The 72,089-nt window shown below is 40.3% G+C and overlaps 1 long non-coding RNA gene and 1 pseudogene across 2 annotated transcripts in view; both read right to left on the reverse strand.

Annotated features, from left to right (window-relative positions):
• The window catches only part of LOC109226809, a 7,465-nt pseudogene extending 5,640 nt beyond the window's left edge, over nucleotides 1-1,825 (reverse strand). Inside the window, exons 1-3 of the transcript XR_002068155.1 lie at nucleotides 1,468-1,825; nucleotides 1,307-1,370; nucleotides 320-375 (exon numbers count right to left, since the gene is read on the reverse strand). The product of XR_002068155.1 is annotated as a beta-glucosidase 11-like (transcript). The remainder of the gene's footprint in view (nucleotides 1-319; nucleotides 376-1,306; nucleotides 1,371-1,467) is intronic.
• LOC109241087 lies at nucleotides 34,923-35,925 on the reverse strand. Its single transcript, XR_002070183.1, has 3 exons — nucleotides 35,846-35,925; nucleotides 35,560-35,650; nucleotides 34,923-35,282 (listed from the first exon to the last, which is right to left on the reverse strand). It is a non-coding gene; the product is annotated as an uncharacterized LOC109241087 (long non-coding RNA).

Here is a 72,089-nt window from a genome sequence, read left to right on the forward strand (position 1 = left end):
TGGAAGATAGGAACTTGTACTCATTCTACATACGTTGCAGTTGTAAAATACAATAACCAAGAAGTTCAATTGAATCTGAATCCTAAGCATGGAACTGAATAGTCCTTTCAGTTGCTTTTCAAGGTAATAACGTTCCATATTCTACATCTATAATTGCTTGTTATACTTGTCTGTTTTCTGTCGGATATCAATCAAACTTCTATGCCAACCATCTTCTCTTGTATGCAGTGATAGTACCAAACCATTTGTTGTATATGTTACTTTGTAACAGTCGGTGGGAGGTAAAAGAATCAGATTGAAACAGAGTCATTGTATCCACCTTGTATTTGTGGTACAGATCACATGCTATGTCTCCATTGGCTCCACCGGAAAAACCTGGAAGCAAAAACTTGAAATATCATCAACCAATCTGCATTAATGTAACTCATAGCATGTATTTCCTAATAAAAAGATTTTAAATTTCTAAAAGAAAGAAATGTTCTACTTATAAATGATAGCCCAAATTGTATATCCACCTGTTCAAATGTACAACATTCAGTAGTAGTATACCAATTTTCTGCATCATTTGTGCGTCACCGAACAACTTCAGTTTAGCGAGAAGCAAGTGATTTATAACAAATGAGCGAATTTCTAAAATTAGGTAAGAAAATAAAAAGAGGATGTGTTGGCTTTGTCACACATTCAACTTCTCATACATGGAATAGACAAGACTTATTGAGGTTAAGAGATGAAATTGCTCACAAGGCCATTTATTATGATTATACTTTTATTATTGAAGAGTAAAATGGGCTTAAAATCTCAATTTTCTTTAACTTGTTCTCTGGTTACTGCACTACCATAGATGGAAAAAAAAAAAAAAATTTAAATCAGGCAATTGTAAAAGAATGTAACAAAGTCTCCGGCATAGCGTGGTAAAGTATCAACTATGTAACACTCACGAGTCACGATGGAAGGGGCTGATGAGTGCGGATTTAGGAGAATGACTAACAGGCTTCTAGGTGGCAAGCTTCAGAAGAAAGGGTTCATATGACACTTAAGGCAAATACCACATTGGAAATGAAGAAGAAAATGAAGTGCTATATAAGACAGTACAAGTTCACATAGTATCTTATGCTTTTGGGCTCCATATGACATAGCTCAGGTGACAAATCCAAAGAGGTCAGTCGCACCAAAACGGACAATACATACCATGATTTGGGCTATAAGACAAACTATCACTCAATTTCACGATTAATGGGACTATAAAGAGGTCAAGGATGCAAAGCGAATAAAGAAACAGAACTGGATTGATTTTAAGAATACAGACCAGCATGAGCAAAAGTATCCCAAATGCTAGGTGTCCTTCCATCTTCAGATGCTGCCCCTTCTACCTTTTTTCATATACAACCAATCAAAGAGTAAACAATTACTATTCATCAATTACAAACTCATTATTGAAAAAAAAAAAAAAAAAAACTTTTAACTGACTTGATAGGCAGAAGTTCCAGCACCAAAAACAAAGCCAGGAGGGAAGTCAGCTCTTCTATAATGGTCTGTACCAAAGACTATCACCAATAAACATTGGATTGAAACAAGCAGCAGTAGAAAACAGAAGTTGGATTGCAGATTTCGGAGCATCATTCTTAATGGGTGGCTATTATTAACTACTCTTACCCACATATACCCTCAAGACTTATTGTATTTCTTGACCCATATATTTTTGTAAGTTCCAGTAAACTCTGAAGACAACAATGGAAAGAATCTTTATCACTTTTCTGGTATAGGCCATAGTTACAAAGAGAGGGACATTCTCCAGCAAGAGAGAGTTGAAAAAACGAATTTGAAGTGCTAGGCATCGCAAATTTTGAGAAAACTTTTCTGAGGAAATTATCAAAATGGTCCTTAATGTATAGGGGTTGGACTATTTTGGTCCTTACTGTATACCCCTTAACTGATATGATCCTTCATATATGTAAAATGTGATCAATTTAGTCATAAACCCTAAAAACTAACAGTTTTCACTCAAAAAATCTTTAAAATTAACAGAAAATATGAGGTGCATAACTGCCACCTTGTATACGCTAAAAATCGGGCATGTCCCGGAGCGAGCCAGGCCACGGTTCGACCCTATGTTATATCGGACCACTGTGTAAAGTTAAATTGCCGAGCTCGAGACCCAGAGACCGATCGAGATCGAGGTCGGCCAAGATTAAAGCCAGGCAGGATAGAGATCGAGCAAGATCGAGGGAAGCTTACCAAGCCAAATAACGAAAAACCAAAATATTCTTAATCGGGCGAGGATTACAGCAGAAATCTCGGCACGTATCAAGAAGAGGCCGATTAATTAGCTAATCATGGGATTTCTTACTGTATTAAGAATTGTATCAGAGGTATGACTCCCCTACTATATAAAGAGGGTCTGATCATTTGTAAAAGACATCATATTCACGCTATACAAAGCAATATACTACCTTTCTCTTAAGCTTTCAATACTCTGTTGCTCTTTTCATATTTTCCAGTAGAATACTCGTTTGGTTCGAGGCTGATCTAGCTCGAGGGCAAAGCTACACGTTTATTTTGGTTTGCTTTATTCCTTTTTGCAGTCAATTTCAATATCAATTTACATATTTTCTCATTTTGTGTCATGTCAAATCACGTGTCCTTAAAACCACGTATAAATTCAATTGTTATCCAATTTTAGGGTAAATAGTTTGGCGCACACTGTGGGGCTAAGAATAATAGTGATTGCATGGTACTACCTTTTGTAACACAGAGTATTTAATTCTTGTTCTTGTGAGTATCTTTGATTCCAAGATCAGCATGTCAAACTCTCAAGCAGTACCCACACACACACACACACAGACAATGGCCTTGGTCTCCATGGCGAGAACGACAACATAGCCTCCCCAGGAAATGGAGTACCTCCAGTTGACCTCGATGAAACCCTGGCCGTAGAACCAATCCTTGTCAGTTCCCATGTTGTCATTAATAGGATTTGGCTGTTGATCCTGAAAGTAGCATCCGCAGAGACGTTCGACCAGCCGATCAGAACGCACAGGGCGGTGAAGAAGGCAGGATCAGCCTTCGAGTGATATTCGAAATGTTGCAGACTCAACAAGCTGCAATAGCACAACTCCAAAACCAGAACCATGCACCAAGCAGGATCGAACCCGAGCCATCACATGAGGTTGTTCGTAGGGCCAAATCGGTGCCAAAGAGATCGAATGGAGGTGAATCAGGGACCGATCCCACAATCATGAAGATGCTCGAGGAAGGGTTTTGAAGGGTTTGGATTCGAAGAAGTATCAAGGGTTTGAAGGGTTTGGATTCGAAGAAGTTCGTGCAAAAACCTTCCCCTCCCCCTACCCCCCCCCCCCCGAGCGCGGCCCCTAAACCATTTCCCAAGAAGTTCCGCATGCTAGAAATTCCCAAGTATAATGGAACAACAGACCCCAACGAGCATGTCACTTCTTACATATGCGCGATTAAAGGGAACAACTTGGAGGACAACGAGATCGAGTCTATATTATTGAAGAAGTTCGGGGAAACTCTGTCGAAGGGAGCGATGATATGGTACCATAACTTGTCACCCAACTCCATTGACTTGCAGACTCCTTTATTAAAGCACACCCCGGGACTATAAAGGTCGAGACTAGGAAATCGGACCTCTTCAAGGTAAGGCAGAAAGATAACGAGATGCTCAGAGAGTTCGTGTCTCGGTTCCAAACAGAACATATGGATCTACCACCGGTCGTCGATGATTGGGCCGTCCAGGCCTTCACCCAAGGACTAAACGTACGAAGCTCGGTGGCTTCACAGCATCTAAAACAGAACTTGATCGAATACCCAACTGTTACCTAGGCCGATGTTCATAATCAATACCAATCAAAAATTAGGGTTGAAGACGATCAGCTGAGGTCCCCTTTCGGGTCCGTTTATCCTATCAGGTCCGTCGATAGAATCAAAAGGGACATCGATCGAGAATCACGCTCGATTAGGGATCGCTACCGGATATGCAATGGAGTTCGGAGAAGCAACGAGTCTGGGCGCAACCCTATTCGAGGTGAAAGAAGAAATGATCGAGGTCAGAGCTCTAAGGGGCTAATGAGCAAGAATGGTTTCGATAGGGACGCCAGGCCCAAAGAAGCACCGCGACTATCAGAATATAACTTCAACATTGATGCATCCGCCATTGTATCAGCCATCGGACATATCAAAGATACTAGATTGCCTCGACCTCTGCGAACTGATCCAGCCTAGAGAAATCCCAATCAGATGTGCAAGTATCATAGCACCATGACCATAGAACAGAAGATTGCAGGCAGCTAAGGGAGGAAGTAGCCCGGTTGTTCAACGAGGGGCACCTTCGGGAGTTCTTAAGCGATCGGGCCAAGAATCACTTCAAAAAAAGGGATTCAAACAGACAAAACGAGCAAGAAGAGCCACTACATGTGATTCACATGATTGTTGGAGGGGTCGATATTCCTTAAGGACCAGTATTAAAGCACACCAAGGTGTCGATCACAAGGGAGAAGTGAACTCGAGATTACGTACCGGAAGGAACCTTGTCTTTCAATGACGAGGATGCATAATGGATCGTACAACCCCATAACGACGCACTGGTAATATTTGTACTTATGAATAAGACTCAAGTTAAACGTGTTTTAATTGATCCAGGTAGCTCGGCCAACATTATTCGATCAAGGGTCGTAGAACAGCCCGGCCTGCGGATCAGGTTGTGCCCGCAGCCCGAGTGCTAAACGGCTTCAACATGGCGTGCGAAACCACCAAAGGTGACATAACTTTGCCAGTGAACGTGGCTGGGACCATCCAAGAGATAAAGTTCCATGTGAACGAGGGCGATATGAGGTATAATGCCCTATTCGGGAGGTCATGGATCCACAACATGAGAGCGATGCCCTCGACCCTTCACCAGGTTCTAAAATTCCCGACGGCATAAGGAGTCAAAATAGTCTACGGAGAGCAACCCGCCACCAAGGAAATGTTTGTCGTCGACGAAGTAATACCGATATCGGCACTCTCGTCGACGAAGGGGTCAAATTCGAAGGGAAAATAGGAAGGCAAATAGCAACCACAGACACCGACCTCGACCCAATCAGGGATGTAGGGGACTGACGAGGATGATGACTATGGGATTCCTCAATCTGTCATAGTCCCTGATGATTTCGATGCCACCAAGTTAACGGTCAAAGAGCTGGAACAAATCATACTGGTCGAACACCAGCCCGAACAAAAGGTATACCTGAGCACGAGGCTAGCCCCCAAGCTTGGGGGAAAACTTATTCAATTCCTTAAAACTAACATGGATTGTTTGCTTGGTCCCATCTCGATATGACAGGGATCCCACCGGAAATCAACACCCATAACTAAGCCTGGGCCCGAAGTTCCACCTAGTGAAGCAAAAACGAAGACCCCAATCCGAGGTTAAAACGCCTTCATCAAATATGAGGTAACCAAACTTCTCAAAATAGGGTCCATCCAAAAAGAAAAATATCCCGAACGGTTAGCAAACGTAGTAGCAGTCCCTAAGAAGAGGAACAAACTTAGAATGTGTGTAGATTACAAAGACCTAAATAAAGCGTGCCCCAAGGATTCTTTTTCTTTGCATAATATCGATCGCATGATCGATGCCAAGGCCGGCCACGAGATCCTTCGTTTTCTCGATGCCTATTCCGGGTACAACCAAATACATGAACCCAGAAGACCAGGAAAAGACCTCGTTCATCACTAAGTATAGGACTTACTGTTATAATGCAACGCCATTCGGATTAAAAAATGATGGTGGAACTTATCAACGCCTTGTAAATCGAGTGTTCGAAGAACAAATAGTGAAATATATGGAAGTTTATATTGATGACATGCTAGTTAAGTCCCTGCGAGCAGGACCATTTGAAGCATTTGCAGGAACCTTTCGGTATACTGAAGAAATACAACATGAAGCTCAACCTAGAAAAATGCACATTTGAGGTCGGCTCTAGCAAATTTCTCGGCTTCATGGTATCCAATCGAGGAGTCGAGATCAACCCCGACAAAATCAAAGCTATCGAGGACATCACGGTAGTAGACAACATAAAGGCAGTGCAGAGGCTAACGGGGCGCATAGCCGCTCTGGGGCGATTCATCTCGAGGTCCTCCGGTAAGAGCCATCGATTCTTTTCGTTGCTGAAGAAACGGAATAACTTCATATGGACCCCAAAATGCCAACATGCCTTGGAAGAGCTTAAACGGTACTTATCGAGCCCGCCGCTGCTTCACACGCCGAGGGCAGATGAACAACTTTACTTATATTTCGCAGTATCGGAGATAGCGGTAAGTGGAGTCCTGGTCCAAGAAGAACAAGGTACGCAATTCTCTATCTATTATGTTAGTCGGACCTTAGGTGAGGCCGAAACCAGATATCCCCATCTAAAAATTAGGGCTCGCTTTGATAAGCGCCTCTAGGAAGCTAAAACCATACTTTCAATGTCATCACATATGTGTTGTAACGATTTATCCTCTTCAAAATATTTTGCATAAGCCCAAACTTTCGGGACGATTGGCCAAATGGGCCGTAGAAATCAACGGGTACGATATTGAGTATCAATCCCGAACAACTATCAAGTCTCCGATCTTGGCAGACTTCGTGGCTGACTTCACACCTACCCTAGTACCCGAGGTCGAAAGAGAACTATTAGTCAACTCGGGTACATCCTCAGGAATCTGGACCCTCTTTACGGATAGTGCTTCGAACGTAAAAGGGTCCGGACTCAGCATCGTGTTAAAACCACCCACAGGTAACGTGGTTAGACAATCTATTAGAACTGTAAAATTAACTAACAACGAGGCCGAATATGAGGCCATGATTGTAGGTCTCGAACTAGCCAAAGTCTTAGAAGCGAAAATGATCGAAGCCCAATGTGACTCCCTCCTCATTGTAAATCAGGTTAACGGAACCTTTGAAGTCCGAGAAGAACGAATGCAAAGATAACTGGACAAGCTACAAGTAACTCTACACCGATTCAAGGAGTGGACTTTGCAACATGTGCCTCGGGATCAGAACAACGAAGCCGATGCCCTCAGAAACCTAGGGTCATCTGTCGAAGACAGCAAAGTCAATTCGGGAGTTGTCGTGCAACTCATGAGGTCAATCGTCCAGGAAGGCCACGCCGAGGTAAACTCCACAAGTTTGACCTGGGATTGGAGAAACAAATACATAGAGTATTTGAAGAACGGAAAGCTTCCCTCGAAGTCAAAAGAATCAAGAGCCATATGCAAAAAGGCAACACGATTCACCTTGTTCGAAGATGGGACCTTGTTTAGAAGGATGTTCGATGGTCCATTAGCAATATGTTTGGGACCAGGAGATACCGAATATGTTCTAAGGGAAGTTCATGAGGGAACTTGCAGAAATTATTCCGGAGCTGAATCATTGGTCCATAAAGTAAACAGCGCCGGATATTACTGGGTCGACATGGAGAAAGATGCGAAAGAGTTTGTTCGAAAATATGACAAGTGCCAAAGGTATACCGATGATTCATCAACCCGTGGAGCTGCTCCACTCGGTCTTGTCCCCATGGCCGTTCATGAAGTGGGGAATGGACATCGTTGGCCCTCTTCCATGGGCCCCAGGTAAAGCTCAATTTGTTTTGTTTATGACTGATTATTTCTCTAAGTGGGTTGAAGCACAGGCTTTCGAGAAAGTCTGAGAGAAGGAAGTCATCGACTTCATCTGGGATCACATCATATGTCGATTCAGGATGCCTTTCGAAATTGTATGCGATAATGGAAAGCAGTTCATCGGTAGCAAGGTGACTAAATTTATCGAGGATCACAAGATCAAAAGAATTCTATCAACACCTTATCATCCCAGTGGAAATGGACAGGCCGAATCAACCAACAAAACCATCATCCAGAACCTTAAGAAGAGGATAACCAACGCAAAGGGGAAGTGGAAGGAAATTCTACTCGAGGTTCTTTGGGCATACCATACAATGTCGAAGTCAAGTACCGAGGCTACCCCATTCTTGTTGATTCATAGCGCCGAAGATCTAATACTGGTTAAGGTTGGAGAACCAAGCATTTTATTCCAATATGCGATAGAAGAGTCAAATAACGAGGCCATGAATACGAGCCTAGAATTATTAGGTGAAAGACGTGAAGTCGCCCTCGTCCGATTGGCCGCCCAAAAACAACAGATCGAGAGATACTACAATCAAAGAGCCAATCTTCGATATTTCGGCATCGGGGACTTGGTACTAAGTAAAGTCACCCTCAACACCCGAAATCCGAATGAAGGGAAATTGGGCCCGAACTGGGAAGGACCATACTAGATCCTCGAAGTCACCGGAAAGGGATCCTACAAGCTGGAAACGATGAATGGGGAACAACTACCTAACAATTGGAACGTATCTCACCTAAAACAATATTACTGCTAAGGTACGACCCTTTTCTATTTCCTTTTGTTTTAAGCTAACACTTGCAGGTGGTCAACAAGAGACAGCGATGATGAAGTATTTAGGTCTGAAAACATGCGTTGCACTCTTTTTTCCTTCGACCGGTTTTGTCCGAAATGGGTTTTCCGGCAAGGTTTTAAATGAGGCAACAACGGATCGTGCTAACTTAGAGTCAAAGGCCGATTACGAATCGATATCAAAAACTGTTCTTACAGTATCCGAGATTTCTCTACAATCAACCTTGAATATAGGGGGGGATTACCCTAGGATATCGAATTGTTCTAGCAAGGAAATTATTTCAAAATAGAAGGGTCTCGATAGGTAGGATTTATTGTAAGTGCCAAACAGTTAAAACGAACTGTGCCCACGTAGATTGCTCGAGCTCTGACATAAAACATGTACGCATGTGTGACTATTTTTGACAAGAATAAAGAGAAGTACTTTCCTTGCAACTATCTTACATCTCGGAAAATTTTCCACTTCACATTCCGGCACTTTCAATCTTTTTAGGCTCAATGGCCGATTATAATCAAGATTCGGACGGTCACTCCCTCGCTCGAGGACTGTCATTCGAAAACCAACATCGAAATAAATCCAGCTATCAAAATATCGGGGATATAAGACCTATCAGGCAACCCCCGAATTTTATAGGCCATGACCACACCCACTCGGGGACTGCTATGATTAAGGAATCTCACCGGGCTACCCCGAACTAAAAGGCTACGGCCAATTTAATGTGGTTCAGAGACGTCCGAAATCCGTAACAAAAATAGACCTTCGAAAAAAGAAAAAAAAATCTTTCATAACCGGTTCTAAAGGCTACCCTCGGCAGAATCTCGAAATTAAGATATTTTTGAGAGAAAACTTCGATAACTTTGAACCCCGATAACGCCTTAATCCAGAAAGGCAATAAAGGCAGGGTTTTGTTCGAACCCTCGAACACAACCTTATTATTTCATGCTAAGGCATTTCAACCTTTGTAAATATGAATGATAAAGCAAAGGAAAAAAATTTGAAAGCCGAAAAGGGTATAAAGCCTTATATTTATATAAATGGTTTTTTTTGCAAAGACTAGATCGGCCAAACACAAAAGTTACAACGGCCAATGGCCTCAAAAAAGTCACAAAAGAAAGCAGAAATACAAAGACCTAAGGGCTACTTATACTTTGAATTCGAGAGATCATTCTCACTCTACTAGAAAGCCTAAGGGCTACCTTATTTCGACTTCGAGCAAGTCCTCACTCGATCATAAAGCCTAAGGGCTACTTTAAATTGAGTTCGAGAAAATCCTCACTCGGGGACTATCGGTCCTTACCATGTGAACCTTGGACCTTCAAGTACAACATCGTAATTTTATGACAACATCATAATTTTATACTAAGGCGTTCTGACCTTTGTATATTCAGAAGACGCGGAAGGAAAGAAGTTTTTTATATTCATCAAAAACTTTTTACAAGGGCAACACTGCCCGATAGAAATTCTTTAGAAAGGCCGAAGCGGCCTCAACAGAAATTTAAAAAACTATTTAAAAGCCTAAGTGGCCTGGTCATTTCCGGGAGAGGCATCTCCACCCTCGGGGTCTTCTCCGCTTTCGGATTCACTCCAGCTTCCAGATTCGTCATCATCATCGGGGTAGGCTAATTTCCTAGCTTCACCTTCGAGCTCCTTAGCGTTCTCGATCTCGGTTGTGAGGTCAAAGCCCCGAGCATGGATTTCCTCAAGGGCCTCCCTTCGAGATTGACATTTGGCATGCTCGGCGACCCCCCTCTGCTCGAACCTGAGCAGCCTCGGCGACCTCCTTTGCTCGAATCTGAGCGGCTTTGGCATCGGCCCGGTAAATAGCCACCACTGCATCGGCATTAGCCTTGGCTGACTTAACTTCATATTTGGCCGCTTCAAGCTTCGCGACCAGGTTCTCCCGAGCAGAAACTGCTGAACCCAACTGGGACTGGAGCTCCTCGATTTTCTTGGCCTGCACCAAGATCTCCTCTTTCATACCTCGGAGCTGAATTTCAGCCGAGGATAGTTGGCCCGAGCAGCCTCCTTTTTTGAGGCCAGGCGATCCATTTTCTTCTTCCATCCTTCGACCTCAGTTTTTAACGTGTCTGCTTCTTCACGGAGTTTCCTGATCACGTCAAGCTTTTGTTAGACCTGCGGCTTTGAACCATTAGCTACCACACCCGAATCACCATCACTAACTTCAAAGATTCTTCTTACCTGCTCGACCAATTCAGCGTGTTTTTTTGAGCCATTTCTAACTCAGCACGGAGGCCTTTAGCTTCCCCTTCTCTTTGCTCACTGAGAAGTTTGAAGGCATCCTTTTCCTCAAAAAGCCCTCAAATCTCGATCTCACGCTAGCTCAGCTCCCTTCGGGCTTGGAGGAAAGCCTCATGATGATGCACTGAAGCCTATAAACATAAAAAAATAAGTTATGTAAAGAAGAGAAAAGTCTAAGTAAAAAATTTGACATCGATAAGGAAATCTAGGGGTTTAAAGCTTGTTGGGCTTCGTTGAAAAGACAGGGTGTTTCGACCTCATCCATTTTGGCTTGGTCTTCCTCGGTGACCAAGCATCGGAGATAGCTAGCCACCCCTACAGGGGTAGAAATAACCCGAGCATCCTCCGGGACCGAGATGATTATTGATCTCTTACGCCCAGGATCAACATTGGGGGCCGGGAACTTATCGGTCAGTTTAAATCCCGAGGAAGCCTCATTCGAGCTCTTCCTCGGTACCTCCAAGTCACCCAGACCGGTGACATCTTCCACTCCGACAAAATAGCCACAGAAAGGGTCTTCTGCCCCATGGACCCCTTCACCATGGCAAGTCTCCATTGCCTGAGCATCCTTGATCATCGAATCAGAGAACGAAGTCAACGAAGGGGAATCTCCAATCTCTATCGCCCCAAGTAAATCTTTTGGGGCTCCACCTTCATCTCGGGGGGCCTCGAACACGATTTTTAGACCAGTATCGATAGCCTTCTCACCTCGAGGTAAAGCGTCTTCAGCTCTTTCTGGCTCGGGGACTTCGACCGAGGCTTCCCCCCCAATCTCATCGTCGAGGTAGAGCAGTTTCAGCTCCCACCGACTCAGTAGTTCCTCGAATCTCGGTGCCAGCTCACATATGGGCCACCAGCCCGGAGTCTTCTTCTTCTTCCTCTTCTGCCTCATCCCTTAGCCGTTGAACTGACTCCAAAGTTAGAGGGATGATGATCCCCTTGGGTTTACGGGCTTGCCTCTTTTTGGGCTTCTTTTCATCCGACTTCGTGGTACTCGGAGCCCCTCTCCTCTTTCTCTCTTTGTTTTGCTTCGGAACGGATGGATGGGGAAGGATTTTTTCATCACCAGACGGAGGCCTCATCATCACATCCTTCCCGAGACCTACAAAAGAAGAGAAATGAGTAATCTTGGGGAGATATTCGGGCAGTGGTCAAATCATTTAGCCAGGAAGAAAAATTTACCGTGACTACTAACCTCCTATCGACCCTTCGCCAAATCGCGCCATGCACGCTCAACATGCATCGACTGCAATATTAGGTTCCTGACCCAGTTCTCAAGTTGGGGAACGGCACCCGGCATCCAGGCAGCGACTGCATCAAGTGAAACACCGATAAGAAAGGGTGCGAAAAAAATAAAGACAATAAATAGAAATTAAGGACGGAATTACATTTATGTCTCATATTCCATTTCTTAGGAAATGGCATACACTCGGTCGGGATCAAGTCCGAGGTCTTCACTCGGACAAATCGGCTCATCCAGCCCCGGTCTTTGTCCTCATCTATGCTCGAGAAAGGTGCCCTGGTGGCCCGACGTTGAAGCTTTATTAGTCCTCCTCGATAGAGTCGGGGGCTATATAGGCGTATGAGGTGGTCGAGGGTGAAGGGAAGCCCATCGACTTTGCTTATGAAGAAATGAAGTAGTATCACTATCCTCTAGAAAGAGGGATAAATCTGACCGAGCATCACTTCGTATTTCTTGCAGAAATCTATGATAATCTGATCCAAGGGCCCCGACGTGAAGGGGTAAGTGTAAACGCTTAAGAACCCTTCCACGTGGGTGGTGATTGATTCTTTTGGAGCAGGCACCACCACATGTTTCTTAGCCCAGTTGCAATCTTTTTTAACCTGGGAGAGGAGTTTATCGGTTATCGAGCATATATACCTCGATACCGGTTCGCATCGGCCCGGCACCAAGGAAGTTTTTTCAACCTTGAAATCAGAGTCAATGACACACACCCCAGGAAAAACTCTTCAGGGCGTGGCTCCATCGTCGATTCTTCCCCGGTCGCCGTGAAGATGAAGCATTCTCCTTTTGCGGAACAATTTTTGAGGTCTTAGCCATTTTACTTTTACGAATGAAGAAGAATGGAACTGAGAAGAAACACTTGGTATTTTGTGATGAAACAAGCGATGAAACACCAGAGATCTGAAAATACAAAGCTTTGAGGAAGGAAATGGATTTAGAAGATAAGAGTGAAGAAGATTTGAAAATAAAGTTTGGGCAAAAGGAGAAAGATATATAGGTTGAAGATGACAGTTCAGAACCTGTAGTGGCCGACAACAACTGACAGACATTTAATGCCTCGATATCTGAACCGATGGGACGTTTCAGTATCCACTTGTCACTAACGTCATGGTCGGGTTCGTCGCTTACGTCATGACCTATCGAGATGGGATTGGAAAGGATCATATCGTTTCTCGTCGCCTTCTCTCCGAGAAACGAGGGGACTATCTGTATATGGTAAAAATCGGGCCTGTCTTGGAACGAGGCAGGCCAAGGTTTGACCTATGTTTTATCGAACCCCGATGTAAAGTTAGATTGCCGAGCTCGAGACCTAGAGATCGATCGAGATTGAGTTCGGCCAAGATTAAAGCTAGGCAGGATAGAGATCGAGCAAGATCGAGGGAAGCTTACCGAGCCAAATAACGAAAAACCAAAATATCTGCAATCGGGCGAGAATTACGACGAAAATCTCGGCACGTATCAAGAAGATGCCGATTAATTAGCTAATCATGGGATTTCTTACTGTATTTAGAATTGTATCAGAGGTAGGACTCCCTTACTATATAAAGGGGGTCTGACCATTTGTAAAAGACATCATATTCACACTATACCAAGCAATGTACTACCTTTCTCCTAAGCTTTCAATACTCTGTTGCTCTGTTCCTATTTTCAGGTAGAATACTCGTTTGTTCGAGGGCGATCTAAATCGAGGCCAAAGCTACACATTTATTTCGTTTGCTTTTATTCCTATTTGTAGTCAATTTCGATATCAATTTACATATTTTCTCAGTTTGTGCTAAGTCAAATCACATGTAACCACGTATAAATTCAATTGTTATCCGTTTTTAGTGTAAACACACCTCCAGCGTAATCTTCATTCTCCTCTCCGTCGTTAGCAAGAAAAGGCATTCCAATGAAAACTTAGAGTATCAACACCGTTGTATTGGTGGAAAAAAGGCATGACACGTGCATCAACGATGAGGTGACAAGTGGCACTTATAATTGTGTCAATAAAAAAAGACAGAAAGACACGGATAAAGTACCCACAATGTTTTATCAGAGAAGATACCGAATCCGACAGCTGGAAAAGAGGAAATGGGCACGAGATGTATGAAGACCATAAAAGGGAAAGATTCATGAATCCGTTGTAAATATGGAAGGGGAATCAACCTTAGCTTTAATTACATATGATCCTCTATTATTATCGTAGTCGTTACAAGTAAATTTGGTAAAAGGCAATTAATGCCATTAACGAGTCAGAATTAAGTAGGAAAACAGTTACAATTGTGTATCCTTATATAAGGACTCATACCTCATTTTGTACGATCATCTGAATATCTCTAAATATATGCAATTAGTCTTTGTTTTTATTTAATTCAAGATTCCATTCCGCAATTCTAGGGGAAATTAGCAATCAACAATAAGCTTTCTTTTATTTACTTATTATTTCAATTATTTATTTTATTTCTGTATTGCCGAGAAAGTGGAGAAATTTGGGTTATCAGTAACCCGATTTTCCTTAATATTAGCTTTGACCATAAAAACTATTTTTAGGTTAAACAAATTGGTTCCATTGCGGTAAATCTGACAATTTGTTCACTTTTTAAAATTTCAATTTTTAGCAACAAAACATGTCTACTGCTAACGAAATTGATCAGGTGGGTCAACAAGGCGGATCTCCACCACATCACATACCCACAACTACTCTGCATCATTCACGAGAAAGTTCACCTGAAAGGTCTGCTACTCATACAGATGGGCAACAAGCAGGTGAACAAGCTAACAAACAAGACACTTTGAAGCAGTTGATAGCACAACACGTGAACAAAGCACTGCGAGTTTTTGCGAGTGGATTGCCCAACGTTGTGCAAACTCCTCCACCAGTAAATACCACCTTGGAAAATCTATGTTCAGGGCTTAACGATATTGGAAATGGAGAATCACCAAATGAATCCGGAGATGGAAGATCAGGTACGCCGAATAATTCCAATTTACAAAGTTTAGTACTAACTTTGCAGAAACAGCTCAAGGAGCAAAATGAGCGTATAGAGCAAATACCTGGCGTGCCTCCAATAATCAAGGGTGTGGATATTGACAAATATTCGCAATAGCCCTAGAAGCCAAGTGCAGCACCTTTACCAATTCTCAAAAAGTTTAAAATGCCTAATATCTCTAAATATGATGGGACATCCGACCCACGAGATCACATTACTGCATTCACCACAGGGTTCAAAGGCAATGATTTAACTAAGCAAGAAATTGAATCAGTCTTGATTAAAAAGTTTGGCGAACTCTCACGAAAGGGGCGTTAACATGGTACTCAATTTTACCTGAAAACTCTATTGACTCTTTTGTGAGCTTGAAGATTCATTTATAAAAGAACATTCGGGGGCTCAAAAAGTAGAAAAATGATGGAAGATATCTTCAAAGTTAAACAGGAAAGCACGGAGTTGCTTAGGGAATTCGTGGATAGATTCCAATGCGAGAGGATGATGCTTCCATGAGTAACTGATAACTGGGAAGCTATGGCGTTCACAAGTAATTTGAATGAGAAAAGTTTAGAAGCCACGAGAAGGTTGAAAGAGAGTTTGAAGGAGTTTCCTACAACTACTTGGAACGATGTATGCAATCGATACATCACGAAGCTGTGAATAGAAGAAGATACGATTACTCAACCAAGGGTAGAAGAAAGGTTGGGGTCTAGGCGTTCAGAAATGGGAAAACGATCTGGTAAAAACAGGTACAAGACCTACATAGGACCTACGGGGTGAGATTCCCGATCTAAACAAGAACATACATGTTTTGATTCAAGATCGGGACAAAAGGAGACGAGTTCCTCTTCCCGATTCAAGAGGGAATGGGACACACGAGGCAATGATTCGAACTCTCAAGAAAAAATAGGAGACAACTGTTTTAGTGTCAGTACATACGAATTGGTGGCTGTTCTGAGAGGAATGGACGACAAGGTACGATGGCCGAAAGAGATAAGGTCAGATCCTAGCAAAAGGAATCAGTAATTTTGGTGCAAGTTTCATAACGATCATGGCCATAGAATAGCAGATTGTAAGCTCTTATAGGAGGAAGTTGAATATCTGCTCAAGCAAATATATCTCACTGATCTGTTTAGTAAGAAAGGAAAACAATCTTACATGAAAAACAAGCAAGAATCACCTAAGCCCCTGTCTCCAAAAAGAACGGTAAACGTCATAACCAAAGGAGAGGAAGTTAATGGAGTAACGTACACGGTTGAAAAAATGACATCAAAGGTTATCGTTACCCATGGGAAATGGGTTCGACAAGTTTTAGAAGGAGGCAACATGGTGTTCGAAGATGAAGACGCGGACGGCTTGATAATTCCTCATAATGATGTGCTGGTAATATCTTTACTTATACATGATACTAACGTTAAATGAGTTTTGATTGACCTAGGTAGCTCAGTGAATATCATTCTACTGAGAGTGGTAAATGAGATGCAAGCAAAAAAACTAATCATACCAAAAGTTTGGTCATTGTCTGGGTTCGATAATTCAAGCGTCGTTACGAAATGAGAAGTCGTATTGGCTACATTTGTAGAGGGTGTCATCAAAGACACTAAATTTTATGTAGTAGATGCGGACATGGCCTATAACATAATTTTGGGAAGACCGTGGATTTATTATACGGACGCGGTCCCGTTAACATTGCATCAATTCATTAAGTTCCCATCACAATGGGAAATCCGACAAATCCAGTGAGATCAACATGCATCACGAGATATCAATTCAGTGATGATTGCAAGTGCAACAACAGAGGACGCATGTGCAAAATAGAAATTAAAGAACTCAGTTGAGGATAATTTAACGCACACCTCAACTGAAAGCCCGAGAGTTTGAGCTGATATAGATTCGATACCTGATACGATTCAAGAACCAGAGGAAAACGAGAATATCAAAACAACCACATAGGAGCTTGAAGCTGTTATAATATTTGTCCACTGGCCAGACAGAAAAGTACACATCAGAGCAAACTTGAGCCCCGAAATAAAAGGTAAGTTCATTAAATTTTTACGTGCTAACACATACTGCTTTGCTTGGTCGCATTCAGACATAACAGGTATACCACCGGAGGTAATGACTCACAAACTGAATGAGGATCCATTACACCCACCTGTCAAATAGAAGAAAAGGAAGCAATGAGCATTTAAAAATCAAGTAATCCAGGATGAGGTACAAAAACTTCTGAAAATTGGTTCAATACGAGAGGTAAAGTACCCTGACTAGTTAGCTAATACTGTCCTGGTTCCAAAGAAAAATGAAAAGTGGCGGGCTTGTGTCGATTATACTGATTTAAATAAAGCTTGGCCTAAAGATTTATTTCCTTTACCACATATAGACTAGTTAATTGATTTTACCGCATGTCATGAACTTTTAAGTTTTTTAAATGCCTATTCTGGTTATAATCAGATAAAGATGGATCCTCTAGATGAGGAAAAGACCTCGTTTATTACAGATAGGGGGACTTATTGCTACAAAGTCATGCCGTTTGGCTTGAAAAATGCTGGAGCGACATACCAGAGGTTGGTAACCAAAATGTTTTAAGAGCACTTGGGGAAAATCATGGAGATTTATATAGACGATATGTTGGTCAATTCAACGCAAGCATGGGACCATTTCCAACACTTGACTGAGACCTTCAACATTCTCCGCAACTATAACATGAAGTTAAACCCGAAAATATACGCATTTGGTGTCGCTTCAGGTAAATTCTTGGGTTTTCTTGTTTCTAACAGGCATATTGAAGTAAAACCCGCGCAGATTAAAGCAATTGAGGAAATACCTGACGTACTCACGAGCATGAAAGAGGTACAGAGATTAACAGGTAGAGTAGCAGCTCTGGGAAGGTTTTATATCCAAATCTTCACAAAAATATTTTATATTCTTTTCAATATTGAAAAAGCAAAATCAATTTGAATGGACTAAAGAATGCCTACAAGCTCTAAAGTATTTAAAGTCATACTTATAAAAACCGCCCTTGTTAGCAAAGCCAATAGACGGGGAAAAATTGCTAATTTACCTTACCGTGTCAGGAGTGGAGGTAAGCGAGGTACTAGTACGTGAAGACAAAGGTAAGAAATCTCTGATCTATTATGTTAGTAAATCCTTCTTAGATGACAAGACACGGTACCCACATTTAGAGAAACTTGCATTAGCATTAATTATGGCATCAAGGAAGTTACGACCTTATTTTCAATGTCATCCCATTTCTGTTATAACTGCTTTTCCACTAAGTATGATACACAAGCAAGGATTGTCAGGAAGATTAGCTAAATGGGCTATAGAACTTAGTGAATTTGATATTATATATCAGCCTAGAACTGCCATAAAGTCACAGGTACTAGCGTACTTCATAACCGATTTCAGCTCGAACCTAATTCCTAAAGCAGAAAAAGAGCTAGTAGTGTTCACCAGAGCTAATCCAGGGACTTGGACCTGTTTACTGACGGTTCTTCAAATGTTAAATGAGCAGGATTAGGAATTGTTTTAATTCCACCTTCATGAGAAGTCATAAGGCAGGCAATAAAGTGTTCCAATTACTAACAATGAGGCAGAGTATGAAGATGTGATTACAAGTTTGGAGCTCGCGAGGGAGCTTTGTATTGAACAAATCATAATCAAAAGTGACTCGCAGCTGGTAGTAAACCAAATGCAAGGAACTTACACAGAAAGAGAAACACGAATGTAGCAATACCTAGAAAAGGTACAGGAATTACTGAGGCAGTTCCAGACTTGGAAAGCTATACAAATTCCTAGAGAGGAAAATGCAGAAGCAGATGCATTGGCGAATCTGGCATCCATGTCTGATGCGTCAAATGCAAAAAATGTAGTTGTGGTACATTTGTTTTATTCAGCCCTCGACCAAACCAAGAATGAGATAAATTTCAATAATTTAACTTGGGATTGGAGAAACGAGTTTGTGAATTTTTCGCAGCATGGAATTTTGCCCAAGGATAAGAAGAAATCCCGATTGCAAGGATTGAAAGTTTCTCAATATTGCCTAATAAGGGGGAATTTATATCGCAAAATGTTTGGGGGACCTTTAGCAAGATGCCTAGGACCTTCGCAAACAGAATATGTAATGAGAGAAGTACACGAAGGGCACTGCGGTAATCATGCCGGGGGAAGATCGTTGGTGAAGACCTAATAAGAGTAGGATAATATTGGCCAAAAATGAAAGATGAAGCAGAAAATTTCGTGGCATGGTGTGATAAGTGCTAACGATACGCAAATAATTTGCATCGACCAGCAGAATTGCTACATTCAATAATATCACCATGGCCATTCATGAAATGGAGGATAGATATCGTGGGTCCACTGCCTCAAGCCAAGGGAAATGTATGGTTTTTTAAATTCTAACGGATTATTTCTCAAAATGGATAGAAGCAGGTGCTTTAAAAGAGGTACGAGAAAAGAAATTTATGGACTTTATAAAAATAATATGTCGATTTGGAGTCCCAAAGTAAATTGTTTGCGATAGGCCGCAATTCGTAGGTGCGAAAGTTACTGACTTTTTTAAAAGTTGGAAAATTAAACGAATCACTTCGGCACCTTATCACCCTGTAGCTAACGGTCAAGCTGAGTCGACAAATAAGGTTATCATCAACAACCTAAAGAACCGATTGGAAGAATCAAAAGGCAAGTGGCCAGAAGTACTATCGGAGGTATTATGGGCTTATCGAACAACGACAAAGATAAGCATGAGAGAAACCCCATTCTAGCTTGTATATGGGACTGAAGCTTTGATTCCAGTAGAGATAGGGGAACCGAGCACAAGGTACACACTTACAAATGAAGCATCAAACGAAGTAGACCTTCGTATAAACTTAGATTTGAAAGAAGAGAGAAGGGACGCAACATTGATTCGGATGGCGGCTGTAATGACCAAAAAGGTCATAACTTACTTTAGAAATAAATTCTGTGATCCGAGGCCTTATAGACTCCTTTTTGTTTCACCTCGATTGGCGTGCGCAGTCCGGGCGTGTATCCGGAAAGCCATTATGTGAAAATCTGTGAAAAATGATGAATTTTGCCTTTAAAATAAAATTTAGGTTGACTTCGGTCAATATTTTGGGTAAACAGACCCGGACCCTGACCCATGATTTGACGGTCCCGTAGGGTCCGTAGGAAAATATGGGACTTGGGCATATGCCCGGAATCGAATTTCGAGGTCCCAAGCCCGAGAAATAAATTTTTAAAGAAAATTTTTTTCTGGAATATATATAAGTTTTTGGAAATGAAATATATCTGAATTTGATGGTATCGGGCCCGTATTTTGGTTCTGGAGCCCGGTACAAGTTTGAAATAATAATTTGGTTAAATCTGAAAAATTTGGTAAAGATCAGAATTGGTATGGTATAAAACGGACTTAAAGTTGAGAAATTGGAAATTTTGATGTTCTTGGGTGATTTTATGAAATTGGGGTTTAATTCATAGTTGATGTTATTTTGATGATTTGATAGCACGAGCAAGTCCGTATGATGTTTTTAGGTTGGTGTGCATGTTTGGTTTGGAGCCCAGAGGGCTCGGGTGAGTTTCGGATAGGCCACAGAGTGGAATTGAACTTAGTAAGTTGCAGGTTTTCAGCTGGTATGTGTTGCAGGCCCTGATCTCGCAATTGCGAGGTCAGGTGTCGCAATTGCGAGCCTATCACGCTTGGGAATTGCGAGGGTCACTTCGCAATTGCGAAGTATGCCCTGCCCAGCATTTCTCGCAATTGCGAGCAATCCTTCGCAAATGCGAAAAACCCAGGTATCCCTATCTGTCGCAAATGCGACATCCCCTTCGCAAATGCGAGTTCGTAATTGCGAACATTGGTCGCAAATGCGAAGATAGCAGGTCCCTGAAAGGTTCGCAATTGCGAACCCTGGTCGCAATTGCGACATCTGCGACCTGCAAATTCATAACTTAGCCGAAAATCTTTCAATTTTCAAACCCTTTCAAAACCTAAACACCTTTGGGCGATTTTTCAAAGACAAGTACTCTTCCAAATCAATTGTAAGCCATTTCTAACTCGTTTTTATAATCTTTAACATCTTTTCTCATGATTTCAACTCAAAATCAAAGGTTTTCATGGGGAAAATTCGGTGTTTTGGGTAGAACATAAGTTTTTCAAAATTTGGGGATTTGGACCTCAATTTAAGGTCTGATTTCAAAACAAATTATATATTTGAGTTCGTGGGTGAATGGGTAATCGGGTTTTGACCATGTGGACCTGGGGTCGATTTTTGACTATTTGGGAAAAACTCTAGAAAATCTATTTTCATGCATTAGAATTGATTCATTTAGCATTTATTGATATAGTTAAGTAACTTGTGGCTAGATACGAGCGAATTGGTGGTGGAATCAAGAGTTAAAGCGGTAGTTGAGGCTTGAATTTTGTTCGTGGCATCGAGGTAAGTGTTTGGTCTAACCTTAGCTTGAGGGATTAGGAGTTGTGTCTTATTTGCTATGTGTTAACTGTGGAGTGCGACGTATAGGCATGGTGACGAGTATCTATACGTCGGTGTCGAACATGCTCGTGAGTCTTGTATTGTAATTGTTGTGACTCCGTAGTGGTCTATTCCTGCTTAATATGATGATTATCATTATTGTTCCCTTGCCGGGATGTTGTTGTTGTATTATTATTCCCTTGCCGGGATGTTGTTGTTATATTACTATTCCCTCGTCGAGATTCTTTTATGATTGGTGTTGATATATGAAATGGGAGCGGGTTACACGCCTGCAACGGTAACATAAGAAATGGGAGCGGGTTACACGCCTGTAACGATAATATAAATGGGAGCGGGTTGCACGCCTGCAACGGAAATATATGAAATGGGAGCGGGTTGAACGCCTGCAACGAGATATATGAAATGGGAGCGGGTTGCACTGCTGTAACGAGATATATGAAATGGGAGCGGGTTGCATGCCTGCAACGAGATATATGAAATAGGAGCGGGTTGCACGCCTGCAACGAGATATATGAAATGGGAGCGGGTTGCACGCCTGCAACAAGATATATGAAATGGGAGCGGGTTGCACGCCTGCAACAAGAAAGAAATGAAAGTGAATATTGTGTTTGTTTTACTCATTATTGTTGGCAACTAAATTATGGGTTCTTTGCATTCCTCTTTGATATTTTGTTGTTATCCGATACTCCCCGTAGCATGTCTTCCCCTCCCCATCTTTAACTATGAATATCTGCTTTTATTTTCCGCTATAGATAATTTAACTGCACAGGTTTATTTGGTAGTCTGGTCCTAGCCTCATCACTACTTCGCCGAGGTTAGGCTAGGCACTTACCAGCACATGGGGTCGGTTGTGCTGATACTACACTCTGCACTCTTTTGTGTAGATCCCGGTGCTGTAGCTTTCGGACCGCAGTGAGGTTGCTGCTTCTAGTTCACCAGGCGACCCGAGGTAGTACTGCAGGCGTCTGCAGGCCTTGGCATTTCCTTCTATCTTTTATTCTGTTTCTTTCATGTATTCCAGAGACAGTGTCGTATTAATCTTTCAGACCTTTATTTGTAGTATTTCTAGACAGTCTGTGAAATTGTGACACCAGTTCTGGGTAGTTTTTATTATGAATTGGTATTGACATTATGATTAAAATATTGCATTTCAGTCTTCCGCGTACTAATTTCTGTTGTATCTTAAATGCTATTTTTTTTAATTTTCACGGATTAAAATGGAAAAAAGGTAAATAATTCAATTGGTTGGCTTGCCTAGCTTTCATTAGTAGGCGCTATCACGACTCCCGATGGTGGAAAATCGGGTCATGACAAGTTGGTATCAGAGCTTTAGGTTACTTAGGTCTCGCAATTCACGGACAAGCTTAGTAGAGTCTGAGGGATCGGTACGGAGACGTCTGTATTTATCCCCTAGAGGATACAGAGTTAGGAAAAACTTCACATCTATTCTTTCCTGTCGTGCGATTTGGTTTCTCAATGCTAATTGAATTTCTACTCTGTTCTTTCGCAGATGGCGAGAACACGCGCTTCCTCATCCACTGATCAGCAGCCCGAGCCCCCAGCAACAGCTTCCACGAGCGGAAGAGGATGAGTCTGAGGCCGTGCTAGAGGCCGAGGCATGGGTGGAGCTCAGCCCAGAGCAGCAGCACCAGCGGCGGAGCCTCAGGTTGAGTTTGACGATGAGGTTCCGGCCTAGGCAGTTCCGATGGGCCCAGCTCAGGTTCAGTGGTGCCTTATCTGGAGGAGAGATTCTTTTGGTAGAGGCCATCCTCCTAGGCTTTTTCAGTCAGCACTTGAGGCTTCTCACGGTGCTCCAGGTGGCCGTGGTTCTCACATGTAGTATTCTGATCAGCAGTCCTATAGTGCATTGCCAGCTCCTATTAGTGCACCTCCGCTTCAGAGTTTTCAGGGTCGTCAGCCCTAGCAGCCAAGGGCTTGTTTTACTTGTGGTGACACAAGGCATATTGCTAGATTTTTCCCTCGAACATTGAGCAGTTCTCAGCACCAGGGTTCCCGCGCCATGGTTCAGGCACCGAGTGTTCCACCGCTTGCTCAGCCAGCTAGAGGAGGAGGTAAGGGTGTTAAAGGTGGAGGTAGAGGTATTAGAGGTGGAGGTCAGGCCGCTAGAGGTGGAGGCCAGCCAGCAGGGGCCCGTCCCAGAGATGTGATTTAGAGTGGTGGGGCCCAGCCCCGATGTTATGCTCTTCCAGCCAGGCCTGAGGCTGAGGCTTCTGATGCAGTCATCACAGGTACTGTTCTGGTTTGTAGTAGGGATGCTTCAGTGCTATTAGATCCTGGGTCTACATACTCCTATGTGTCATCTTATTTTGCGCCGTATTTGATCATGCCTAGTGATTTCTTGAGTGCTCTTGTTTATGTGTCTACACCGGTGGGTGATTCTATTGTGGTAGATCATGTTCATCATTCTTGTGTAGTTGTGATTGGGGGTCTTGAGACCCAAGTAGATTTGTTACTGTTGGACATGGTTGATTTTGATGTCATATTGGGGATGGACTGGTTATCACCTTACCACGCTATCTTGGACTGTCATGCCAAGACTGTGACCTTAGCCTTATCGGGTTTACCTCGTCTTGAGTGGAGAGGGACTCCTGGTCATTCTACCCGTAGGGTTATCTCATATATGAAGGCTCGGCGTATGGTTGATAAAGGATGTTTGGCCTATTTGGCATATGTTCGTGATTCTAGTGCGGAGGTTCCTTCTATGGATTCTGTGCCTGTTGTTCGTGAGTTTCCTGAGGTTTTCCCTTCAGGCCTGCCGGGTATGCCACTCGACAGGGATATTAACTTCTGCATTGATTTGGCTCCGGGCACTCAGCCCATTCTATTCTGCCGTATCGTATGGCCCTTCCTGAGTTGAAAGAATTGAAGGAGTAGTTGCAGGACTGGCTTGATAAGGTCTTTATTAAGCCTAGTATCTTCCCGTGGGGTGCGCCGGTGTTGTTCGTTAAGAAGAAGGACAGATCGATGAGGATGTGTATAGATTACCTGGAATTGAACAAGGTCATAATCAAGAATAAGTACCCATTGCCGAGGATTGATGATTTTCTTGACCAGCTTCAGGGTGCCCAAGTGTTTTCTAAGATCGACTTGAGATCTGGCTACCACCAGTTGAGGATTAGGGCATCGATGTCCCTAAGACAGCTTTCTGCACTCGGTGCGGCCATTATGAGTTCTTGGTGATGTCATTCGGATTGACAAATGCCCCGGCAACTTTCATGGATTTGATGAACCGAGTGTTCAAGCCTTATTTGGATTCATTCGTGATCGTCTTCATTGATGATATTTTGATTTGTTCCCGCAGTCGGGAGGAGCATGAGCAGCATCTGAAAGTGGTTCTTCACACTTTGAGAGATAGTCAGTTGTATGCTAAGTTTTTGAAGTGTGAGTTCTGGTTGAGTTCAGTTGCATTCTTGGGTCACGTTGTATCAGCAGAGGGTATTCAGGTGGATCTGAAGAAGATAGAGGTAGTCAAGAACTGGCCTCGGCCCATATCAGCTACAGAGATCCAGAGTTTCTTGGGTTTGGTAGGCTATTACCGTCGGTTTGTGGAGGGGTTTTCATTTATTGCAGCCCCGATGGCTAGGTTGACCCAGAAGGGTGCCCAGTTCAAGTGGTCGGACGAGTGTGAGGCAAGCTTTCAGAAGCTCAAGACAGCTTTGACTACGGCGCCGGTGTTAGTTTTGCCCACAGGTTCAGGGCCATAAATAGTTTATTGTGATGCATCTCGTATTGGGCTTGGTGCGGTGTTGATGCAGGATGGTAAGGTCATTACTTATGCTTCGCGTCAGTTGAAGATTTATGAGAAGAACTATCCAGTCCATGATTTGGAGTTAGCAGCCATTGTTCACGCGCTGAAGTTTTGGAGGCACTATTTATATGGCGTGTCATGTGAGGTGTTCACGGATCACAAGATTTTGCAATACTTGTTCAAGCAGAAGGAGCTAAACTTGAGGCAGAGAAGGTGGCTAGAGCTACTGAAAGACTAAGATATCACCATCTTATATCATCCGGGGAAGGCCAATATGGTGGCCGATGCTTTGAGTACAAAGTCAGCCAGTATGGGTAGTCTTGCATATATTCCGGTCGGTGAGATGCCGCTTGCTTTGGATGTTCAGGCTTTGGCCAATCAGTTCATGAGGTTGGATGTCTCTGAGCCCAGCCGCATGTTAGCTTTCACAGTCGCTCGTTCTTCATTATTGGAGCGTATTCGAGATCGGCAGTATGATGATCCTCATTTATGTGTTCTTAGGGACACAGTTCGGCACGGAGGTGCCAAGCAGGTTACATTAGAGATGATGGAGTTTTGAGGCTGAAGGGTCGAGTTTGTGTGCCTAATGTGGATGGACTTCGAGAGTTGATTTTAGAGGAGGCCCATAGTTCCCGGTACTCTATTCACCTAGGCGCCGCCAAGATGTATCAGGAGTAGCGGCAGTATTATTGGTGGAGGGGGATGAAGAAGGATATCATTGCATATATGGCTCGGTGTTTGAATTGTCAGCAGGTAAAGTACGAGCATCAGAGACGTGGTGGTTTGTTCCAGAAGATTGAGATTCCTGAGTGGAAGTGGGAGCGTATCACTATGCACTTTGTTGTTGGACTCCCACGGACTCAGAAGAAGTTTGACGCAGTATGGGTTATTGTTGATAGGCTGACCAAGTCAGCGCATTTCATTCCTGTGGCAGTCTCCTATTCTTCTGAGAGGTTAGCTGAGATCTATATCCGGGAGATTGTTCGTCTTCATGGTGTGCCCGTGTCTATCATTTCTGATCGAGGTACGCAGTTTACCTCGCATTTCTGGCGAGCAGTTCAGCGTGAGTTGGGCACACGGGTCGAGTTGAGCACAACATTTCATTCTCAGACGGACGGGCAGTCCAAGCGTACTATTCAGATTTTGGAGGATATGCTCCGAGCTTGTGTTATTGACTTTGGAGGCTCGTGGGACTAGTTTTTGCCTTTAGCGGAGTTTGCCTGCAACAACAGTTACCAGTCGAGCATTCAGATGGCTCCTTATAAGGCTTTATATGGTAGGCGGTGTCGGTCGCCGGTTGGGTAGTTTGAGCCGGGGGAGGCTCGGTTGTTGGGTACAGATCTAGTGCAGGATGCCTTGGACAAGGCCAAGATCATTCAGGATAGGCTTCGTACAGCTCTGTCCAGGAAAAAGAGTTATGCCGACCGTAAGGTTTGGGATATGGCATTCATGGTCGGCGAACGAGTGTTGCTTCGGGTGTCGCCTATGAAGGGCGTGATGAGATTTGGAAAGAAGGGCAAGCTTAGCCCTAGGTTCATTGGCCCGTTTGAGATTCTTGATCGAGTGGGGGAGGTGGCTTACAGACTTGCGTTGCCGCCGAGTTTATCAGCTGTGCATCCAGTGTTTCATGTGTCCATGCTTCGGAAGTATCACGTCGATCCATCCCACGTGTTAGATTTCAGCACTGTCCAGTTGGATAAGGACTTGTCCTATGAGGATGAGCCGGCAGCTATTCTAGACCGACAGGTTTGTAAGTTGCGATCGAAGAGTTTCTCTTCTGTTCGTGTTCAGTGGAGAGGTCAGCCTACTGGGCATCGACCTGGGAGTCCGAGTCCGATATGCGGAGCTGATATCCCCATCTTTTCTGCGACTCAGGTACTTCCTTCATATGTCCGTTCGAGGACGAACGGTTGTTTTAGAGGTGGAGAATGTGATGACCCAAAAGGTCATCACTTGTTTTAGAAATAAATTATGTGATACGAGGCCTTAAAACCTCATTTTTATTTCACCTCGATTTGCGTGCACAGTCCGGGCGTGTATCCGAAAAGCCATTATGTGAAAATCTGTGAAAAATGATGAATTTTTGCCTTTAAAATGAAATTTAGGTTGACTTCGGTCAACATTTTCGGTTGTAAGCCATTTCTTACTCGTTTTTTTTAATCTTTAACATCTTTTCTCATGATTTCAACTCAAAATCAAAGGTTTTCATGGGGGAAATTGGGTATTTTGGGTAGAACTTAGGTTTTTCAAATTTTGGGGATTTGGACCTCGATTTGAGGTCCGATTTCAAAACAAATTATATATTTAAGTTCGTTGGTGAATGGGTAATCGGGTTTTGGTTCGAACCTCGGGTTTTGACCATGTGGGCTCGGGGTCAATTTTTGACTTTTTGGGAAAAACTCTAGAAAATCTATTTTCATGCATTAGAATTGATTCATTTAGCATTTATTGATATAGTTAAGTAACTTGTGGCTAGATACGAGCGAATTAGTGGTGGAATCAAGAGGTAAAGCGGTAGTTGAGGCTTGAATTGTGTTCGTGGCATCGAGGTAAGTGTTTGGTCTAACCTTAGCTTGTGGGATTAGGAGTTGTCTCTTATTTCCTACGTGTTAACTGTGGAGTGCGACGTATAGGCATGGTGACGAGTATCTATACGTCGGTGTCGAGCATGCCCGTGAGTCTTGTATTGACTCCGTAGTGGTTTATTCATGCTTAATATGATGATTATCATTGTTGTTCCCTTGCCGGAATGTTGTTGTTGTATTATTGTTCCCCTGCCGGGATGTTGTTGTTATATTATTGTTCCCTCGCCGGGATTCTTTTATGATTGGTGTTGATATATGAAATGGGAGCGGGTTGCACGCCTGCAACGGTAACATATGAAATGGGAGCGTGTTGCACGCCTGCAACGGTAACATATGAAATGGGAGTGGGTTGCACGCAACGGTAATATATGAAATTAGAGCGGGTTGCACGCCTGCAACGGTAATATGAAATGGGAGCGGGTTGCACACCTGCAATGGCAATATATGAAATTGGAGAGGGTTGCACGCCTTCAACGAGATCTATGAAATGGGAGCGGGTTGCACGCCTGCAACGAGATCTATGAAATGGGAGCGGGTTGCACGCCTGCAACAAGAAAGAAATGAAAGTGAATACTGTGTTTGTTTTCCACATTATTGTTGGCAACTAAATTAGGGGTTCTTTGCATTCCTCTTTGGTATTTTGTTGTTATCTGATACTCCCCGTAGCTGTCTTCCCCTCCCCATCTTTAACTGTGAATATCTTCTTTTATTTTCCGTTGTAGATAATTTAACTGCACAGGTTTATTTGGTAGTCTGGTCCTAGCCTCGTCACTACTTCGCCGAGGTTAGGCTAGGCACTTACCAGCACATGGGGTCGGTTATGCTGATACTACACTCTGCACTCTTTTGTGCAGATCCCGATGCTGTAGCTTTCGGACCGCAGTGAGGTTGCTGTTTCTAGTTCACCGGGTGACACGAGATAGTCCTGCAGGCATCCGCAGGCCTTGGCGTTTCCTTCTATCTTTTATTCTGTTTCTTTCATGTATTCCAGAGACAGTGTTGTATTAATCTTTCAGACCTTTATTTATAGTATTCCTAGACAGTCTGTGAAATTGTGACACTAGTTCTGGGTATTTTTTGTTATGAATTGGTATTGACATTATGATTAAAATATTGCGTTTCAGTCTTCCGCGTACTAAATTCCGTTGTTTATTAAATGCTGGTTTTTTTGTTGTTAACGGATTAAAATGGAAGCAAGGTAAATGATTCAATTAGTTGGCTTGCCTAGCTTTCACTAGTAGGCGTCATCACGACTCCCGAGGGTGGGAAATCCGGGTCGTGACAGCGGCATAAAAGCAGATGATTGAATGGTACTACAACAGGAAGACAAACCTGAGATATTTGAACATTGGAAACTTTGTACTCAAAAATGTGTTTCGATCAACAGAAGTGGCAAATGCAGAAAAGTTGAGTCCAAATTGGGAAGGCCCATATAGAGTTAAAGGCATTGCTGGAAAAGCAGTGTACGAGTTGGAGACTATAGACGGCAAGGTGTTACCATCCCATTGGAATGCAGTCCATTTGAAGAAGTATTACTTCTGAAGAAGTTAATACCCATGGTCAGGTATCATAGAAGTTCATTTTTTACTTTGTTTATTTAAGTTTTACTAATCATTTTAGATGATAGGAAAAAAGATAGACCGTACCACATGATGAAATTAGACCCGAAAGATACGTGGAATACTCAACTATTCCCGATCTAGATTACAACAATTCTTATGGCAAGGGTTAAGCAGTCATCATCTAAATAGTTACCTCCGAGTCCCGTGTGTATTTCCTTTTTCAGGGAAAGGACCAAAGTAAGGAGTTGATCCAGTGTTCAAGACCTCATGATTCAATGCTCAAACATTAGGGGAATATGCATATGGAGGAGTACAAAAGGAAATAAGATGTACACCACAAAAGCATAGCTTAGCCAAAGGAAAAACCTTGAAGAAAAATTCAAATTTTCAAAGTTTAAGCTCGTAGATTGAATATGCAGTAAAGAGTTGAAGAACCTACAAAAAACTCCTACGAGTTTTTAGGTTAAGCCATAGATTTAATCACGGGAAAATGTACCTGTATTTGTAAACCTGCTACAAAGAAAGCAGTTATGAAAAAGCTGTACATGAATATTTAGTTGAAAGTTCAAAAATAAAAACTTCTTCAAATTACTTCATATTTCATATCTTTGCACCAATATGAAGGTGAGACGTCATCTTCATTAGTGTTGTTAATATAAAATGGCCATGTTTTATTTAAAAAAACCATGTATAGTAAAGACGCAGTCTATTAAAATATTTCTAAATGCAAGTATGAGCTTGAAATCTTAAAGAGCAAAAAGGCATAATATGCAACGAAATGATATTTATATCAACATCCTGAAAATAGGAAGGGAAAACTTCCCAGAAACCACTTAGAAACAAAAAAAAAAGTTTCGACAAACACCCACAAAAGTCACTTCTAAGATAAAAGGTAAAAACTAAGGAGCATCATCAATGGGGGTAGAGGGATCAGCTTGATAAGACGAATGAATGACATCATTCATTAAATTCAAGGAGCTTAGGATTCAAGTATCTCCCTTTGCACGGGACCAATCAATGGTTTCAACCATACAACAGCTTGGCCTGATTTCTTTAATAGATTCCCACCATGGGGACTTCAATTAAAACTTTCTTCATGCCTTGTCTACGCTAGAAGGTCCGGCTTCCTCACGAGAAGCAGCGGCAAGAAAGGCAACAAGGGCGACTATAGGTAAGGGAGCAGAGAAACGTAAGGATTAACAGCAGAACCGAGGTCATTGGAAGAGAGGCAAGTGGTGGCTCCTCAGAAACAGGACCAAAATCTTCTTCATCCTCAAATTCTTGCGTGAAAAGTCTATCAACAGGACTTGAGGGGGATTGCTAGAATAGTCAATATCTTCATCAGAGATGTTCAAATGGACACTCTCTGACTCGTCAACAAGACTAAAAGACACAGAGCCTGGAGGGGTCTTGAGAAACAGTGGCTTCATCATCTAAAACCACGCGTCTTTTGGCTCATGGCTTTCTCACTAAGGAACCATCTTTATTGTCTTCTTCTTCTTCGGAGCCACGGGCTTCATCATTCTTCCTCTTAGAAGAAGATACACTGAGAATTTATTCTTGTGCGGAGTTAATAGAATGCCTAGCAGAAGGAACGGAAGCGGGGCTGATACCACGAATGGCAAACCCTAGAAACAGCAAAAATAAAAGGGACCAAAAAGGGAGAAAAAGAACAAAGGGAAAGAAAACCATGAAAATAAAAATATACTATGGGTCTTCACTTTCCATCCAAATTTTTGAGAAAAAAATTTCCAAGATCTTTGGTCCAAGGGAGCAACGGTCAATATTTTTTATACCCAATCACGAAAGTCAGGGATTCCTCTAAAAACTTGCATGGTTGTTGCAAAATAAACATAAATGTATGTGAGAAAAATTAAAACATCGAGAGAAACGAAGAAGTAGAGAAAAATACTCACGTGCAAAGTTCCTCTTCTCGGGGAAGGGCATATTCTCATCACCCACTAAGTCATGAGTGGGAACAACTACAAACTGGGCATACCAGCCACGGTCACGATCATCCTCGGGGCTGACTAAAACTCTCTTACTTCTTTCCACAAGAGAGAAAACACCCTCGTGAAAGAGCTTCAGGGAATACAGATGGAGTAAGTGACGAAAAGAAAAAGAAGCGGGAACCAAATTCGATAAATAACGAAGGCAAGCTACTGCCCTCCACACGATCGGACCTATTTGGCCAAGGTAGACATTGAAGTAACGGCAAAATTCAATGATTACTGGGTCAATAGGAGGGTTGAAAAAAGGGTAGGTGTAAATAAAAGAATAACCTTCATGATAAGAGGTAATTCTATCATCAGCACTAGGAGTCATCATTGGGAAATTTTATTTCCAGTTGTATTCACGACGAACCAAGGAAAGGAGACCAGCAGTGACTAGGATAATGATCATCAGAGTTAAGAGATGCTATGGAAGAAACCTGTTTTCTCATAGCTTCACAATCTGATATGAAAGAAAATTCCTGAGGAACAATCTCAAATACAGTGGGCTCTCGCATGGGTTCATTGTGATCTTTCCCTCTAGAGGAAGATCTAAGGGTTATGGAAGTTCTAGTTCTAGAAGAGAAAGGTTTAGCAGTATCCCTCTAAGAAGGGGTAGAGCTACGGAATATAAAGAGCCTAAAATACGAAGGCTGTCACCTCTTCTACTTCTAGTTGGAGCAGAAGAGGGGGGAAGTTCATCAACAATTACTACCATACGGGGGTCCGATAATGAAGAAGGGTTTGAAGAACGGGAAGTCATCTCTAATAATGAAAACACAGAGAAAGAAGAAAAACTACAAGAAAAGTTAGAATTTGAATGCAAGAGAGAAGAAGAGGTTTTCAAAGTTGTGTATGATATGGTATTTATAGGAGGGAGAAGGCCATAATCAGAAACCATCATTATGAACTGTCATCATGGAATCGTCACTTCGCAACTGATGCAGCCGCAGAAAACCCTAAAATGCGCTGAAAATTGTAGAGCCAATTACAATGAGACACGTGTTCAGGGCATTAAATACGCATGACGTATGTCTCATCGTTTCTGAAGAAAGAATTATGATAGTTGGGAAGAGGTAGCAAGACATTCCCGCCATATGAACTTACCACTTCCCGAATATTCTGTTGAGAATATTCAGAAAGTGGGGGAGGGGGGGGGGGGCTATTTGTTTTGGTGAAAAAAGGCATGCCACGTGGATTAACGGCGAGGTGACAAGTGGCACTTATAATTGTGTCAATAAAGAAAAACAGAAAGGCACAGATAAAATACCCACGATGTTCAATCAGTGAAGATACCGGATCTGACAGCTGGAAAAGAGAAAATATCCATGAGATATATGAAGACAACAAGAGGGGAAGATTCATGGATCGTTTGTAAATATGGAAGGGGAATCAACCTTAGCTTTAATAATGTATGATCTTCTATTGTTACCGTAACTGTTACAAATAAATTTGGTAACCAGCAATTAAGGAAATTGCTACCATTAACGAGTTAGAATTAAGTAGGACAACCATTACAATTGTGTATCCTTATATAAGGACCATACCTCATTTTGTACAATCATCTGAATATCTCTAAATATATGCAATCAGTCTTTATTTTTATTTGATTCAATATTCCAATCCACAATTCTGGGGGAATTACCAATCAACAATAAGCTTTCTTTTCTTTACTTATTATTTTAATTATTTATTTTATTTCTGTATTGCCAAGAAAGTGAAGTGATTTGGTTATCAGTAACCTGATTTTCCTTAATATTAGCTTTGGCCATAAAAACTATTTTTGGGTTAAACAACCCCGATCCTCGGTATAATGGTGGTTCTGTGGCCAGACAGTACCTTCGCCCACCATAATGGTTGAAAAAGCAGCTGCAAAAATAAATTGGAACAGTGCCTTCACCCTTCGTTGTACAATGATTTCTTTGTTAATTTTAGCAGATTTTTTGGGGTGAAACTGTTAGTTTTAGGGTTTAGGACGAAATGATCACCTTCTACACATATTAAGGACCATATCGATTAAGGGGCATACAATAAGGACAAAAATAATCCAACTCCTATACATTAAGGGCCATTTGATCGTTTTCTCAAACTTTTTGTGTCCGTTGTTTTTCCTTTCTAAAGTCTCAATTTTGATGTCACTACTTCCTAATTTTGCAATCCACCCATCCTAGAAAAATGCATTTTTGGTAAATATGAAGCAATTGGGATAAGTCCCAATAAATGTCACTATATGCAAATCCTTGCTTTACTGCCTACTGTGCATTAAATTCGATTTTTTGGGAACTGTCATCCCTCATTTTCCATGAATACTTGGATCCAAAAGGTATGAAAGGAAAAGATCGACTTATTTTAAATGCTGGTTGAAAATGAAAAAAAATATAAAAAATATTTATAAAAGGTTGACATAAAGTTAGCAAATTGGATAGTGTTTTTTAGACACTTTTTAGTATTAAATATCGAGTATAATGTAATGTTAGAATATTGATATGAAGTTAAGAATTGATATGAGGTAAACGAAATCTTAGAACACTAATATGAAGTTAAGAAGTGATATGAGGTAAGCAAAAGAGACGAATTTTGGGTGACACATATATCTTTTTTAAAATACACTTTCTGTTAATGGAACATCAAAAGTGACTTACTTTTGAAAAATTAATTTTCAAAAAGCAATTTTCGGTAGAGTATGAGGTTCTAGAAACGAGTTTGTTCAGCTTGACGACAAAGTTCAAATTCTTCACGAGTTGACTCGATTTGAATTAGACAAAGTTCAATATATAGTTTTTCTTCATTGAATATTTTTTCAATTTATGTGTTATCCCCGTCAATGATATTATCTGAAATTCGATTAAATGTGAGTGTGAATAGTTTACTTCCTTGGATATCTGAACAGACACCTAGGATAAACTAAATTAACAACTTGAAGAATGTGTTGAATGTTCAACAAACAAATAAATTTTTACTTCCTTCTCAATTTCCTAATATTCTTTAAATATCATAGTAGCAGAATTTTGGTTTAAGAATAGACTTTATAATACAATGGTGGAAATTGTTAGGAATTGAAGCAATTAGTACTCTGTCGTTTATTGATTGCATTTGTATAAATGTTGATAAAGTGTTTTAAAAAATAAGGTTGACTTATTAACAAGGTTATTCATAATTGAGGTGCTTGTAGTCTTCAAGAACAATTACTACTAAGAGTAAAATAAGAAAAAAATAATCGATTTGTCTTGAATTTCTAAAATAACAAATAATTTGAGACAACTATTTTTAAAAATTACGACGGAGGGAGTAAGTTATTATTAGCTTCGGAAGCCAAAAAAAAGAAAGTTATTTTAATGGTATTAGAGCCTTTACAAGAAGGGCCTAAAACTCTTGGACAGAAGATCATTAATTTGCTTTGAGTGTTTTTGTACATCATTTTGAAAGCTGCAATTCTATAGTTAAAAGTGCACGTTTGATTCCGCAACTTTTAAATATCCGTGTAATACTATTTGCCTAATTAAACATGACGCTAAGAACGTGAATTGCAAAATAATTATGTTATGGCAAATAAACAGATTTTTAAATTTAATATGGTGTGTAATAGGTATTAAATTAAGTCTGAGGGTAGACGATCAGCCGTCTACACTATGAATCTTTATTTGCAAATATTCCAACAGAGACATGTGAATTCCGTAACTGGATATTGAGAACACAATACAACTCATTACTTACGAACAAGAACGAAATTGAGAAGAATGAAGCACTTTGTCCTCAATCTCAAGAAGTGCACTATGTTTGGAGCCTTTCCCCTTCAAGAAATTAGAGTACCAATGTGCAGAAAGCTTTGGATATTTATGCAAGTTTTTGTCATCTAAATCCACATAATATAGGCCAAATGCCGAACCATATGCGTCCAGTAACTCAAAATAGTCTAAAAATGACTATGTGAAGTAGCCTTTCACGTTTGATCCATTCCTAGAATAACAAAGAAAAGCAGGACACGGATGTCATACGGTTTAAAGAATCTCACAAGAAATACCTAAACATAAATTTGTTCCGAATTTTGTGGTTTTACAAGGACTTGCAGAGGATGCACGGAAAGATATTTCTGATCAATTACAACTAGAGTGCATGATGAGTTAGTGTTTGATCTACGCGTTTAAGCAAGACGATTCATCTATTTCATGTAAATATGTTACAGGCCTATAGTCTCTCATCATTAACAAATATGTTATGTGAGGATAGGGGTTACCTCATTGCATCAAGCAAATTCCCAATATAAGCTTGGAGATAGTCTACCCTGGTTGTGTCATTCAATACCGCAGTTCGTGGTGTTATTTGACCTACCAAGGCAAAAAACACCAGGCTTTTTAGAGCTTCTTGATTTTAGGGGTTCAAAGAAATATATATATTCGATTGGGACACCAAAGCCTATAAAATAACTTTCTTGGACTCAGAAATTTAAAGCCAAAGTATAGGTTTTTAATTTTTGTGTGTGTGTGTGAATGAGTGAGAGAGAGAGGGAGGGAGAGAAGGACCATTTTCATGAATATTCATAGGCGGATTGCCATAAGCTCGCTTGAAATATTCTAGTACTCTTTGTAGACCAGATTTCGTCACTGGATACTGATTCAGAAGAAAAATGTCAACATGAAAAAACAAAAAAAAAAAACATAAACAAGGCAAAGGGCACCGTCGAATTGATGCATGTCGCAATCCTCACCATGCCCGGTGGTGTAGTAGCAACATCTGTCACTGCATAAATAAAGAGATAGAAGCATTGAATCTTGACATCAGACAATTCTATCTCTATTTGGTTAATCAACCAAGTTTAAGCTGAATATTGTCTTCAAATGCCAACATGATAATTATCTTTGTTTTATGATGCATTAGTCATTGATCTTACATATTGTTTAACCTAAAAATGGAATTTTGACTAAAGCTTAATTTAGAAGAACACGGGTTACTGATAATCGCAAAAATGTATAAAAGAAAGCAATTTGAATAGCCAGAATATAATTGAATAAAACAAGTAAATCAAAGTATATTCAGATGATATTTCGTGTCCTTACAACTGTTTAGTCCTCCCCTTTTATAGCTATCTCCGATGTAAGTGTCTTGCTTTGGCCATAATAAGACTATTATGGGCAATAAATAACATTAAATGCTACGTTACATAATCATTACATTTAAGACAGATTCTCTAACGTTTTCAAGATTTAATGCTTATCAAATACTGTATTTGGACCCTCGTATGTTGTTAGACTCATTCCCTTGACTCTTCTTGATTATTGAACTTAAATTTCTTGAATAGGTACGGGCGCTGAATCCTTTAAATAACCGCCCGTGCCTTTTGCTTTTGCTCGCATCTATTACCACTCGTGCCTCTTGGATAATTGTAACTCTTTGGCTATTTGACTAGCCTACGTGTCATGACACGTCATCTTCACACTATTTTAATATGTAAACTCAATTTTTCCCAATACAGATAGTCCCACCCCCCCACTTGCCATTTATTCATCAATTGAATATTTGGGAAGTGGATTTCATTAAAACGGAAATTTTTGTCACCATTAATGCTGTGACAGAATTGACACTTCAATTGTCACTTCCATTTATTGCGTTTCACACGTGTCACCTTTCTATTGGTTCTGCAATTTTGCAGCACTTTTCTAGGCTTTCTTTTCGGCTTCCCTATTCACGAAGTGTCAGTTATCATTATTATGGCCCTTCATCATTGCACTTTTTCCTTTGACGGTTGATCATCAATATAAATATAACTTCTTTCTTTGTCTTTGTCTCATAAAGTTTACTGAACACTTTATTTTTCAAATCTTTGTTTGTTTCCTCCTCGTATCATTTTTTTTCATTATGTCTTCGTCGAACCCCAACCCTAGAAGGACTTCCATTGTTGATACCCTCCCTAGTGCTCTTAGCAGGGGCAGAAGGGGAGGTAGGCACCGCAGTTCGGGATCTGCACGAGGCACTTCTGTTTTATCTCTTGGTTCCGGCCCTTCTTCCAGAACCAGAGGTTCCCTTTCTCAAAAATCTTCCTCTAGGGGTAAAGAACCTTCTGAACCATTACGTGAACTTTTAGTAGAAGAGATAGTCCCTATGGAATTGTCTTTTTATCATGACAGGGAATCTCTTAGGAATCAGGTTTCCACTTTAGATCGTGCTGATGCTTTTCCTACTCAGATTACAGAAATTTTGGCTCCTATAGTTCACAAAGACTGCCATTGGAGTGATGACTTTCCTATCATTATTCCTAACCCAAATCAGAGAATCACTTCTTACTTGATGGGATTCCCTTTTGTTTATACATACCCTTTCACTTTAGGGTTCAAACCAGCTATTGACCCAGTCATTCTTGATTTCTGTTGTTTCTTCGACGTTTGTTTGGGTCAAATTGGCCCAATCATATGGAGGGATGTTGCTTGTTTAAAGCATTTAACCAATTCTGCTGGTGTTCCCTTCACTTTCCCTCACTTAATTCATCTTTACACCCCTAGGCTTTTTCGTAATGGTGTTTTCACACTAGTAGCCAGGAGTAAGAGGGTTTTGGTGAGCCCTGAGGATGACAAGGACCGTGACTGATATGCCCGTTTTGTTGCTGCCCCCACTGCTGGTTTAGTGGATGAAGATAACGTTCCCTTCCCTGAGAAGTGGAACTTTGCACGTAAGTCTTTTATCCTGCTCGTGACTTTTTCCTTCAAGTTTATCAACTTTTCTAATTCTGCTTCTCTTTCTTTTTTTTTTTAGCAACCATGGAAGTTGTGGGAGATGTCCCCAATTTTCGTGGTTGGGTAGACAGATTACTGAAGACCGCACCAATGGATGGGAGGTCTTAGAAGACACTTTCTAACCGTTTTGGTTGGAAAGTAAAGACTCATGGTAAGAGTTTCTTATTTTGTTTCATCTTCCATACATATGTTTCTCTTTATGTCTCTAATTTCAATCCATCTTTTTGTCAGGATTTGCTATTCGAGGAGTTACTGCCGAGGTAGTTGCGGCTTCTCGTGCTTCTTCTGGAACCCGTATCTATTTGGAAAGGGCTCAAGAAATAGTCTTGGGTTCTTCGAAGAGAAAAGCCATTGAAGAAGAAGATTCCGAAGAAGAGGAGGATGACGGTGGCTCTTTAGTGAGACGGCCTCGAGCTCGAAGATGCATCATTTCTGATGACGAGGCTGAAACATCCCCTCGCCAATCTGTGTCTCTCTCCGAGCCTACTGAAGCCCTAGTGGTAATTCCCGTATCTGATGATGACGTAGCTCCCTTAGATACTCGTGAATCCATTGAACAACTTTTCATCAGTGGCTTCGGTAGTGGAAGTTTAGGGCCTGTTTTAGATGAAACTCCCCTAGCCTCTTTTTCAACTCCCGTGCCTATAATTTCTTCCTTACTAACCCCAGTTGTTTCTGTTCCTTCTTCTACTGTTTTTACTTCTTTTAAGCTCATCCTTTGACAATTCCCCCTCCTATCGTTCATCATACGGAAGTGGGCTCTTCAAGTAGAAGTGCCGCCATGAGGAGGGTAACTATTGAAGTTCCTGCTGGTAGCAGCCTTTTAAGAAAGTCAGGCCAAGCGGATATATGGCTAGAGCCTTTAATTGGCCCAATTGAAAAAGCAAAGCTGGAGAGCCATAGTTCCCTGACCCTAATGAATGATATCGTGCATGCCACTTTGAAGGTATTTTCCTTCTCTCCTTTCTTTACTTTGTAAAAATTTTATCTTTCGGATTCTTATTCCCCTTCCTTTTTTTTAGGCCAATCTCATCGGCACAGAAATGATGAACAGATTCCCCCTCTTGGAGAAGGTAGCACGTGATTCTCAGTTGGAGGCGATCAATTGGAAGGAACAATTTGAGAGTGCACAAATTGACATGGAAGATTTACTAGAGAGCAAGAATACCTTAGAGCAGCAGGTGCGAGCTTTAACCTCGGAATTAGCAGTGGCAAAAGCTTCCTTAAGCCAAACGGAAAAAGAAAAAGAGCGTCTCGAGTCTTCCTTCTCAGAACAACTATCCAAGGCCAATGAAGATAACGGAGAGTTGAAGGTTCTCTTGAGTCAAAAAGAGACTTACTCTGGGGAGCTCGTGCAAAGCTTAACTCAAGCACAAGAAAACCTTCGAGTCTGCTCTGATAAGATGCGTGCTTTGGAAAGCTCCCATGCCTCTCTTCAAATTTCATACAACTCTGCCATGGCTGAAAATGAAGAGCTAAAGAATGAGATTACTGATTGGGAAAGGGATTATGAGACCCTTTGAAGAGAAATCTGCTATTGAAGCAAGTTGGGTGTTTCTGAATTCACGCCGTGATACCCTGATCGAAGCTGGCCAAGAAAATTTCAACTTAGAGTCTGAATTGGCTAAGGTTAATGAAACCATTGAGAAGGCTCAACAAACTCAAGATTTTCCTTCTCCTGCGGCCGAAGCTTCCGTGAATGTTGAAGTTGATACGGGTATCGTAGCTCTTCCAAGCCCTGTCGAGGATGTTGCTGAGAGTCAAGATCAACCCGCAACTGTTGATGCACCTGCCCCAGTTGAGCCCGTTGCCGTTGATGCAACTTCTTCAGTCCCCTCATCTTCCTAGTGATAAATTTGAACTTTTTGAATTCTTTTCTGCAGGTACCTTTTTGGAAGGTTATGTTTAAAACCCTTGGTTTCATTTGAGGGTTTATTTTAGAAACGCAAGTCCCCAATCTTTCTATGGGGTAATCTGTATATACAATTCGTAGTTTTTCGACTAAGTTCTTACTTAGTCTTAAGCTTTTTAATATTTTAGAAGTTTTCTCATTACTATCTTGAACTTCTATTTAGTTTATTCTTGCCTTTATTTCTAAGGACTTATAGAATAATCTGCATTTTTATTCTTTAGAAAATGCTTTTGTTAACTTCATGAATAACTAAAGTAAACATGAGTTTTATAAAAGAGGGCCTTTTTATATTTCGACACTTAATGAAGAAGACGTCTCAACTTCATAATGGTGTTAACATACGATAAAAGAAATAGGAACACACATGTTTCTTTTGAAATAACATTGACAAGTTTTTTATTTGAACTTTGTCTAGTTTTGAATAATGCTTTACATGTATTTAAATTACATCTATAACTTTCTCGTAACTGTTTTTCTTGTAACAGATTTAAATAATAAACATGATATCCCGTTTCAGTACAATAAACACAAGGAACCAATTTGTTTAACCAAAAAATGGAATTTTGACTAAAGCTATAATTTAGAAGAACACGGGTTACTGATAATCGCAAGAATGTATAAAAGAAAGCAATTTGAATAGCCAGAATATAATTGAATAAAACAAGTAAACCAAAGTATATTCAGATGATCTTTCGTGTCCTTACAACTGTTTAGTCCTCCCCTTTTATAGCTATCTCCGATGTAAGTGTCTTGCTTTGGCCATAATAAGACTATTATGGGCAATAAATGATATTAAATGCTACGTTACATAATCATTACATTTAAGACAGATTCTCTAACGTTTTCAAGATTTAATGCTTATCAAATACTGTATTTGGACCCTCGTATGCTGTCAGATTCATTCTCTAGACTCTTCTTGATTATTGAACTTAAATTTCTTAAATAGGTACGGGCGCTGAATCCTTTAAATAACCGCCTGTGCCTTTTGCTTTTGCTCGCATCTATTACCACTCGTGCCTCTTGGATAACTGTAACTCTTTGACTATTTGACCAGCCTACGTGTGACACGTCATCTTCACACTATTTTAATACGTAAACTCAATTTTTCTCAATACACATACAAATTGAAAATGTTGCATCAGCACTGAAGTCTCTAATATCAGTTTCCAAGCTGCTGGAGCTATCTGTGACATGTACTGTCATATAATGGTTCAGGGCTATGAAGTCTATAGCGCCTTTAATTAACTTGCGCAGATTCCTCTTCATTACGTCAGGATAGTCTCCAAATATCAAGGAATTGGCAGACCTGCAATGAGGATTGAAATTTTAATGAACCAAATAAGCTCAATCATCGTACAAATGATGTTTGAGATTGTGGTGATGCTAATAAGCACTTACCAGCCCAGGTAAAAGTCATTAGCTCGTTGTGCTGCAATTATATCAGTCGTTTTATTTGTGTAAGGAAGAAACCAAAATGCAAAGAGATTTAATCCAACAAAACCATGTTGGAACAAATTAAAAAAACTATTTAGCAAACATTTGGGACTTGAGAACAATAGTAATCACTCGTATATCACTTGATATGATGGTTAAAGGTGATACCTTGTATTTTTTCCTGTATAGTCTCACCACAGCTGAATGGGCAAGTAGTAAATTATGACCAGCTATGTATGGCTCGGTTGAAGAGTTACCTATGGAGCAAGGTCTAAATAAAAACTGAAATGTTATTGATGTTACTCGTCCACAATTCACTTCTTCTACTTCTATTTCAAATTTCTGGATTTTTATCCTTTTATAAAGTAGAGTAATAGTTTATGAAGTTTCTAACAAAACTGAAAAGATTTTCCAGTTCTATATATTGTTTACACATGGACTATATATAAATCTATTAAATCATCCAGCTAAAAAGTAAAAAAGAAGCATAACAAACTGCAAAAAGGAAGAGATTTTGACATTCATAGATTAGCAAGCTAACCAGCATGAGCAAAGGTGTCCCAACTGGTAGGACATGCTGCCCCTTCAACCTTTTGCCAAATGTACCACTAATCAAGAATCTACTCTAATCAACATTGTATATCCATATAATATAATGTGCGGGTGACCGCGCGATACGTGATGTGTACATGTTTCTGTGTATTTGAGTGTGTGTGTGTGTATACTATATATGTATGCTAATCAACAGAAATTACTGACTTGATAAGCAGAAGAACCGGAACCAAAAACCAAAGTATCAGGGAAGTCCGTTCCGCTGAAATCATCGGCGCTACCTGAAAACTATAACCGGAAAAACAAGCATCATCACCGTGAATATACATTCGCCGGCGACATCCTTCTTCTGTGCCTGTGGTGCTGCCGGCTCCATCGCCAATTATAACTACTATCGTAAAACTTTTAGTTTATGCTATCTCAATTTTGTCCTTATATACAACTGGCGGGTTACCTTCTTTCTGGAGGAAAATGTAAAGATCAAACTACCAGTGAATAGTTTACAGAGACAACAAAAAAGGCATTTGGAACAAGAATTAGATGACAAATTAAAGCCAAGCCAAGTTTCCGTCCTTTTTAACTTTTTGCAATCACTACGTACAAATCGTGCTGAACTATATATACTACTGATTATTTTGACATGGTTCAAAACTTCAAATAGGCGGGACGGTCCTGATCGATGCTTCGAATATTATTTTTGCGGCAAGTCAACTATTCAACAATAAGTATCCAAAACACAAAATGCTCGTGCACATTTATATGTGACTTCATTCATATGGTTTAAAAGTTGTTTACTTTTGGACTTTCCTTTATTTTCTGACTTAACGTTTTACTAGAAATCGCATATTCTATGTCATAGAATCGACTAGCTCATTCACTGAACTACGTAATCCATCTAGTTCATTCATTGAAAGTCTATGCTCTTTGTTTTGTTCTTGAGATTTGAGAATACTAGGAATATGGTGGGATGAATATGATCATTTCGTATGTCTTGGGTTCGAGTTTAGAAAATGAAAAAATTCCTGATAAAAGGTTGTTACCAATAAATCAGCCGGGCCAATTAATTTCATATACCATATTGTTAAACAAAAAAAAAGACAGAATTTGGATTGAATTTCTAGTCCAAAATGAGTAAAGTTGAAAGAACATGACCATTAGAAATATCTACATTAATTAGGGAGAGTTGAGCCTTGAAAACCATTCATAGTTTTCTTCATAAATTATCCTCTGCCTACCTCCATTAACAAAGAATCAGAAATGATTAAAGTTATTGTACCACGTGGTACTTACTCAGTTATCCTATGTATTTGCTCTCTCTCCCAACTTATGCCTAGTTTTAATACTTAAAACGTAGATTAACTTTTAATTGTTAAAATTGTACTTCAAAGATGTATACAAAAATTTAGGTGCTTTTTCTATTTTCAAATCTTAGTGGATCAGAAATTAATGGGCAATTTTGAAATTAGGGAAGCGGTTGAGTAGCTAGTTGTAGCATATTTTGTTTAATAAGTAAATGGTAAGTTTGGTGATCGCCAAAAGCATATTTTAATGCCCTTTCATGTCATTGGTTGGAGTAATTGATCAAAGCAACACATAGGAATGAACTACATGATAATATCTTTTCGTTTTGAACTAAGGTACTCCTCATATGCTGCCTCCAAATGTCAATTCATTTCACTATTAGGATTATTCTCAAACAAAGTTACACGACTAATTTAGACCTGATGAATCACTATTTGCAAGAATTGGAAAAAAAATCAGCTGATATTTGTGAAATTTATCACAATTCACTGTTGAAAGATACAATTTAACCACAATACACTTGTTTGGAAGAATGAAGTACATTATCCTCAATCTCAAGAATTGGACTATGTTTAGAGCTTTTCCCCTTCAAGAAACTAGAGTACCAATGTGCAGAAAGCTTTGGATATCTTTGTAAATCTTTGTCATCCAAATCCACATAGTATAGGCCAAATGCCGAACCATATGCGTCCTGTAACTCAAAACAGTCCAGGAAAGACCACATGAAGTAGCCTATGACTTTGATTCATTCCCAGAATAAGAAGGGGATGTGGGCACGTATGTGATTCGGTTAAAAGAATCTCAAAAGAAACACCTAAAAATAAAATTCATCAAATTTGTGGTTATACATCTTTCAGAAAAAAGACTTGCAGATGCACGGAATAGATACTTCTTATTAATTACTAAAGTGCAAAGATGAGTTACTCAAGTTCTTGATCAACGCGTTTAAAGAAGAGGTTATTCATGATTTTTGTTTCGGAAAAGCGCCAAAATTGTCCATAACATATCAACTTCAATCTATAAATGCTCTCGTTAACCTATTTTGCTAAGACTGACCCTGCCGTTAAAAATTTAGTATAGTTGTGCCCTTAGTTCTAACGGACTACTTATGAATTAAAAAAATATTTTCTTAATTCCACGTGGCTATTTCTGACTGGCCATTAAATATGGCACACCCAATCCGGATTTTAGCCCACCCATTATTCATTCAGACTAACCCGACCCAGTAAACATTCTTTTACCCCCAAAGCACCCGATGTTGGGTCATTTTCCACCTATTTCATATTCTCTAATAAAAAAGGGCGAAATGGTCGGCGACTTTGGAGTTTGACATCTTGGGATATTCTGCTACGATTTTGTACTGAAGTTGACAGATTCAAGTTGTTCTTTAAAATTAAAGTCTTCTCTCCATTCAAGTAAGACTATATTGCTGTTTTCGTGCTTAGGGTTTTTGGAATCTTCCATCTCGTGTTGCTTTTGATGTTCTGTGATGTTTCAGTTGTGTCTCCAATGTTAGTAGATGTCTTTATGTGGTAGTTTTTTGTTGCATGTGATCCCGCTTAGATTAATTTCGTCTGAACTTAGGGTTTTATTTTGGTAACATCTGGTTTATTTATTCGTATGGGGTTGTCATTTTTTGTCGATTCCAGTTGTTTATTCAAAGCTTTTGTCTTTGTCTACTCAATTTTCAATTGCATATGGTCCCTTCCCCTTTCTATGTTGATCTGGACTTAGGGGTTCAATAGTTGTTGATGCCTGATTTTATTATTCATATGAGATTTACTTGTTTGTCGATTCCAGTCGTTTATTCAAAGCTTTTGCCTTTGTTTACTCAATTTTTATTGCATGTGGTCCCTTCCCTTTTTTGTATTGGTCTGGACTTAGGGGTTCAATGGTTGTTGATATCTAATTCTTTTTATTCATATGGGATCTACTTGTTTGTCGATTCCAGTTGTTTATTCAATGTCTTTGCTTTTGGTTACTTTATTTTGGTTGTGATCCCTGTCCCTTTATTGGTAGATGTCCTTTTTAACTTATCTCTTTGTATATTACTGTTGGGTCCTTTTTCTTGTTTCTTCTATGGCTTGCTTTGTTTTTTTTTTAAATGATTGAGAAGGTTGATTTGGTCTTTAATCATGGGGGTAAGTGGGTGTTGGAACCTCAAGTGGTGTATCTTAAAAAAAGAAAGCATGTATTGATAGGTTATGATGTGAATTTGTTGTCTTATATAGATATTTTTTCTGAATACACTGAGAAGTTAGGTTTTAATGAGGTGAAACAAGTACTAGTAATAGGCCCTGCTGGTAGGTGCTTTTTAATTAAGGGTGATGCAGACATTAGAATACTACAGTCTTTACTATCTAACCAATTCAATGAGATTCAAATATATGTTGTAGAAGAGGGTGAATTACATGTGCCAGCTCCTAGCATCACTCACCATGATATACCTTATAACTTGACAGTAGGAGTAGATGTTGGAACTGATTGTGATTCATCTGAGGTGAAGCTTATGAAACTAACTCTAGTAATTATGATGGTGAAGAGTTAGAACTATTTAGAAGAGAAATGAACAAAGAAGTTAATGACACACTAGACAAGTATAAAAACTTGGAGAAGGGTATGAGTTTTAAAGACTTGACTGAAGCTAAAAGAGTTGTGGGGTACTATGCAGTTGCTAATAGGAAGGGCCTTAAAGTTAAGAAGAGTGACACTGGTAGAGTTAAATACAAATGTGATATTGGATGTCCTTTTGTGTGTTTTATATCCAAGGATAATAGAGATCAAGGATTTAAGATCAAGACTTTGAACAAAAAATATGAATGTGGTCCAGCATTTCAGAATAGAAGAGCTACTCCCAACGCTTTAGCCCATTATTTCAAGAACAAAGTCCAAAATAATCCTAAGTACTAGGTCAAAGACTTGAGGGTAGACTTGTAGGATAGATTCAGACTTAATGTTAGCTATTCAAAGATTAAGAGAATTAAGAGAATGGTCTTAGAGAAGTTGGAGGGTGGCTACATTGATAGGTTAGAGGCCAATTTTCAAGAGTTGAGGGACAGTAACCCTAGTATAGATGTGGTTATAAACATATCAAAAGATGCTTTGGAAGAGGGAAATAGGAGATTTCATAGAATGTATATATGCTTCCAAGCTTTGAAATGTGGATGCAAAGTAGGGTTGAGGCCTCTAATAGGTCTGGATGGCACATTTCTAAAAGGAAAATACAAAGGAATTTTACTGGTAGCTATGGCACAATATTCTGCCAAACACTTTTATCCACTTGCTTGGGCAATGGTGGATAGAGAAATAGGTAGAACTTGGAAGTGATTTATGGGGTTGTTGAGATCTTCCTTAGAGTTGGGAGATGGTAAAGGGTGACATTCATTTCAGACATGCAAAAGGTAATAGATTGACAACTTTCTCCAAATTTCACTGTTAGTTTACTTTAACTACTAAAAGACTTACCTTCTTTATTTGTTTTGATTGTTGTAGGGTTTTATTGATGTTGTTGCAACTGTAATTCTCAAATCACATCACAGATGGTGTGTTAGGCACATAGAAACTAACTGAAGCAAGAACTGAAGGGGTGTAGAGATGAAAAGGCTGTTGTGGTGGCGTGCTTGGAGCTCTTATGATAAAGAATTCAAGGATCAATTGAGGACCCTAAGAACTATTTCGTAACAGGATGCTAAAGACCTAATTTGGTACCCACCACAAAACTGGTTTAGCGCTTATTTTGACTCAACATGCAAGAATCAGATGGTTGACAACAACTTCACATAATCGTTCAACAAATGGATCTAGAGGCAAGACACAAACCAATAATCAAGATGTTTGAAGAGATTAGAGTCAAGGTAAATTACTATTTTAGTATTCTATGAAACTACCTGATTTTATGTATTATTATATCATTTTTTGATTATTGATTTTCCCTTATTTGAAATGTAATGAAAATGTTAAAAGATCGTGAAGATGAATGTAGGAGAGATGAATTCAGTCCATATGTCAAGGAGTTATTAGGTGATTTCAGAGAAATTGCACAAAGGTGTGAATTTGGTTTTAATGGTGACTTTTGTTATGAAGTGCATGAAGGTCCAGAGAACCATACTGTCGATTTTCAACTAAAGAAGTGCACATGTAGAACATGAGACTTGACAGGAATTCCAGGTCCCTATGCAATTAGAGCTTTAATTGACAGGAAAAAAGAGCCATTGAGTGAAGTGCATTAGTGGTATTCAAAGGAAGCTTACATAAATGTGTATATGAATAAAATACAACCAGCTAGAGGTGTAAAATTATGGAAGGTGAAATCACATCATGCAATGGAGCCACCGAAAATAGTCAAAATGGTTGGTCGACCAAAGGTAAAGAGAAAGAGAGAGAAGGATGAGGCAAGGAAGTGAGAGGGGGTTTGGTCAGCTTCAAGAAAAGGACATGTCATGACATAAGGATACTGCAGTGAGAGAGGTCACAACATCAGATGTAACGACCTGGCCGGTCATTTCATTAGTTACAACCCCATTTTTCCCATTTCTGCATCTTTATGTGTTGTTCAAAAACATTTCATTGTATCGTGTTGGTTGGTTCGGGTTTGGAGTAGTTTTGGAGGGATATGAGACACTTAGTCTCTTAAGTTGGTCATTTAGTTGGAAAAGTCAACCGGAAGTTGACTTGTGGGTAAATGATCTCGGGATTCAGTTTTTATGGTTCGGATAGCTTTGTTAGGTGATTTGGAACTTAGGAGCGCGATCTGAATGTATTTTGGAGGTCCATGGTAGATTTAGGCTTGAATTGGCGAAATTGGAATTTTGGCGTTTAACGGTTGGTAGTGGAAACCTTGATATCGGGGTCGGATTGGAATTTCGGAAATTGGAGTAGGTTCGTTGTGTCATTTGTGATGTGTGTGCAAAATTCGAGGTCATTCGGATGAGGTTTGATAGGTTTTTGGATCGGTTGCAGAATTCGGAAGTTTTGAAATCCTTAGGCTTGAATCCAAGGGTGATTTGATGTTTCGATGTTATTTTGAGTGTTCCGAAGGTTGGAATAAGTTTGAATAGTGTTATGTGACTTGTTGGCATGTTTGGTTGAGGTTCCGAGGGCCTCGGGATGGATTTGGATGGTTGGCTGAAGGTTTGGAATTGGAGTGGAGTTGTAGTATTTTTCTGCTTCTGTTGTTTCCGCACCTGCGGATTGGGGACCGCAGGTGCGATGATCGCAGGCGCGTGATGATGGCCGCAGGAGCGGATGGTTAACCGCACCTGTGAGCCCGCAGGTGCGAGGCCTGGGGCGCACGTGCGGAAGTTGGTTCTCTTAAGTGAAAACCGCAGAAGCGGTAGCGCAGGTGCGGAATCCCTGGAGCAGAAACTATAAAAGCTTCCCTTCACGATCTTCAGCATTATTTCACCATTTGTGTACGGACTTGGAGCTTTTTGAGAGGATTTTAAGAGGGATTCGAAGGGTATCGATTGGAGTTAAGGTTTTTGAACTCAATACTCGATTCTATGGTGATTTCTAACTGATTAGACATGAAATTAGTGGAATTTAAAGGTTAAAATTGGAGAATTAGGGCTTCAAATTGGAGAGTTTAAATTGGGGATTTGAGGGGCCATTTGAGGTCCGATTTTGATGTTCTTGGTATGTATAGACTCGTGGGAGGATAAGGATTCTAGTGATGTGATTTTTTTATCAAATTCCGTGACGTTGGCCCGGGGGTCGGGTTTGGCCAATTTCGGGATTTTTTATGTAATTTGATTATTTTTGCGTGGGCTTTGTTCCTTTAGCATATATTGATGTCATGATTCTGATTTTGGTTAGATTCGGGGCGATTTGAGGTCGAGTCGAGTGGCAAAGGCATCACGGAGTAGGTTTTCATCCGGTTTGAGGTAAGTAACGATTGTAAATCTAGACCTGAGGGTATGAAACCCCGGAATTTCGTACTGTTTTGATAAATGAGGTGATGCACATGCTAGGTGACGGGCGTGTGGGCGTGCACCGATAGGGATTGTGACTTGGTCCGTCCCGTAGTAACTATAGAGTTGCTTATTTTTATAAACTCTATATGATATATATGTGTTTTAGAAATGAATTTGTTAATTTGGGCTGAATGCCATGTTTGGGGCCTTGTGCCGAACTGTTTGAACCCTCAGGGGTATTTTACTACCTTCCTCACACTGTTTTGATTCGAAAGCATATCCTCAGTAATGATTTCTACCTGTTTACTTTTGATTTAGTTTCATTACTCTGTTTTAAAATATTTGAAAGTTGTTTGGACTGAGTTCCCTGATTTTTCACTGAAATGCCCGAGTGGCTGTGAGGTTGATGACTGAGAGAGGCCGAGGGCCGGATAGTGAGGATTATATATATTTATGGATCGGGCTGCACGGCGCAGCGATATTTATATGTATATGTAAGAGTGTACTGTGGGCCGGGCCCAGCCCGGAACCGGCCCGGGACCGCGGGCCAAACGGGCCGGTCTCAGTGGGCCGGTCCCAAATGGTGCATTAAGCCCGTAGCGGGCCGGTCCTACACAAATAGCCCACGAGCTCGGGACCGCTAAGCCCGGGACCGGCAGGCGGGCCTGGGCCAGTTCAACCGGGCCAAACGGTCCTCAACGGCTATATTTTAAAAAAAAAATCTTTTTTAAAAAATGACCAACGGTCAGATTTTAAAATCTAGCTCGTTGGCCATCAAAAAATAGTCGTTTGGGAGTTTAAAAAATAGCCATTTGCCCCCCAAACTTTATATAATTACACTTTTTTTCAATTCTCAACTATAAATGCCCCCTCATTCTTTCATTTTTACTCACAAATTCATCAATCTCTCTCAATCTATATCTAATTCTCTTCTATAATTACTTACTTTATTATTGCAATTTTGTGAAAAATTGTGAAGTTGGTGAATTGAAGTATTCAAGTCTTCAAGTATTCAACGATTTTCAATTTTCAACAAGTTGTTCGTCAATTCGGTAAACTCGTTCCAACTCTTAAGTTTTAAGAATATAGTTTTGTTTGTTTTAGTTTATATAATTATAATTAATATGGCCTTTTCTTTGAAAAAAATGTTTGGTGGTAAGGAAAAATCTAAAATTGGTGAATCTAGTCGCCAAGCTACTACCCTTCCCCCGGCTCCCCGACCCAGACCTGTTACCCGTCCTCCTCCACCTATTATTCTTGATAGTGATAACCCTTGTTTTCAATTTTTCGATAGTGAATTTTGCCATGATGTTGCACCAGGTCAACAATTAAATGAAGAAGTTATGAATGCTCTTAATCTTAATGAAACTATCTTTGAAAATGATGAGGAAAATGATGATGTAGATGAAACCCAACCGGATTTAGATGATACACCTACTAGTCCTGTTAATAAGCCAACTGATGCCCCGCCCGAACCACCTGTAGAAATCTCTACTTTTAATAGACAACCTTCTAAACGCCCCGAAATATCACTTGTTTGGAAGTTTTTACTCAATTAAGAGAACAAAATAAGGCTAAGTATAAGACTTGTGGGGGTTTGCTGGCGCATAAATTTACTGGAGACCGTAGCGGTACGGGTAGTTTGACTAGACACATAAAAACACACCCTAGAGATAAAGCTAAATTTTTACAAATGAAAGCGCAGCTAGAGGGGACAAGTGTAGATACTACGGTTAACCCTAGTACAGGTTCAAATCTAGTTCAACCAGGAATTAAAACTGTGACCGGTGGTATTTTATATTACGATCCAAATAAAGATCGTGAAGAATTAGCAAAGATGGTTACTGTTATGTGCTTACCCTATAGTTTTCCTTCTAACCCTCACTTTGTGCATTCTATTAGAAGAGTTTTTAATCCTACTTATAAAGGTTGGCCTCGCGCAACCGTAAAGAGCGATATTTATAAATATAAACATGAATATGAACAATATTTGCGGTATTTATTTACTCATATAGATTGTCAGATTGCTATTACCACTGATATTGGTAGAAGTGGTAATGACTGTGATTATTTTACTGTAACTACTCATTGGATTGATGAAGAATGGAAAATGCAAAAACGCATTATTGCTTATAGAATAATTAATTCACGTCACACAGGTAAGTTTATTGATATCACTGTTGCAGATATTTGTAGATATTTTTGCATTAGAGATAAAATAATGTCAATTTCTATGGATAATGCTTCTAGTAACACTAATGCTATAGGCTTACTTACAACTACACTAAATCCTGCATTTAGTAATTGTTTCCATGTTAGATGTGTTTGTCATATTTACCATTTAATCGTCGGTGATGGTATGAAAATTTTAAATTTAGAAATTGAAAAGGTTAAAATGGCTCTTAATTGGCTTTTTTATTCAAACCGTAAAAGTAGACTTAGAGAGTATTTTAAAAAATATGATGAATTTGGCCTTAGAGAGAGAAAGGTTCCTAAAGCTTGTCCGACTAGATGGAATTATATGTACGAAAGTCTAGTAGTTGCATATGAATATAGAAACCCAATTAATGCAACATTTAATGCTCGTGTTGGTGGTGAGGATGACGATGAAATCTTTACAAATCAAGATTGGAATAATGTAAAAATTCTTATAGATTTTTTACAACAATTTCATCAAGATACAAATGAATTGTCTAGGCAATATTATCCTACTATTTCAAACTGTTTAGTTTATATTGCAGCACTATGTGATTTGTTTGTTGATTTTTCAGAGGGTAGGGAAATTTATCAACTTGCTATAAATGTAATGAAAGAAAAGTTTAAAAAATATTTTTTCCCTATCCCCCCTATTTATGGTGTTGCTGCCATGTTAAATCCTACAATGAAATTAGGAGGTCCTCACTTTTGGTATTCAAATATTTATAAGGCTTTAGATCTTTCAAAAGAGGAATCTGCTACACTTGCAGATGCAAAAGCCTCAATTAAAATAAATGCTCAAACAATTTATAATGCTTGTCAACTTACCTTAGATCATGCTAGGCCAAATGTTCCAACTCCTACTTCGTCTAGTTCACAATCGTCTAAAAGAACTGCGGGTCTAAAAGCACTTAGTTCTTGGACGGAGTTCAGGGGCTCTCAAGGTGATAATATTGATGATACTTCACATCTAAATGAGCTTCAAGTTTATTTGTCGCAGGCCTTGAAAAGGAGAATCCAGACGGCACCTTTGATCTTTTGGAATGGTGGAAGGCCAGAGAAAAACATTTTCCGGTTCTTGCAAGGATGGCTCGGGATATTTTATGTATTCAAGCTTCAACAGTGGCATCAGAGAGCGCTTTCAGTCAAGCAAGACTTCAAATAGGTGATCATAGAGCGTCTATGAGGGAGAGCTTGGAAAAATCAGTACTCTTCAGAGATTGGATCCGCTCGGAAAGAAGAAATTTTGGACTTGCAGAATCACAACCGGAGATAGACGAAGCTTATGAAGAAATGATAGCGGAACTTGCGGAGGATGCTGCTTCGCCCGGAAGCGGTGATGAACAAACTTCTTTTCCGCCACCACCAACGGAACTACCTCCGAACCTTGAAGGATTTATGAAATTTGTTAGAGATACTATGTAGATTATGGTGTAACTTGTACTTTGGCACATCTTCTTTAGTTTTTTTTCCTTTTAATAGTGGTATTAGCACCTTGTTGTGCTCATTCCATTGGGGGGAGGAAGACTAAGAAAGATATTGCCATTTTTGTTAATGTCGTAATAATAAAAATTATAAGACATTCCCTTGAATATCTCTTTGCAATTTCTTTTTGTGTTTAAATTTGACTCTTTAGAAGATTTAACATACAATTCTATATAAGCTATAATATATTTACAAGAAATTATATAAGGAAATATTATAACATAACATACTATATATACTACATAATATATATATATATATGTGTGTTGTGTGTGTGTGTGTGTGTGTTGTGTATATCTAATACATATAAGCTATATATAAGATATATTTAATTTTTTGAAATGGTGGGCCCCACTGACCGTTGCCAACGGTCATATTGCACAATTAGCCTATTTTTTTTAACACTTTTTCAATTTACAAAACTAACCTTCTCTAAAACATTCTCTCAATCTCCAATTTTTAAGACTTCAAGTCTCAATCTCAAATTCTCAAATCTCAAGTTAAATCATGCCTCGTCGGAAAGAGTGCGCTCATTTGTTTGGCAACACTTTGAGGTGCTAGAAGAAAATGAAGAAGGTCAGAAATTAAAGTGCAAGAACTGTGGTCAAGTCTTAAATTTTCGTTCAGAGTCTGGCACAGGCAGTTTAAGGAGGCATATAAAGTATTGTCTTGAGCGTCATCCGGAAATTCGTACTTAAGATTTTTCGACAATTTGTGTTACTTTAAAATTATTAGACGTATGTATGCTTAATGTTTTAGTTTGTTAGATTAATTTGAAGCATTATTAATTTATTATGTATGAAAATTTAGTTTTACTACTTTTTTTTAATTTACTTTTTAAATGCAAACTTTAATATATAATTATATATACATACTATACATATTATATATATACTATATATATTTATATAGCTATGTATAAGCAATTTATATTAGTATATACATATATAGTTTACAAGAAATTGCCTTAGATAAAAAAAATTAAAAAAAATAGCCTGGAACGAAAAAGCCCGTTTAGGCCCGTGGGCTCGGCCCATTTAGCCCGGGACCATGTGGGCTTAGGACCGTCGTGGGCCGATTCCACCCATTGGGACCGTGAAGCCCGGGACCGTTTGGCCCGGGACCGCCAAAGACCGGCCCGCCTAAGCCCGGGACTGTTTGGCCCGTTTAGCCCGGGCCTGGCCCAGAATACAGTCTTATGTATATGGATCGGGCTGCACGCTGCAGTGATATGTTGGATTGGGCTGCACGCCGCAGCGATATAGCGCTTGGGCTGTAAGAGCCCCTCTGGAGTCTGCACACCCCCAGTGAGCGCAATCGACTATATATATTTACGGATCGGGTTGCACGCCGCATCGGTTATTATTATGAGATATCTATTGAGAGGGAGTGCCGAGTGTTAGTGCTGATTGATGAGAGTTGAGTCACGAGTGACTGAGAGGCTTGCCCGAGAGGCTATATACATATGAGAGATACTTTGCCCGGGGGGCTTGTTAATGAACTTACTGCTTTCACCCTTCTTTTATGCTGACCCTCTATTGAAAATAATGAACAAATTTTTTAATTAACTTCTGTTGAAACTGGAGTTTTTACGAGCTGTTTGGAAATTGAACTATGGATTTGACTTTGATATTTCTATTGAGACTCTATATTAGATTATGTATATGTTTTAAATTCTCATCACCGCACTCAGCCTTTATTTACTTTGGTTACTTAATGAGTTGGCGTACTCACGTTACTCCATGTACCTTACTTCAGCCTCCGACTTTCAGTGGTGTAGAGGGCGAGGATGCCCAGGGTTTCATGGAAAAGTGTCAGAGGATTCTTCGTACTGCGGGTATTCTGGAGACCAGCGGGGTCGCATTTGCTACTCTTCAGTTTTCAGGAGCTGCCTTCACTTGGTGGGAGGCTTATGAGAGGCGTAGGCCTGTTGGTGCAGCGCCGCTTACCTGGCAGCAGTTCTCCGCTCTCTTTTTGGAGAAGTATGTGCCACAGTCTCGTGGGAAGGAGCTGCGTAGGAAGTTTGAGCAGTTGTGTTAGGGTGATACGACTATGATACAGTATGAGATGAGGTTCTCAGAGTTAGCTCGTCATGTTGTTTGGTTGGTTCCTACGGATAGAGAGAGGATCAGGAGGTTCGTTGATGGCCTCACATATCAGCTTCGGATTCTCATGACCAGAGAGAGGGTGTCAGGTGCTACTTTTTAGGAGGTTGTTGATATTGCCCGCGAGATTGAGTCAGTTCGTCACCAGGAGCGAGATGAGAGGGAGGCCAAGAGGCCTCGGGGATCTGGTAGTTTTGGTGGTGTCCCTTCGAGAGGTCAGTTTCAGCACGGCAGAGGCCGCCCATTCAGGCATGCTCAGTGAGCCCGCCCAGTTCATCGTGGGGCATCATCGGGCCATGGTTCTCACAGTTCTCATTAGGGCCATTCATCACTTAGCGCCCTACCAGCCCAGAGTTCGTCCCGTGCTCCATCAGTTCAGGTCTCTTCCAAGCCAGGTCCTTCTACTGGTCATTCCGGTGCTAGGGGTTCCCTTCAGTCCCCGTTCCCCGCACCAGGGAGTTGTTACGAGTGTGGAGATTTTGGACATATGAGGAGGCAGTGTCCTCGTCGTCTTGAGGGTCCATCTCAGCAGACGAGTCAGCCCTCGACTTCAGCTCTAGTTACTTCACCACCCGCCCAGGCAGCTAGGGGTGGGGGTCAGACATCTAGGGGTCATCCTAGAAGGGAAGGTCGATCAGGTGGCAGTCAGGCCCGTTGCTATGCCCTCCCAGCCAGACCAGATGTCATTGCTTCAGATGCGGTGATTACAAGTATTGTCTCAGTTTGCCACAGAGATGCCTCTGTGTTATTTGATCCTGGTTCCACCTTTTCATATGGGTCATCATATTTTGCTCGTTATTTGGATACGCCCCGTGAGTCTCTTGTTTTCTTTGTTCGTGTATCTACTCCGGTGGGCGATACTATTGTTGTGGACCGCGTATATCGGTCGTGTGTGGTGACGATTGGGGGTCTGGAGACCCGAGTGGACCTTTTATTGCTGTGTATGGTGGACTTTGATGTGATATTAGGCATGGATTGGCTATCTTTGTGCCGGGCTATATTGGACTGTCATGCTAAGACAGTGACGTTGGCTATGCCGGGTGTGCCACAGATTTAGTGGCAAGGTTCGATTGATTTTGTCCCCAGTAGATTGATTTCGTTTTTGAAGGCCCAGCGGATGGTTGGGAAAGGTTGTCTATCATATTTAGCCTTTGTGAGGGACGTCAGTGTAGAGGCTCCTAGTATCGATTCTATTCCAGCAGTGAGGGATTTTCCAGATGTGTTTCCTGCAGACTTGTCGGGCATGCCATCGGACAGGGATATTGATTTTGGTATTGATCTGGTGTCGGGCACGCAACCCCTTTCTATTCCACCGTATCGTATGGCATCGGCGGAGTTAAAGGAATTGAAGGAGCAGTGTCGGTAACTCCTTGATAAGGGCTTTATTCGGCCTAGTGTGTCGCCTTGGGGTGCGCCTGTTCTGTTTGTGAAGAAGAAGGATGGCACGATGAGGATGTGCATTGATTACAGGCAGTTGAACAAATCAAGAACAAGTATCCTTTGCCTCGTATTGATGATTTATTTGACTATCTTCAGGGAGCGAGGGTGTTTTCCAAGATTGGTCTCCGGTCAGGGTATCACCAGTTGAATATCAGGGACTTGGATATTCTTAAGACGTCTTTTAGGACCCGATATGGTCATTATGAGTTCCTTGTGATATCTTTTGGGCTGACCAATGCCCCAGCAGCGTTAATACATTTGATGAGCAGCGTGTTTCGACCTTATCTCGACTCATTTGTCATTGTATTCATTGATGATATTCTGGTGTACTCGCGTAGTCAGGAGGAGCACGCGGAGCATTCGAGAGTGGTATTGCAGCGGTTGAGGGAGGAGAAGCTTTTTGCAAAGTTCTCCAAGTGTGAGTTTTGGCTCAGTTCAATGTCTTTCTTGGGGCACGTGGTGTCCAGCGAGGGTATTCAGGTTGATCCGAAGAAGATGATGCGGTTTAGAGTTGGCCCAGATTGTCCTCAGCCACAGAGATTCGCAGCTTTCTTGGTTTGGCGGGATATTACCGTTGGTTCATTCAGGGATTTTCATCTATAGAATCACCCTTGACCAAATTGACTCAAAAGGGTGCTCCATTCAGGTGGTCGAATGAGTGTGAGAAGAGCTTTCAGAAGCTCAAGACTGCCTTGACCACAGCTCCAGTGTTAGTTTTGCCTTCAACTTCAGGTTCATATACAGTGTATTGTGATGCTTCGAGAGTTGGTATTGGGTGTGTGTTGATGCAGGAAGGTAGAGTGATTACTTATGCTTCTCGTCAGTTGAAGCCCCATGAGAAGAACTACCCCGTTCATAATCTAGAGTTGGCCGCCATTGTTCACGCGTTGAAGATTTGGAGGCATTATCTGTATGGTGTGTCTTATGAGGTGTTTACTGATCATCATAGCCTCCAGCACTTGGTCAAGTAGAAGGATCTCAATTTGAGGCTGCGGAGATGGTTGGAGCTGCTAAAGAACTATGATATCACTATCTTGTACCATCCGGGGAAGGCAAATGTAGTGGCCGATGCCTTGAGTAGGAAGGCGGTGAGTATGGGTAGTTTGGCCTATATTCCTGTTGGCGAGAGACCTATTGCAGTTCATGTGCAGGCCTTGGCCAATCGGTTCGTGAGGTTGGACATTTCGGAGCCCAGCCGGGTCTTAGCTTGTGTGATTTCTCGGTCTTCCTTATTTGATCGCATCTGAGAGCGCCAGTATGATGATCCTCATTTTCTTGTCCTCAAGGACAGAGTTCAGCACGACGATGCTAGAGATGTGACTATTGGTGATGATGGAGTATTGAGGATGCAGGCCGGATATGTGTGCCCAATGTGGATGGGCTTCAGGAGTTGATTCTGGAGGAGGCCCATAGCTCGTGGTATTCCATCCATCCGGGTGCCGCGAAGATCAATCAGGATTTGAGACAGCATTACTGGTGGAGGATAATGAAGAAGGATATTGTGGGATTTGTAGCTTGGTGTCTCAATTGTCAGTAGGTAAAATATGAGCATTAGAGACCGGGTGGCTTGCTTCAGCGGTTAGATATTCCAGAGTAGAAGTGGGAGCGGATCACCATGGACTTTGTAGTTGGGCTCCTACGGACTTTGAGGAAGTTCGATGCTATTTGGGTGATTGTGGATCGGCTGACCAAGTTCGCGCACTTCATTCCTGTGTGTACTACCGATTCTTCAGAGCGGTTAGCAGAGATTTACATCCGAGAGATTGTTCGCCTGCATGGCATTCCAGTTTCCATCATTTCAGACAGAGGTACTCGGTTTACTTTGCAGTTTTGGAGAGCCGTGTAGCGAGAGTTGGGTACTCAGGTTGAGTTGAGCATAACTTTTCACCCTCAGACGGATGGGCAGTCCGAGCGCACTATTAAGATATTGGAGGACATGTTGTGCGCTTGTGTTATTGATTTTGGGGGTTCACGGGATCAGTTTCTACCGCTCGCGGAGTTTACTTATAACAATAGCTATCAGTCGAGTATTCAGATGGCTCTATATGAGGCTTTATATGGGAGACGGTGTAGATCTCCAATTGGTAGGTTTGAGTCGGGCGAGGCTAGGCTTTTGGGTACGGACTTGGTGCAGGATGCCTTGGACAAGGTAAAAGTGATTCAAGAGCGGCTTCGTACAGTGCAATCGAGACAGAAGAGTTATGTTGATAGGAAGGTTCGTGATGTGTCTTACATGGTTGGAGAGAAGGTTCAACTGAAGGTTTCACCCATGAAGGGTGTTATGAGATTTGGGAAGAAGGATAAATTGAGTCCCCGGTTCATTGGGCCTTTTGAGGTGCTTCAGAGGATTGGGGAGGTGGCTTATGAGCTGGCTTTGCCACCTAGCTTGTCGAGTGTGCATCTGGTATTCCATGTTTCTATGCTCCAGAAGTATATTGGCAATCCGTCTCATGTTTTGGATTTCAATACGGTTCGGTTAGACGTTAATCTGACTTATGATGTGGAGCCAGTGGCTATTTTGGGCCGTCAGGTTCGAAAGTTGATATCAAAGGATAACTTCAGTGAAAGTGCAGTGGAGAGGTCGGCCCGTGGAGGAGGCTACCTGGAAGACCGAGCGAGAGATGCGGAGCAGATATCCTCACCTATTTGAGGCTTCAGGTATGTTTCTTGACTCGTTCGAGGACAAACGTTTATTTAAGAGGGAGAGGATGTAACGACCCGGCCGGTCGTTTCATGAGTTACAGCCCTGTTTTCCCAATTTCTACTTCTTTATGTGTTGTTCAGCTACATTTCATCGCATCGTGTTGGTTGGTTCGAGTTTGGAGTAGTATTGGAGGGATATGAGACACTTAGTCTCTTAAGTTGGCCATTTAGTTGGTAAAGTCAACTGAAAGTTGACTTGTGGGTAAATAATCTCGAAATTGGGTTTTTATGGTTCGGATAGCTTTGTTAGGTGATTTGTGACTAGGGAGCATGATCGGAATGTATTTTGGAGGTCCGTGTTAGATTTATGCTTGAATTGGCAAAATTGGAATTTTGGCATTTTCCGGTTGGTAGTAGAAATCTTGATATCGGGGTCGGATTGAAATTTCAAAAATTGGAGTAGGTTCGTTGTGTCATTTATGACGTGTGTGCAAAATTTCAGGTCATTCGGATGAGGCTTGATAGGCTTTTGGATCGGTTGCGGAATTCGGAAGTTTTAAAATCCTTAGGCTTGAATCTGAGGGTGATTTGATGTTTCAATGTTGTTTTGAGTGTTCCGAAGGTTGGAATAAGTTTGAATAGTGTTATGTGACTTATTGGCATGTTTGGTTGAGGTCTCGAGGGCCTCGGGATGGCTTTGGATGGTTGGCGGAAGGTTTGGAATTGGAGTGGAGTTGCAGAATTTTTCTGCTTCTGTTGTTTCTGCACCTGCGGATTGGGGACCGCAGGTGCGATGATCGCATGCGCGTGATGATGGCCGCAGTAGCGGACTTAGTCGCAGGAGCGGATGGTTAACCGCACCTGCGAGCCCACAGGTACGAGGCCTGGGGCGCAGGTGCGGAAGTTGGTTCTCTTAAGTGAAAACCGCAGAAGCGGAGATTCCGCAAAAGCGATAGCGCAGGTGCGCTTATGGGACCGCATGTGCGAAATCCCTGGAGCAGAAACTATAAAAGCTTCCCTTCGCGATTTTCAGCCTTATTTCACCATTTGTGTACAGACTTGGAGCTTTTTGAGAGGATTTGAAGAGGGATTCGAAGGGTATCGATTGGAGGTAAGCTTTTTGAACTCAATACTCGATTCTATGGTGATTTCTAACTGATTAGACATGAAATGAGTGGAATTTAAAGGTTAAAATTGAAGAATTAGGGCTTGAAATTGGAGAGTTTAAATTGGGGATTTGATGGGCCATTTGAGGTCCGATTTTGATGTTCTTGGTATGTATAGACTCGTGGGAGGATAAGGATTCTAGTGATGTGATTTTTTATCGAATTCCGAGATGTGGGCCCGGGGGTCGGGTTTGGTCAATTTCGGGATTTTTGATGTAATTTGATTATTTTCGCGTGGGCTTTGTTCCTTTAGCATATATTGATGTCATGATTCTGATTTTGTTTAGATTCAGGGCGATTTGAGGCCGAGTCGAGTGGCAAAGGCATAGCGGAGTAGGTTTTCATCCGGTTTGAGGTAAGTAACGATTGTAAATCTAGACCGGAGGGTATGAAACCCCGGAATTTCGTACTGTTTTGATAAATGCGGTGACACACATGCTTGGTGACGGGCGTGTGGGCGTGCACCGGTAGGGATTGTGACTTTGTCCGTCCCGTAGTAACTGTAGAGTTGCTTGTTTTGATAAACTCTATATGATATCTAAGTATTTTAGAAATGAAATCTTTTAATTTGGGTTGAATGCCATGTTTTGGGCCTTGTGCCAAACTGTTTGAACCCTCAGGGTATTTTACTACCTTCCTCACACTGTTTTGATTTGAAAGCATATCCTCAGTCATGATTTCTACCTGTTTACTTTTGATTTAGTTTCATTACTCTGTTTTAAAATATTTGAAAGTTGTTTGGACTGAGTTCCCTGATTTTTCACTGAAATGCCCGAGTGGCTGTGAGGTTGATGACTGAGAGAGGCCGAGGGCCGAATAGTGAGGATTATATATATTTATGGATCGGGCTGCACGCCGCAGCGCTATGTTGGATCGGGCTGCACGCCGCAGCGATATAGCGCTTGGGCTGTAAAAGCCCCTCCAGAGTCTGCACACCCCCAGTGAGCGCAGTCGACTATATATATTTACGGATCGGGTTGCACGCCGCAGCGTTTATTATTATGAGATATCTATTGAGCGGGAGTGCCGAGTGTTAGTGCTGATTGATGAGATTTGAGTCACAAGTGACTGAAAGGCTTGCCCGAGAGCCTATATACATATGAGAGATACTTTGCCCGAGGGGCTTGTTTATGAACTTACTGCTTTCACCCTTCTTTTATGCTGAGCCTCTATTGAAAAATAATGAACAAATGTTTTAATTAACTTCCATTGAAACTAGAGTTTTTACGAGCTGTTTGGAAATTGAACTACGGATTTGACTTTGATATTTCTATTGAGACTCTATGTTAGATTATGTATATGATTTAAATGCTCGGCACTGCACTCAGCCTTTATTTACTTTGGTTACTTACTGAGTTGGCGTACTCACGTTACTCCCTACACCTTGTGTGCAGATCCAGGTGCCAGAGCATCAGATTGAGAGCTTTCAGCAGCTTCTGAGTATTTTCGGAGATAACAAGGTAGCTGTACGACGTTCATAGCTGTGCCTTTATCCTTCCTATCCTTAGTGTTATTTATTTAATCTTTTTCTTGTATTGAGTAGACAGTACTGGACAATATCTTAGTGGCTCATGACTAGTAACACCAGGATCGGGGCAGTGTGGATGTATTTGCGTTTTTTTTCGCGTTTTTTTGTTATATTGAAATTAAAGACTTGTGATCATAACTAATTTGGAAATAAAGTTACAAAAGACCTTTATGTATAAGTGTTGAATCGGCTTGCCTAGTACTGTGATAGGCGTCATCACGACCGGGGTGGTTTGGGGTCGTGACATGAGAAATGTCCTTTGGCAATGCTAATCATTTCCTCTTATTAACTTCAAATATAGCCACTTCTTCCAATGACTCCTTTAACTTCAATGACTCCAAATGTGATATCTTTATTGCTTGATCTTCTAGGTTAAAGGGAAACATAGCCACTTCTTCCAAGGTGAAGAATCTTCCCAAGATGTACAAGATGTGCCCTTGAATGCACCCCAAGATAGTCAAACTTCTGAATTTGTTTTTATTCCTGCACCTGGAATGAGGCCAATGACAGCAGAATTACCATTAGCAGAATCTACTCAATCCCCTCACAGTGAAACACCATCAGCAGTTTTAGATGATGACTATGACTATGAAGATAGAGATGCAATATCTGAAGAAAAAGATGAACATCCAGTTTTGAGGTCTAAGGTGATATCTGAAGCTAAGACTAGGCTTCAAAAGAAAAAGTTGAGGCAACTGCTAACTGGTACCAGGAACATTGCATTCAAGGGTGATGAATCTGGTTCCAATATGCCTACAAACTTATCCTATTCACCAAGGAAAGTCACTTGGAAAGGCAAAGCAGCAATGGTATCAAAACAATTGTTGGCAGAAAAGGAAAAAAATTTGGTAAACTGAAGGCTAAGAAGATCAAGCATTAGGGATGTTTGTTGTGTTCGAATGACTAATTAAAACTTAGGAAACAAAACTATGTTTTTGTGATAACTGATTCAAAACTTATTTTTATTGTTTTTGTGGTGAATCAGTTGTGGAACTTGTTGTATTGATTCACCCCAAAATCTTTTGTTGGGCTTATATTAGGGTGAAGTACATTGTGACAATTGGTTGTTAAGTATCTTTGTTGGCTATATATAACAATGCCTTGTTATCTATTGATGAACTGCTTATCTATTGATGATGTTGTTTGTGTTCGAATGTGCATAACATGATGTTGGTTCTTATGGAAGTACTTCATATTTCAATGTGCATAACATACCAATGAAAACAAAAATGAAAATTACAAATTCAATGAAAACGGAAATACCAAAATACATTACAAAGACAACTGCAAATTCAACTACTAGCACTAAAACATACAGATATTAACCTAACTAAAACTTGTAAATTTCCTTCATTTAACAACTATACCAACACTAATAGGCATTAAACATAATAACGTCTCGATACTACTAAGCAGAACAACTTCTCTACATCATCTTACAAGCCAAAAAGAGCACAACAATCAGCAGATTTTGTAAGCCACAACGATCAACAGATTCCTATGGTCACCACATTTGGACACTACTAACCAAAACAGCAACTTCTCTAAATTATTTTGTAATGCACAAATATAACAAAAACAACCCATGACCATAGTATAAACTTTTTTCATTGCTTCAATTTCAACTCCAAATTTGAAACTTTCTCCTCCAATGTGGATACATTATTCAAATTTCCAGCTTTACTACCAACCATATCATCGACCATCTTCCTAGACTTATTCCTTTCTTGACGAAGGGCATCCACTATAATTTTTTGCTTGTGGATAAATATTGATACATGAGGTGGAAGTTCTTCATCGCGTCATTCCCAATAACGACCCATTAGTCTCGTAATGAGGACATTTATAGAATCTACGACCACCATTCATAGGTGTCGTAGCAGTAAAATGATTGGATATCAGTTTGCAATAACAAGCACGAGAGTCACCTGGGTCACGAGTAGAGGAAGATTCAACCATTTGAAGCAAAAAAGAAAAGAACTCCAATTTATTAAAAAATTCGAGTTAAAAGATAGGAGATAAGAGAGGAGAGAAATTGTTGACCGTTGTAAATTCGTGTTCTAGCCCGGTTCAGCTCGGTTTAAGTTGTAAATTTATTTTTTTTAAATTTTGACCGTTTCCAATGGTCAAAATAAAAAATGACCGTTGGGCAACGGCCATTTTCCCACTTTTAGTTATTTCGGTCTATCCCCTTACTAAAATAACCCCTCCACCCCTAATAATTAATAAATTAATTTTTAGCCTTTTAAAAATTATAAATAGCCCCCATGTTCTTTATTTTTTTCTCACAACTTGCTCTCTTCTTCCATTTCTAATTCTCTCTCAATTCCCTCTCGATTATTAAATTGTGTATTGCTCTCAAATTCTCAATTAATTAATATTTCAAGTTTTATCTATTATTTATGGTAGCGACTATAAAATTACAATTATCAAGTGAATTGTGGTTACCATTTTTGTTAGGTTCAAGTTAAATCATGCCCGTGCTTCTAGAGTGCGCTCACATGTTTGGGAACACATTGAGGTGATAGAAGAAAATGAAGAAGTTCGCAAAATAGAGTGTAAGAACTGTGGTCGAGTCCTTAATGTTCGTCGAAAATGGGAGGGCACGGCTGCTTTAAGGAGGCATATCAAGGGTTGTCTTGAGCGTCCTCTAAGAATTCGTATTTAAGTTGATTTGAGACTGTTTGTGTTATTTTGAATTTGTTAGACTTATTTAAGCTTAATGTGTTAGTTTATTAGACAAGTTAGTTTGAAGTATTATTATGCAATGAAAATATAAAATGAAAGCCTTTGAAGTTTGATTCCTTACATATTGTATTATTAAATAATTTTATGTAACCACTTAATTTCAATATTTGAATTTTAAAATTCAAATTTCAAATTTAAAACTTTAAAGTTTAAAGTGTAAAAGTTCAATTTTATGTCTTAAAATATTTATTTTATTAATTAAAAGATTGCAAACACTAAAATATCAATTACATTGAATAAGGAAATATGATACACTTTTTTAAAAAAAATTGGACAGGCCCAATAAAACTCAAAATATCCCAGCCCAGAACCCCAGCCCATTAACTAGCCCGCCCCACTAACCGAACGGGCTGCTTTTCCCCATGTTCAGGCCGGTCCAGCCCGTCCGGTAACCATGTTTGTGTGACAATAAACCAATCAATTACAAAGATTTAGCTAGCGTGTGGCCATGGATTTCCAAATTTATTTTGAAAATTTTGATTTGGGTGAAGTTCCGTTTGAAGATGAAAATGTGTTTGGACATGAGTTTTCAAAACATGTTTTATTTTTTTTTATTTTTTTGAAAAAACATGAAACATGACTTATACACACAAGTTCTAAAAACTATCACAAATACCCAACAGTACCTTCATCAATAACATTCATTATATTATCGCAAACCATAGTCCTGAACATAAATAAATTTGGTACAAAATTATTACTTTTATAATGAACTACATAATACACTATCAAATGACCGAGAAGACGAAGCAGCATTGTTTCAAAATAATAAATGGTGGGCTCTTTTATAAAATATAAAAGTTTGGAGCGAATTTAAAAAAATGTAACAGTAATATTTTGGGCCACAGCTGGTTTTGGGATTTAGGTTTTGGGTTTTGGGAATTTACCAAAATATAGATAAAATTTATGAACAGACATGTATTTGCCAAAAGAATCTAAAAATATTTTGGCAAAATCTATGATCAAACGGGTCCTTAGTAGAGCTGCCAAATCAATCGCGACTCTTGGGTCATTATCATTATAAGAAGGATCCTTTTTCTTTTCTTTTCTTTTTCTCGTGTGCCTATCTTTTGTACACTAGTGAATTTTCTTGATAGGGTATATAAATAGGAACAAGTATCTGAAACACAAAATGTTCACATTTACACGAGGCTTCATTCATATGATCTAATTAATTGCACTTGCACTGTTATCTCTAATTTTGAATTTGCATTTTCTAGAAATTGCATAGAATCAACAGAGCTCATTCATGGCTATTTAAAGATTAAAGAGAATGGGTTAGCCTAGTGAGAGAATTTTCCACTTCTCTCTAGAATCTCTAGAGAAAGGAATAATCTCCATTCACTTCTCTACAATTCACATTGCCCCCGCACCAGCCTTGCATCCTGACCAGCCTCCTTACCATCTATGTACGCACTAAAAAACACAAATCCACAAAATGATGTTCCCAGAACATCAACTTCCATATTGACTGATATTGAGACGGAATACTTAGAAGAAGAAACAGGGCAACAGCCAAAAATCACCCTCCATCCAAATCCAAACAACCCTAAAGCAAGGGAACAACCAAAAACCCTAGAACCGGAAAATGAATAACAAGAACACAAAATCTCCTTTTTAAACAAACTACAGGGCCAACCTCCAAAATAACCAAGCCAGGAAACAAATAGCAGTACGGAAATCTATTAAATGTTTTGACATTATGGACGAATCTGAAAACCACTTTGACTCGGACAATTTTATTCCCATTACATCGGAGGACAAAGAAAGAATCTATAAGAATTGAAAAACTCCCTAATAATTAAGATCTTTGGTCGAAGAGTAACATACCAACTCCTCCAACAAAAAATCACCGCAATCTGGAAACCTTCTGAACCTCTAACATTAATCGACCTAAGTTATGACTACTACCTCATTAAGTTCTCCAAATCAGAAATTATGAGAAAGTCCTCCACGGGTGGGATAACCCAAAAGGTCATCTTCTGTCTTAGAACCCGATTCCATGTTTCGAGGCCTTGAAAACCTTATTTTCTTTCTCCTCGATTTGCGTGCGCAGTCCGGGCATGGTTTCGAAAAGCCTTTATATAAAAATTTGAGAAAAATACTGAGTTTAACCTTTAAAATTGATTTAAGTTGACTTCGGTCAACATTTTGAGTAAATAGACCCGGACCGGTGATTTGACGGTCCCGGAGGATCCGTAGGAAAATATGGGACTTGGACGTATGCCCGGAATCGAATTCCGAGGTCCCTAGCCCGAAAAATGAATTTTTGAAGAAAATTGTTAAGTTGGAAATATAATAGTTTTTAGAAATTGAATAATGTTTGAACTTGTTTGTATCAAGCCCGTATTTTGGTTCCGGAGCTCGGTACAGTTCCGTTATGATATTTATACCCTATCTGTGAAATTTGGTGAGAAACGGAAGTGATTTGACATGATTCGGACCTTTGGTTGAGAAAATAGAAAGTTTGAAACTATATTGAAAATTTCATGCGTTTTGGTGTTGAATTCATAGTTCTAGGTGTTATTTTGGTGATTTGATTGCATGACAGTGTTCGTATGATGTTTTAAGACTTGTGTGCATTTTTTGATTTGGAGCCCCGCGGGCTCGTGTGAGTTTTGGATAGGCTACAGAGTGATTTGAAACTTAAGAAAATTCTCGGTATGTTGCAGATCTGCAGACTTCACATTTGCGAAGTCTGGCTCGCAAATGCGAGCATCGCATTTGCGAAGAAGCTTCGCATTTGCAATCAGTACGGCTGGGAGGGGATCTTCGCAATTGCGAAGCTCAGCATCGCATTTGCCATAAGAACGGGTCGCATTTTCGAACAAGTGTTCGCATTTGCGATAGTAGCAGGTCCTGGACATTCTTCGCATTTGCGATGGAATGTTCGCATTTGCGGGGTTCGCATTTACGAACCCCTGATCGCAAATGCGATAACTGCAATTGTTTAAAAACGATTTTGGACGGGATTTTTGATTCATTTCTCAAATTTATAAACCCTAAACTTCAAGAAGCGATTTTCCAAAGACCATTTCTTCCCCAAATCATAGCTAAATGATTCTTAACTCATTTCTTTCAATCTATTTCATCTTTTTACAAGATTTCATCTTAGAATCTAGGGTTTTTCATGGTGGAATTGGGTGTTTTGGGGTAGAACTTAGGAATTTCGAAATTTGGTGATTTAGACCTCAAATTGAGGTCGGATTCCAAAACCAATTGTATATCTGGGCTCGGGGGTAAATGGGTAATCGGGTTTTGGTCCGAATTTCGGTTTTGACCAAGCGGGCCAGGTGTCGATTTTTGACTTTTTGGGGAAAATGTTGCGAAATCTACAATTATGCATTGGAATTGGTTTCTTTAGCATTAATTGATGTTGATAAGTTAATCATGAATAGATACGAGCGGAATGGAAGTGTAAACTAAGGAAAAAGCGGTATTTGAGGCTTGAGTTTGGCTGTGGAATCGAGGTAAGTGTTGTGGCTAACCTTAGCTTGAGGGATTAGGTGCTATTTGCTTATTTGCTACGTGTTTGGATGTTATAGGTGAGGTGACGAGTATCTATACGTTGTTGTCGAGTCAATACATGTGAGTGTGTCTTATTCTTGAAAATGTTGCATGTTGATCATATTGTTTATGTGTAGACTAGTTATTCGAGGTGTTGAGAAGTTTCTTATCATGTTTTTATGGGATTTGGTATTGATAGGGTTTTACCCAAAGTTGAGATTGGTATTGTGGAACTAAGAGTTAACGTAAGAGTGGGTTTTGCCATTTCTATCTCTTTATTCTTGTTGTCTCTGATTTGGGTGAGGTAGAGTGATAAAGCACGAAGGGTGATGCCGTGCACGTTTCTATTACTTATGTGGTGAGAAAGAGTGATAAAGCACGAAGGGTGATGCTGTGCACATTTCTATTATTCATATGGTGAGGTTGAGTGGTAAAGCACGAAGGGTTATGTCGTGCACGTTTCTGTTATTGATTATCTGGTGAGGTTGAGTGGTAACGCACGAATGGTAATGCCGTGCACATTTCTATAATTGATTACCTGGTGAGGTTGAGAGTAAAAGCACGAAGGATGATGCCGTGCATTTTCCGTTTGCTGTGTTTACTTGTTATTGCTGGTCCAATATGTACTAGCTGTTTAAATTCCTCTACTGCTGTGATTCTTTATTTTGGTACCCCCATAGCATGTTGCCCCATTCCCGTTAATTTCTGCTTAGCTTCTATTAATTATTATTCTGTTAGCATATTGTTTAATTACACAGGTTTATGTTATTTGTCGTGTCCTAGCCTCGTCACTACTTTGCCGAGGTTAGACTCGGCACTTACCAGTACATGGGGTCGGTTGTACTGATACTACACTTTGCACTTTCTGTGCAGATCCCGGTACTGGAACTCACTCATCAGATTTTGGGTTGCTGCCTTTAGTCCACAGGAGACCCAAGGTAGATCTGCCGGCATTCGCAGACCCTGGAGTCCCCTTCCCTCTATCATAGTTTCCTATTTTCTTTCATTCCGAAAAATAGATGTATTTCCTTTAAACCAGTATTTGTAGAAATTCTTAGACGTTCGTGGATTGTGACACCAGATCTTTTGGGTAGTCGTGTACTAGTGTATTAAACTGTTATAAAATTTCCGCACTTCATATCTATTTAGTTTAAATTATTGTTAGTTACTGTTTGGCTAATGATTAATGTGTTAGAACTGTATCTGTTGGCTTGCCTAGCATTCTAAGAGTTAGGCTCCATCACGATCGCGACGGTGGGGAATCTGGGTCGTGACAACGGGGGACCTTGGTTCATTGGAAATAAATTCCTTACAGTCAGGAAATGGGAACCTAGGTCCATAGCCTCAGAGGAATCCCTAACCTACTCATCGATATGGGCTAGGTTGCCCGAGCTCCCAACGGAATTCTACGACTATGAAATTCTTCAAAAAATAGGAAACAAATTAGTTAAACTACTCTGAATTGATGCATGTACATCCTCAACTACAAGAGGGAAATATGCAAGGGTTTTCATTTTTGCACCCATAGAAAAACCACTTAAAACACACATTATCATCGAAAACCACTACCAAAAAATAGCCTACGAGGGTTTCAACCTATTGTGTGAATCATGTGGAAGACTTGGACACACTCTAAAGAACTGCCCTAATATAACAATTCCTATAGAGGACAGAACCACCACAAATAATGGAAAAACTCAAGAAGCTGATAGCTTAACCAAAGAAATAGACTAATGGACTGTTGTTACACACCAGAAAAAACCAAAAAGATCACAAGAACATGCAAGGGAATATCATAGAGCACCACTAGGACAACTAAGGCAAGAAACAAGATCCAATGGCAAGGCTCCGTTGGAAAGAAACCCAGGTCCTATGGAAGCAAAACCAGGACAATCTCAGAAGCAAGAGTTTAGACGCAAGAACACTGAAATATCCAACAATGCACAAGATTCCTTTAACACAGAGGGCAATACCCCGACAGCTGAAGTAACCGCAAAAAATCTGGGTGAAGCCTCTAACGCTACCTATAATAACGGCGCTAGCTACCAACCAAACTTAGGATACCCTGGAAACCAAAGCCAAACATTTAAAAAAAAAACTTTTGGTAAAGGACCCAAGCCCATCAATTGTCACTCACTCTGCGAAGCATTTAATGCCCAAATTCAACAACCAAGAGCCCAAATCCTTTAAGGACACTAATGAAGCCACCAAAACACAAATACCCAGCGTGTCTTCCCCAATAAGTCCTAGGAACCAAGAGCAAATAACAAACCCTTTAGACTATAACAACAATCCTGACAAAAGCTGCAACACTATGGAACTCGACTACTCCACCACCCTAGATAATGTCCCAACAGCATTAATTAGTGAAAACAATCCACCCAAGTTGTCGATGCCCCCTTTTTCTCGCGAAATCGGGTTTATAACATTTGGGCGGACAACTCTTTTCCTTTTGGGAATTGGGTTTGCAATTTAGAAGAGTCGCCACCTAATGATTAAGTGCATTAGGACACTAAAAATGAATTTGATTTAGAAAACCAGAGGTTGGGTAAGGGCTTAAAATTATCTCGAGGGGAAGGTGTTAGGCACCCCTCAAGATCCACTAGTGTGGTTCCCAGCCATGCTACAATTGTGACTTTAAATACAAACAACAAGTAATCAAGCAAGCATTGTAAACACTATGTAACTTTCACATAACGATTGCAAATAAAAGAAGTACAAGAGGTTTAAAGAGTGCTAAAATTTGGAAGAAGGTAGTTTTATAAAGAAAGATACACAAATAAAGGAGAAGGGGTCAAATAACTGATGCAAGTAATTTGAAAAAAAAGTGAAAGAGGCGGAAGTTTGGGAAGAAACAGTACTGAAAATCAGACAATTAAAAGAGAGATTTTGCATAGTAAGTACAAGTGATTGAAAAAGAAGAAGTTAAAGAAACTAAAAACTAAACAGCTTTAAAATTCTGGAAAAAGGAAGTAAACAAGTAAAGAGGGGGGGGTCCTAGGTTTATAAATAACACGGATCACCCCACACAACACCCGGTAACCATTTATACACGTGGTGTTATCGCGTGGTCATCATATCCATGTCTACCCTTACCCACCCCGTTAAGGTATTAAATCGCGGAATGGTCTCGTTACTTATTGCATGCTATTACCCGTCCCAATCCTATCAGCCCCGGAGGTATTAGGGACTACTAGTCCTAAAAGGGAGGGGAAATTGGCTTTTATAGTTTAAAAAGGACAAAAGTCTAAGGCGTTATTCAAAACATACATGACAAGTATGGGGAAGCACATAACAGACAAGGCTCAAACAAACCTCCTTAAAACATAAAGAACATATAGTTTTAGCATGTCTTTCAGATACTGATTAGGTCTTTAATTAAACTTAAACGTTAAAGTGTGGCTGATTTATCACATATTTTCAGATAAGAAGTCCAAATTAGGCCTGCCCGCTGGTTGTAATTATTAAAGACTGGTATAGTTAATTAATTACCTAATGGCTTGCCTAGGTGAGACCTATGGGCATGATATCTAGCAATGCGAAGTATACTGATTTTAAAGAAAGCAAACATACACTCTGCAGATGTTGAGTATCGAAATTGTTGATTTTAGGCTTGATTCAGATTCAGTTGATTACCCTTATAGACATGTTTTCTAGGCGTGATTGATTTTGAAACGTTTATGGAAACGCGAGAGTCCTATAAGCATGGTATCTATAATGCGATTTTGTTATTTTAAACCTATAAACCGTTTGCCTAACAATAGATGCAAAATGCAGAATTTAAAAGTTCTTATAGGCAGGTTATCTATACGATACAAGAATGCAGAAGCCTATAGTCATGGTATCTATATGAGTGCAGAACCTCAAAGGCATGGTATCTATATATGCATAAGTGCAAAACTATAAGCAGGATTTCTATATGAAATGCATGAGTGCAGAACTATAGACAGGATTTCTATATGACATGCATAAGTGCAGAACTATAAGCAGGATTTCTATATGATATGCATAGATGAAAAGCAGGATGAGATTGCAGGGATAAACACCTAAGAACATGATGTCTACCTACATGCATACATGAGTGACCCTCCCCTTTTCACTATATACCC

The sequence above is a fragment of the Nicotiana attenuata genome, chromosome 1 (assembly GCF_001879085.1).
Source record: "Nicotiana attenuata strain UT chromosome 1, NIATTr2, whole genome shotgun sequence".
Classification (NCBI taxonomy): Eukaryota; Viridiplantae; Streptophyta; class Magnoliopsida; order Solanales; family Solanaceae; genus Nicotiana; species Nicotiana attenuata.